This window comes from Notamacropus eugenii, chromosome 6 (genome assembly GCF_028372415.1).
Source record: "Notamacropus eugenii isolate mMacEug1 chromosome 6, mMacEug1.pri_v2, whole genome shotgun sequence".
In the NCBI taxonomy this organism is placed as follows: Eukaryota; Metazoa; Chordata; class Mammalia; order Diprotodontia; family Macropodidae; genus Notamacropus; species Notamacropus eugenii.
Genome location: NC_092877.1, coordinates 70167273 through 70237090, shown reverse-complemented (window position 1 = coordinate 70237090; position 69818 = coordinate 70167273). Strand labels below are relative to the sequence as shown.

Below are 69818 nucleotides of genomic sequence, written 5' to 3'. Positions count from 1 at the left end.
ACAACTAATAACACGAGGAAATGACCTTCCTTTCTCCAAGATATTCAACTGAAGTGTATAAACAGTGCTTTATGAGACCTGGATTTATCACTGGGTGAATCTTCTGAGTGTAAAATTGCAACATAAATCACTTTATGTATTCATGGCTTTGAGCAGACAGAGAAGTACGTGTATTAGAAAGAGCACTAGCCTTGGAGGAAAACAATTCTAGCTTTGGCACAAAATAGCTTAGTTAAATGACAAGTCACTTAACCTCTCTGACCATCAGTTTCCTCATCTGTAAACTGGGGCTGATGATACCTACAATAGCTGCCTCATGGGGCTGTCAGGAGGACAGCAACTTGTAAAAGTTAGATATACATGGGCATTATCCCATTGTCCGTCTCTATAAAGGTAGAGGAAATAGATTGCCCTGTGACAGTTAGAGGGGTGTCTCTCTCAGTTATTGCTGGCAAGAATTTTGCCAGAGTCCTCCTTAATAGGCAGATCCTGGAAGATGGTCATCTACCTGAGAACCAGTGTGGCTTCAGAAAGGGTCGAGGAATAGTTGAGATGGTGTTTGTTGCCTGACAACTCCAGGAGAAATGCCAGGAGCAGAGGAGAGGTCTGTGCACAAAGTTTGTAGATATGACCAAGGCCTTTGATACTGTTAGTCGTGAAGGTTTATGGAAAATTATGTCAAAATTTGGTTGCCCAGAGAAGTTCATCAGTATTGTATGTCAGTTTCATGATGGCATGCTGGCCCTTGCTCAAGGACAATGTTCTTGTGCCTTCCCAGTCACCAATGGAATGAAACAAGGCTGTGTGCTTGCTCCCATGCTTTTTAGCATGTGTTTTCAGTCACGTTGTTAAATGTTTTCAGTAAGGATGAACATGTGTGAAGGCAAGCAAAGTAGGATCTTTTGCTCTTTTTGTTTTAGTATAAAGTGCCTCTGATTGAATAATGTGATTAAAGATCATCTTCCCCACACATTAACAGACCTGGGAATATTTGTAGGAATGCCCCCACTTTTTGTTAATAAGGCACTAGTTCTCAAGGGTTGTGAGGCCTTCTGGCTCTAAAAAGTATAGGTTTTAATTTGGGTCTTAATAAGGCACTAGTTCTCAAGGGTTGTGAGGCCTTCTGGCTCTAAAAAGTATAGGTTTTAATTTGGGTCTTACTGATTGGAAGTGTTTGTTTGGCCAGAGGAGACTCTAGGCAGTGGCTAAGGAGCCCCTGGCTTTGAAACCCAGATGCTGGTGCTTCCCTCTTTGGTAACTATTGGATCTGTCTGTTTGTCTGTCAGACATTTGGAAGCATGTCTGTTGACTTTTGATTTCTCTGTATTTTCTCTGAAGTTCAGGGTGCTGACTTTTCCCCCTGAACTAAGTGAATGATACATGTGCTTGGTTAAAGTGATTGTTGACCCCTCAAAAGTTGTTTTCCTTTTATAAATGCAGATCTAAGAATCTGTGATAGCAGGCCCCCTGTGTATGTTGGGGTGCTTAACTGATACAACATGGCATCAAGGTCACCTACTACACTGATGGTAAATTCTTCAACTTGAAAAGGCTACAAGCCAAGACCAAAGTGTTGGTGCATGATTTTCTGTTTGCTGATGATTGTGCACTCAGTGCAGCCTCTGAAGCTGAGATGCAACAAAGTATGGATCAATTCTCTGCTGCTTTTGTTAATTTTGGCCTAACAATCAACACCAAGAAAACACACGTGCTCCATCAGTCACCACTACACCATTCATATGAGGAACCATTGATTATAGCAAATGGAGAAGTTTTGAATGCTGTGGGTAAGTTTACTTACCTAGGCAGTATACTTTCTAGGGATGTACACATTGATAATGAGGTTGACACATGCATTGCCAGAGCTAGCTTACTGGGAGGCTCCAAAGGAACATAGACTGACTACCAAACTGAAGGTCCACAGAGCCGCTGTGCTGACCTCATTGTTGTATGCCTGTGAAACTTGGACCGTATACCAGTAATATGCCAGGAAACTGAATTGTTTCCATTAGAATTGTCTTAGGAAGAGTCTGAAGATCTCTTGGCAGGATGAGGTACCAGACGCTCGATTTAAACTGCCAAAAGTCCGGAAGCAAATGATTTGATATAGATAAGAAAGCAAGGCATGGACACAGGTTATGCTGGGATCTGAACCCAGATCCCCCCAAGTCCATTGCTTTGTTATTCCACATAATACTCACACTGCATAATAATGTCAGATTCATACAGTGTTTTATGGCTACAACATATCTTCCATATATGATCTCACGTGATGTTTACTAAACCTGGAATAATTTTGGTATCATTTTTCCTAGTTTTCAGATGAGATAATTGAAGCTCAGATTGGGTAAGCAACTTGAACTAGGCAAAATAGCCAGTAACTGAGGATTGTGGGCTTGAACCTGGCCTATGTCTTTTAACTCCAAGCACAGCATTTATTCTACTGCATGCCAGAAGAACACCTGGCAAAAGTGCACCTTGGCTGTGGCTGATATTAGGAGAAACAAAACACATAAAACTAGGGACATTCTGAAATTATGGTATGTCTAGGGTAAATGACTATGTTTTGACAATCTTCTACAGAAGACATGTAAATGAAATAGTAATTATGATTACATGCATATAATGTTCAATTCATATAATTAGATGAAGGAAGAAATATTTCTTATTGGGGGAGGGGGTTCTTAATCTGGGGGCCATGAACTGGTTTTAAACATTTTGATAACTTTTTCAATATAATTGGTTTCCTTTGTAATCCTACATACATTTATTTTATGCATTTAAAAACATTCTGAAAAAGGATCCAGAGGCTCCATGAGAATGCCACAGTTCCACGACACACACACAAAAAGATTAAGTAGCCCTGGATGGGGGGAATCTAGGAAGGTTTTATGGAGGAGGTGATATTTAACTTGGATGTGAAGGATGTTAATAAGTGAAGATAGGGGAGCAGAATATTTCAGCTATAGGGAATCCACATTTAAATTGCTTTCTCTGGACAAAGGAGAGCTCTGTGGACCATTCCTTTCATTTTTCTCGTGGATAAGACAGACAATAGCCTTTTAAATATTATGTCTACTTCTTATTTATCATATACGTACTTAAGGGGCAGTTAGGAGGCACGGTGGATAGAGTGCTTGGCCTGGAGTCAGAAAGACTCTTCTTTCTGAATTCAAACATGGCATCAGACACTAGCTGTGTGATCCCGGGTTTAATCTTGTTTGCCTCAGTTTCCTCATCAGTAAAATGAACTGGAGATGGAAATAGCAAACCATTCCAGTATCTCTGCCAAGAAAATCCCAATAAGGGGTCATGAAGACTGAGACATGACCAAAAAACCGACTGAATAACAATGTTACCTACTTAAATTTTTATGTGCTTGGATAACATCTTTAATGTGTCTATGATTGGAAGCCACCAAACACTTATTTTTAGGGCTTACCCTACCTGCATTATTTTCATTTATTTTTCCCACTTCACTTAGAGCTCATAGATCTAGAGTTGGAAGGAAACTTAGAGTCCAGTTACATCAGAAGTTCTTAACCTGAGACCGATGAACTACTCTTTTTAGAACAAAGAATTTTTTATAAATAGTATCTCAATATTGTTTCCTTTGCAATCCTATATATTATACTTACATATTTAAAAACATTATTCTAAGAAAGGGTTCTACAGGCTCTCGTCGCACTTCCATGATACAAAAAACATTAAGAACTCCTGATCTAGACCAACCTTTTCACTTTACCGAAGAGGAAACTGAGACCTAAGGAAGCTAAGTGATTTGTCCTTCATGGAAGCACTTTTAAAAGTGGAATTTTAAATTCAAGTCTTTTGACTCCAGAGTCATTGTTCCTTCCATTGTATCCCAAAGGTGGAGATGGGAAGGGTTATAATCATCTATTTCATGGTGTTGTAGGATTCAAATGAGATAATGTATTTAAAGCTCTTCATAAGCAATGAAAGGTTGGAAAAATGTAACCATTAGGTGGCACTGGAAACAACTAATTTGATCCTATTCACTAAAAGAAGCAGGATGGGGGAAGCCAGTCTTTTCCTTGGGCTATGTGTCCCTCTAACTGGGGAGGGAGCCAATTCCAGTCTATCCATGTTTCTTAGATAGCGAACCATCTTCTCCACTTCATCTCTGTCTCTCTCTGAGTTGCCCCATTGGTCTTGTTACTTTACAGGGTACAGTTAGTATGGCTTTACCCAAACAAAATAGCTCTGAGCCCCTATCCCATCAGCAAATCCCCACCTCTTTCCTGAATCAACTATAATTTGCAGAGTCTTTAGTGGTCATGTTATAATGATATATTCTACTTGATAACAAATATAATATCTAAGCTTAAATAAAATACCTATATTTTACACATAGGTACATATTTTTATATTTAGGTACAGAATCAATAAAAGGAATAAAATAACACATAACAGAATACCTACCAAAGCTTGCAGCTTTTTTCACACTCAGGAAATCTTTAACCAGTTTATAGACACACTCCCAAACCAGGAGCTCTGAGAAAAACAGAGTTCCTGTCCCTATTGTCTGCTTGAGATGTATCATGTAGCCCTATCTGTCTCCTCAGCTCTCCTTGTCAATTCAATTTTGTTATGTGAGCAATCATTATATGGGCCTCAAACAGACATGTCAACTCTTCTGTCTGTGATAAAAGGGCATGAGGGGCAGGACTAGGTTTTGGTTATTTCTGTTTCATGTTTATAAATATTCTGTCCTGCAGCATTCTGCAAATACTCTACAATCATGCAGGTTGCCAATACTCTATGAAAGGAGACTTATGCAGGATAAGTGATATGACCAGAAAAAAGGATGGATCAATCTGAGAGTGAGAATTTGGAGAGATTGTGTGATTAGGAAGTCAGCAGTGGCCCTTGTGACTAATTTCAGTAGAACTGTAGGAAGAGAAGCCAGATTTGAAGGAGTTAAGGAGTTTGTGGATGATGAAGAGACAGTGTAGACTCAAGGTTATCCATTGGGAATTTTATTATGTAGCCATATTTTTTGGCTCTGAATCTGTGATTTCCTTAGTATAGGCAACTCCCAGGGAGGGAGTTCACTCTGTCAACGTAGATTAGTCTTGTTCTATAACTTGCAGTCTTAGAGAGTCACTTCGGTCCTGAGAGCTTAACTAGCTTCCCCTGGAGTCATATAATATGTGAATATGTTATGTTACATACGTGGGGATGCTCTTAGGTGTTGTTTACTCCTAATATGAGATGAGTAGCTCTTCCTGATAACTCCAGCTACAAGTGATCCCTCTGTCATCTGATCTCAAAGCAATGATTTCTCTTCTTATGTATATATATTCCAGGCAGGTTTCTCTGGGATCTTTTTCTCTGCTTCTTCTTGTTTTGAGAAGGAGAATTTATGATGTTTTTGTTTGACCTGGAGAGGAAGTAGAAGGGTACTGGAACATACTCTCATTCAGTTGCAGGTGAAAACAGAGTTTAATATTGGAGTTTTTCTTTCTCTTTCCTCCTGAAGGTCCTGAGGGTTAGAGACTTTCTCATTTTATTTGTGCCTAACTACATGCTTCAATGCAACCTAGCAAAGATGGTCTAACAGGATACTGGGAAAGGGTTTACTACTGTGTCTTATCTTTCCCAAAGTACTTTACCCTGCAAACTGCAGCTTCAACTTTTGTCCACAGACATCCATGTACATGGATGTCTTCTTCCGTTCATGAGCCTTACCCTAGTCACCTCCCTTCTTTTTATGTATTTTTTCTGCATTACTGGTATTTAAGTTATCGTTAGATTCTGTTAAAGCTCTGATTGAACTTATTTCTGCTGAGTAATGATCTGTATATTTGTATTTGAATAAAAAAATTCCCCAATATGATCAGTGTATGTTTTCCTTCTGTTTGCTTAATAAATACAGTGTATTAATGTTTTCAAAGATTTATAAGAGTGTTGGTGGGTACAATCTGCCAAGTCACAGTATTTCTAAAGCTGAAAGATTCAAGTTCATATTCTTAGAACAAATATAAAAAGCACTTGACTGTGGGAAGATGGCCTGAAATAGGTTGGTTTTGGACCTCACCAACCAAAACTGTTCTCTCCAAGGATGGTTTTCATGAGATATCATAATGAATAAATTATGACTTTTCAGTCCTCACTCTTCTTGACCTTTTGACAACCTTTGACACTCACTACTGACCAACCCCTCCTCTTAAATATACTCTTTAGGTAAATCTCTCTGGGTTTTTGGGACATTGGTTTATCTTGGTTCTCCTTCGGCCTGATTATTTCTTCTCAGGCTCTGCTGTAAGATTATCATTCTAGTCCTAACAGTGGATATCCCCTAAGGATTTATCCTGGGCCTTCTTTTTTGTCACTATACTTGCTTTCTTGTCGATATCAACATGGGGTTAAGTCTCTTTGCAGACTACTCCTAGATCTATGTGTCTACCTCTAGCCCTGCACTAGCAAATATCTGTTAAGATACCTGTACCAGGATACCTATGGACATGTCACACCCAACAGATCTAAAATAGAACTCATTATTTTCCCCTCATAAACCCAGGTTTCCAATCTCAGAGGTATCTTCAGCTCCACATTCTCCTTTACCTCCCACCATATCCACAGCCAACAGATTCCAAAACTTGTTGATTCTACCTTGACCACATTCCTTATGGGGTAGCTAGGTAGCACAGTGGATAGAGTGCCAATCCTAGAGTCAGGAAGACCTGAGTTCAAACCCTATCTCAGATACTTATTAAATGTGTGACCCTGGGCAAGCCAGTTAACCTTGTTTGCCTCGGTTTCCTCATCTGTAAAATCTGCTGGAGAAGGAAATGGCAAACCAGTCCACTATCTTTGCCAAGAAAACCCAAATGGGGTTATGAAGAGTCAGACGTGACTGAACAGCATCTCATATCCATTGCCATTCAAATGGCTACCATGCTGCCTCAGACACTTGTGACCTCTTACCTGCATCAACATAATTCTCTCTTAACTACTTTCCCTCCTTCCAATGTCTCTTAGCTCTAATCCATACTCCACATATGGGCCAAATTAATCTGACTAAATCATAGGTCTAACCACATCACTCCCTTCATCAAGAAGTTTCAGGCCTCCCTATTAGCTCTAGTCTAGGTTAAAATACAAACTCCTCCGTGGAGGAACAAATTACCTTTCCAAGCTTAGTCAGAACTAATTCATTCCCTCTATATTCTAGCTAAAGCCTCCTTGTTCTCCAAACTCAGAATTCCATTTCCTACCTCCATGACTTTGCATAGGCTGTTCTTTGTGCCTAGGAGGATACACTCTGTCATAACTTCTATATTTTGAAACTCAAGTCTTAACCTGTATGCTTCCTATAGGAAGCCTTTCCCCTTTTCTGATTCCATTAGATGTTAAGGCTTTTTCCTCAACTGATCAAATACATAATTATATATATTCATCCCCCCTCTTGAAGACAAGAAATACAATTTTCATTTTGTCCCAGTGTGTGGCACACAGAAGGCACTTAATGGGTTGGGTTGGCCTATTCTGGATTAGTTGTTTTTCTGGAGTCCAGAAGAACAAGTCGCATTCTTTCCCCACATGAGAGCCATTCAAATATTTAATGCCCTCTCACTTCTCCATTTCCTTCAACCAGTCCTCCCAGGGCTTGATCTCAGGGTTCTTCACTGCCCCGTTCCTCTGCGGATGCCCTCCAGTGCATCAGCGCCTCCCTAAGAGGGCACCCATAGCTGAACTCACTGAGATGACAGGGACATCCCCTCTGACACCGCCCGTCTGCCGTCACCGGCTCTCCCTGTGTCCGGCTCTCCCTGTGTCCGGCTCTCCGTGTCCGGCTCTCCCTGTGTCCGGCTCTCCCTGTGTCCGGCTCTCCTTGTGTCCGGCTCTCCGTGTCCGGCTCTCCCTGTGTCCGGCTCTCCCTGTGTGTGTCCGGCTCTCCCTGTGTGTGTCCGGCTCTCCCGGTGTCCGGCTCTCCCTGTGTCCGGCTCTCCGTGTCCGGCTCTCCCTGTGTGTGTCCGGCTCTCCCTGTGTCCGGCTCTCCCTGTGTCCGGCTCTCCGTGTCCGGCTCTCCCTGCGTGTGTCCGGCTCTCCCTGTGTCGGGTCTCCGTGTCCGGCTCTCCCTGTGTCCGGCTCTCCCTGTGTGTGTCCGGCTCTCCCTGTGTGTGTCCGGCTCTCCCTGTGTCCGGCTCTCCCTGTGTCCGGCTCTCCCTGTGTCCGGCTCTCCGTGTCCGGCTCTCCCTGTGTGTGTCCGGCTCTCCCTGTGTCCGGCTCTCCCTGTGTGTGTCCGGCTCTCCCCGTGTCCGGCTCTCCCCGTGTCCGGCTCTCCCTGTGTGTGTCCGGCTCTCCCTGTGTCCGGCTCTCCCTGTGTGTGTCCGGCTCTCCCTGTGTGTGTCCGGCTCTCCCTGTGTGTGTCCGGCTCTCCCCGTGTCCGGCTCTCCCTGTGTCCGGCTCTCCCTGTGTCCGGCTCTCCCCGTGTCCGGCTCTCCGTGTCCTGCTCTCTGTGTCCGGCTCTCCCTGTGTCCGGCTCAGAAGGCTTCCACACGGGGCAGGTTCACTAAAGAGGAGAAGCCGGGGGCTCAGCGCCTGCCAGGGCCCCACGTAACCTCAGCCCCTCCCGGCGCCTGCTCGCGGCGCCCCGCGGCTCCGACGTGGGGGCTTCTGCCTGAGCCCCCGAGGCTTCCTCTGAACCTCCAGCTCGGCCTGCCCCCATCCCAGGACACGAGGCCTGGCCTCAGCGCACCTCAGCCTCTGCCCAGCACAAACCCTGAGGCGGGATTCCTCCCCGGACAAAGCCCACGGACCCTCCCTCGCCTGCAAGTCGGGGTCACCCCCTGAGAGCGACGGGCGCGTAGCCTCCGAGGCCAGCCAGGAAGGGCTCTGTCTTGTGATTGGGGGGCGCTTGCGACGTAACGTTACATTTTATTTATATGCATTTATATTCATATATGTTTTAATGTTATATGTAATATATAAACACGTAGAGTATAAATTATACGTAATACATACACTATACATATTAGTATCTTATTGCCCCAGACCCTCCCGGGCAGTCAGTTCCTCGAGCTAGCTACCTTTCCCGTCTCCTCCCGCAATCTCACGCGGACCTCCGTAAACAGCTGGTGCCCATTTTACGAGAATTACGGTAGGCCTTCCTCCGCTGCCTCAGGGACGTCTCCCTGTCCCTCTCCACCTCCTCCGTGGTGTCCTGACTGACAGGTAGACGCGCCCCTTCCCTCTAAGTGACGGTCCAGGGCCGGTCCTGATTGGCTCCCGGGAAACCCTGCAGCTTCCTCAGAGGCTGGGACGGGGCAGGCATTCAGCAGGCGCATAATAAAAGCGGGGCTGTATGGCTTTTGAATGAACGGTTGGCAGAACTGAGTTCGGTATACAGTTCTCTGGGCCGCTAAGTGGGAAAGAGAAACACCTAAAGAGAATGGTCCTTAATAATAAATAATAATAATTAATAAAAATAAGCAACATCTTGGCGTTCGCGGAGGATCTCCCGGCCCTTGACTCCCGGCCCCTTCGGTCACGTGACCTGGGCTCCGCCCTCCTCTCCGGACTCTGCGCTCTCATTGGCTGTCCCTCAGACCCGCTCTTCTCCCCCTCCCACCTCCCACCTTGGCCTTTATCCCCTGCGCTCCAGCTCGCTCCGAGGCGCCTCCCTCCCCCCTCCGGACCGTGAACTCCCGGGGCGCCAGGCTCCCTGAGGAGGGCTTCCTCCGCGGAGGCGGAGCCCCTTGCCGCACCGCCCCCCGCGGTCAGCCCGCCTAGGGGGCAGCAGCGCCCCTCGCCTGCAGGGCCCAGCAGGCCTCCGCTCTCGCGCCCTCTCTCGGCACGTGCCGTGCGGTGTGGGGGCGGGGCCGGATCTCGGGGCGGGGCCGGATCTCGGGGCGGGGCCGGAGCAGCGGGGCGGGCGGACGGGCACGATGGCGGCGGCTGCGGGCGACGCGCGCATGGTCCTGGTGTACGGAGGCAGAGGCGCGCTGGGCACCAAGTGTGTGCAGGCTTTCCGGGCCAAGAACTGGGTAAGCGGGGGGTTTCTGTGCGCGTGGCGCTGAGAAGGGCATGGACGGGGCCGTCGGGCTCCGCGGCGGGCACGGCTGGGGTCCTCGCCTGAGGGCACGGCTCCCCTGTTGCGTACTTCCGTGCCCACTCGTGCTTGTGCAGGGCTCTGTTCGTGCGCATGCTCCCGCTTCTAGGGCACCCCAAAACACACGTGGGTCCCCTGCCTTGCGCTCGCGTGTCTGCTTCTAGGATACCCCGAAACGCACGCACCCCTCCTCTCCGGCGCACGTTCGGACGCGCCCGCGCACCCCCTCCCCTCTTGTAAGGGTGGGCTTCAGACGTGCCCCCGGGCCCATATTTTGCCCCCGAAGCTTAAAGAGAGTCACTACTTGTGAGCGGTGGAATGAGCGAGGCTGCCCCTCCCCGGGGCTGGCCGGGTAGGAGGGAGGGAGGGCTAGCCGGGCCACGGGGGAGACCCCTGGGAGACGGGGCCACGGGTGTGCCGCCCACCGACCTCCTTCCCTGGGGGAAGAGGAACGGACGGGAGGGTGGGGAAGCCGGCGTGCAGCCCCGCAGGAGGAGGTGGTTGGCAGGGCTTGTAGATTAAGGGTGGGGCCGAAGACGGTGAATGTGGGGAGTCGGGGTTCCCACTAGGGCTTTGCTGCAGATGGGGAAGGCGCTAAACCCCTCTTGTCCCAGAAAAGGGAGTCGGCACGATCCTTAACCTCCCCTTTAGCCCAGGACTTGGTGATTTTTGGGGCTCCCCCCTTTTCCCTTTTTGCTCGTTTAGTCTAGGGACGCTCCTCGTTAGCGCCTGTTCCCTAGTCCTGGGACCTGGTTATCACTAAATGTATGTCCAGATCTGACTGTCTGATCCCTCCCTCCCTCCTTCCCTCTTTCCTTCTTTCCTTCTTTCCCTCCTTCCTTCCTTCCTTCCTTCCTTCCTTCCTTCCTTCCTTCCTTCCTTCCTTCCTTCCCTCCTTCCTCTCTCCTTCCTTCCTCTCTCCTTCCTTCCTTCCTTCCTTCCTTCCTTCCTTCCTTCCTTCCTTCCTTCCTCTCTCCTTCCTTCCTCTCTCCTTCCTCTCTCCTTCCTTCCTTCCTTCCTTCCTTCCTTCCTTCCTTCCTTCCTTCCTTCCTTCCTTCCTCCTCTCTCCTTCCTTCCTCTCTCCTTCCTTCCTCTCTCCTTCCTTCCTTCCTTCCTTCCTTCCTTCCTTCCTTCCTTCCTTCCTCTCTCCTTCCTTCCTCTCTCCTTCCTTCCTCTCTCCTTCCTTCCTCTCTCCTTCCTTCCTTCCTTCCTTCCTTCCTTCCTTCCTTCCTTCCTTCCTTCCTGACAGGCTGGCAAGGATAGTGCTGGCTTCCTGGGAGGGAAGGGAGAAGGTAGATGGGTCAGGCTGGGGCCAGGGTCCTTGTGTGACTGCCTGTACTTGTCCATATGGGGCCTCCAGTGGCCTAATTTTTTTCTGAGGATTTTGACAGTAAGCGAACACATTAAGGAAAAATTGCCAGAAGAACCGGTGTTTACACGTTGAAAGAGGGATCTTTGTTCCCATTGAGAGCATTCGTAGCTTGTCTATTTTTCATCTGTAGCATCAAACAGGATAGTCAGGCATGTGAGGAATTCCCATTTGAGTGAGATGCAAGATCTGTTTAAGAACTGAGCGTCTCAGGCATGCTTAAAGGCAACTTAGCTTGGACAACAAGGGATCGGTGAATATGGGGTAGATGAAGAATGAATGGAGGGAAAGTCAGGCTTTTACTCCATGTGCCTGTTACTGTGCTAAGGGCTTGAGGAGACCGGCACTCTAATTGGGGGAAATAATGCCAGGTGCATGTAAAGGTCTTGAATGTAAAGGGGCAGGACAGGGATCCAGAAGAAGAGCAGGCCTGAGAGTCAGAGAAGAAGAGGGAGTTTGAGGTCCCTATGGCAGGAGTGCAGATGAAGGGGAAAGGGGTCTGTTGACCTGTCAAGAGGGGAGAATGTAAAGGAGCAGGAAGCTTTCAGGTGGGTTCTGGGGTTGGGGAAAGGGCAAACAGCCCTGACTCCAGGCCTGGGCATTGTCTGGAAAATGGTAATGCTAACCACATATTTTTGTAGAGCTTTAAGATTGGTAAAGCATTTCCACAGAATATCCCTACGAGGTTGGAAGTGTAAGTATCATTTCCCCCCATTTTACAGCTGAGGAAACTGGAGCTCAGAGCCCCTTCTTGTGCATGGTTCCACAGCTAATAAGTGTTGGGACTAGGATTTGAGCCCAGGTCTCCTGACACCAGGTCCAGCACCGTTTGTATTAGGAGTCACGCTAGTCCTTAGATATAGGTGAATGACCTTGATTCTAGAGGCCTAATCAGGTACAAGGTTATAGGGAGAATCCCTTCCTTGGAAGGGATTTTTACATTAGCATGTGGGGGGGCTTCCTCTTTCCCACACCTAGATTCTGGCTCCAGCATGTCACCTTAAATAAATGTCTCCATTTTTCTGGGTCTCAGTTTTTCATCTCTGAAATGAGGGAGTTCGATGGGAGACCCTTTAGATTCATTTCTAGCTCAAATTTTCTGATTTGTTGTCCCTCTGTCCTAGGTTCTATCTTTTTAAGATTTAACTCACCATTTGATTGTAGCTCCTTAAAATTTTTTAAAATAGATCTATAGAATTTAAAATCTGAAATAGATTTTAGAGGTGATCCAGTATTACCTTTTTTTCTTTCCTCTCCTTCTCTTTACATTTGAGGAAATTGAGGTTCAGAAATATTAAGTGATTTGCCTGATATGAAAAAGTTAGTGGCAAAATAGGGTCTGGAACCAGGGTCTCTGATTCTCAGCCAGATGTCCTTTCCACTGTCTTGAAAGGCCTCTATTTTGGGGCAACTGTGTTAGGTTATAGGGAGCAGGTTTGATGATAAAAGAGAAACTTAAGTCTTTTGAAGTTGTTTGTCTGTACGATGTTATATAAATTATCAGAAGAGATTTTGTTAAATGCCTTTCTAAAATTGAGGTAAATTATTCACTTACCCCTGTTTGCCTCAGTTTCCTCAGTTGTAAAATGGGGATAATAATAGCACCTATCTCCCAGAATTGTGGTAAAAATCAAAGGAGATGATAATTGTAAAAATGCTTAGCACAGTGCCTGGCACATAGTTGCTATGTGAATGCTAGCTTTATTATTCTTCTTATAACCAGTCTCTTTATTTTGTTAGAAAAAGTAAACGAGGTTAGCATGACCTGTCCTTGATGAAACTTTGCTGACTCTTTGTGATCTCTGCTTGCTTTTCTAGATGCTCAATCCTTATCCTTTAATAACTTGTACTAGAATTTTAAGAGAAATTAAAGTCTTTTTTTTTTTTTTTTTTGTAAATCAGGACCACATTTACTCTTCTCCAGCCCATGAACTCTCAAAGATCACTGACTCAGTAGTCACAATCCAACAGGTCATTCAACTCTTTCAGTTCATCTGGGCCTGGTGACTTGTACCTTATCATCACAGCCTGTGTGTCCTTATCATGTCCTGATTTCTCTTGGGTTTCAACTCCCTGTTAACCATTTTTATTCTGTTTACAGTCCAAAGATCATTTTATTTAACAGAGAAAACAGAAGCAAAATAAAATTAGTAGATACGCTTCAATACAGTTAATCAATCAGTAAACATTTATTAAGTGTCTTTTATGTTCCAGGCACTGTGTGTAAGTGCTGGGGATACAAAAAGAGGCACAAGACAGTTCCTGCCCTCCGTGAGCTTACACATCTATTCCTTCTTTGATTCCTTTTATTTACCTAGTGTGTAGCATAGTCCATGTTTTTGTTGACCTGAGCTTTCCCAGGTGAACCTTTAACATTCCTGGAGTGTTCTGATAGGACCCTGCTAATTTGTCCAACTTGAGGATTTGCTCAGTAATCTTAGAGTTGCCTTGGACTGGGAAGTCAGCACTTGCCCGTGGTCACACTGTTGAGGTTGAGAGGTGCTTGGAACCCCAAACGCCCCAAAATATCGACACTCTGGGGCCTGCCCAAATGAATTTGACTCAGGCCTTTCAGCCAAAGAAAAACAAAGTTTATTTAAGATCCGCCATTTTGGGCAGACTCTTAAGGAATCTGAGCATTTGTGACTCTTGTATTGACAAGAGGGCCAAATTGAATCTGAGCTAGAATCTGAACATTTTCACGGAGGCAAGATGGATTTTATATACAGAAAGTTTGTGGGAGGAATCTAGGGTTGGCCAAGTAGTCTGGAGTGACTGGAGGAGAGGTCCAGGAAGGGTCTTGATGGAAGTGGTCTGTAGATTGGGGTAACTAGAGCGTGGACTCCAGGAACCAAGAGAATGGGATTTAGGATGGGAAGTAGCTGAAGACTACCTGGAGGTAATGGACTATGGAGGGCTAGGCTAGGTTAAGGGTAACAGAGATTCTGGCATATGGATAATGGAAGGTTTATGACCTCAGGAGAATGCCAGATCTAATGGGAAAAGTCTAGAAGAGTTCATGGGGGCTCCCAGAGCTTGTACCCCGTTAACACAGCCAGAATGTGTCTGATGTAGGACTTCAGTCCAGATGTTCCTGAATCTGAGACTGATTCCCTAGCCTGCTGTGCCATGCTGGCTCTCATAGTGGAGTTAGAGGAGGTTGTGTGACCTTGGAAGAGCCAGTTGACTTCCATGGGCTTTGGTTTAGATCTTGATCTAGATGACCTTGAGGGTCCTTTCTATCTTCTAACCAACGATCATTGCTTTTGCTCTGTCTGTAGTTTTGAGACACTGCTCTTTCCTTTTTTAAAAATCAGGACGTTTGCTCTTTTCCAGTCTGTGAGCTTCTCTTTTCCCCCCTCCAGTAGTCAGGAAGACCTGAGTGCAGATCTGGCCTCAAACTCACTAACTACTAGCTGTGTGACCCTGGAAAATAGATCAGAGGGAGGTAATTTAAGAATTATTTGGTTACTTGAAAGTCATGATCAAAACTAGAACCTCGACATCATATTTTAAGAAATCACATAAGAAACTGGCATCTACCTCATTAAAGTTTTTATAGATATCAAAATGAAATCATAGGTCGAGTCTCTTTTACGTTACTACAGAAACCTTTACATGAGTGTCTTAGTTGAGCAAAGAGCTTCTCTTTTTCTTTAGCTTGTCCCTCTGGAAAAACAAACAAATGAATCTCTACCAGCATTGTGAATAAAACGAACAAACCAAACTACCAGCTGTCTAACTCAGGGGTGGGGAACCCGCAGCCTCCGGGCCACATGTGGTCCTCAAGTGCCGTCCTTTGACTGAATCCAAACTTCACAGAACAAATCTCCTTAATAAAAGGATTTGTTGGGTAAAATGCTGCACCCAAGGACCTAGAAAGCCACATGTGACCTGGAGGCTGCAGGCTCCCCACCCTAGCAAATCAACTTAAAAACTCCTCACACTCCCCGCCCACCTTCTTTCACCTGGATGGAGTGTGAGAAACCCTGAAAGTGGGGATGTGGAAAAACTGAAATAAACAGTAGTGAAAATGCACATTTTAAAATCTCCTATTCACTTATTTCTCTGAAATACTTGCCTCTACTCAAAGTGGTCCCACGGGGGCCTGCTCTTTACAAAGAGTATCTCATTTGATCTCTCCACAGCCCTGTGAAGTAGGAGCTATTGTTATCCCCATTTTATAGTTGAGGCAAACAAAGGTTTAAGTGTCTTGCCCAATTGTCTGGTTCTGGATCCAGTGCAGTAATATTTCACTATCCCAAACTGTGCCTTTACTAATTCACTCTGTGACTCTTGGCAAGTCTCTACCTTCCGAATCTCCATTTCTTCATCTTTGAAATCAGGATACCAAGGAGGTTAGGTTTCCTTGGAGAAGAGAGGTCTAATCACAGGGTATTGAAAAAGCCTGGGATTGTCCATAAATCACCCTGACCTGCCACATTGTCTTATAAAGAATAACAAAGTTGTGTGTCTTTACTAAATCTCTTGTCTTGTTCACACTAGTGGGTTGCCAGTATTGATGTGGTAGAAAATGAAGAAGCCAGCGCCAGTGTGGTGGTTAAAATGACTGACTCCTTCACCGAACAAGCTGACCAGGTGATCGTAAAAATGTTCCAGAAAACGATGGAATGTTATGAATTCAGAATTCAAATTTATTCCACTTTTATTAGGCACCATAGTATGTGAAACTTATTAGATACCATAAGCCCTGTGCTTATGACTAACTTAACTAGTAATGACCATAGTAATAATCGCTGCTATTTGTAGAATAATTCTCAGAACAGTGCTTTTAAATGTACTGTCTAATTTGATCCTCAAAATAACACTGTGGCTATAGGTGGGTAAGTATTATCAGTCTCATTTTACAGAGGAGAACACTGATGTATAACTCTTCCAGGGAGGTCTCCTCCCTCCGAACTGAGTGCTACCAAAATAAAACAGGATCAGTAGATAATAGAAGTGGTACAGAGTTTCTTGAGGGTTCACAAGAGGGAGCAGTTACTGGGATAGGGTGGGGAGAGAGTAGGTATGAGGAAAAGTTTATGAAATAGGTGGTATTTGATCTGATTATTGAAGGATGGTTAGTTAGGATTTAGCAGATAGAGATGAGGGTGGGGTGTAGGAAATGAGTGAGGAATCCTCCCTGAAATACAACTTTAAATGTTATAAGGAAAACCACTACCATTCCTCATTAGAGAAATGTATGAATAGAAAGGGAGATGAGGAAAGGAGTAAGATTTCCTCTCTTCCCCTCCCCATCCCCCACCTCTTCCAGCATTAAAGATAGTCAGGTAAACAGAAATTTGGATTTTATTTTGTTTTTCTCTGTGCCTCACAGTCTGAGTAGGTATAAAATCATACATCTGAGGAGAGAAATATGCCTAATAGATAGCAATTAGCAGACAATGAAGCAGCTTCCGATCTCAGAAAAACTACAGGCGACAGAAAATAACAGTCCTTCAAGGATTTGAGTGGAACGCCGCTAGTCTATGTGCATTTTCTGAAATGTACAAGACCCGGTGGTTAACAGCTGGTTCTGTGCCATTGTAAGCATAATGTGCACAAATGCCTAGGGAGAGGAGAACGGTTCTCCACATCAGGGGTAGAGATACTCAGCGGGGGGAATGTGGTGCTTAAGGATGAATATGGGGGAGATGGGAGCCATGTCCTAAGTAGGTGGTGATAAAATGAGAAAGTGGCAGCCAAGGGAAATGGATCTCTCTTCAAAGGCATGAAATGGGTTAAAAAAAAAAGAGAAGGAGGAAATGAGCCTTTAAATCCTTATCTGCAGAGGAGTGATTTAGGCCAAGAGGAATATCATCTTGATTTAAGAAGAGGTTCACGGTAGCAATCAGAGACGTTGCTGGCATTCTGAGACATCCTGAACAACATGGGCATTTTGTTCTGGGATTGTGATGACAAAGTGGAATGCTTCAAATACATTTTCAAAGCCAAGAGTGGGGTGGATAGAGCGCTAGGTTTGGATTCAGACAACCTGGATTCCAATCCCAGTCTTACCACTCACTACCAGCATTATGTCCTTGCATCCATCTTTCACTCTCTTTAGGGTTAGGTTTCTCATTTGTAAAATGAAAAGGGTGCACTAGTTGACTTCTAAGGTCTTCTTTCTACTGTAATGTGATAATTATAGCAGCCAGCATTTATATGGTGTTTTACAAATTTAAAAATTTTACAGATTTGCAAAGAACTTTACAAATTGCATGCCATTTTATCTTCATCACAACCCTGAGAGGTGAATACTGTTGTTATCCCCATTTTATAGATGAGGAAACGGAGGCAGACTGAGTAAATCATGCTTGTTGACTGTTTGATTCTCTGACTTTCTGAAAAGCACCTAGTTTGTGGCTGCCATTAATAAAGTGGTTCTCTGAGATCCACAAAGTTTCATCATAAGGTTATTCAGTTTACAGGCATAAGGCATCTCAGTTTATAGTCTGATCATTAGAAATTGATTAAAATAAGTTAAAAGGAGCCCAAGAACTTGGGCCAATAGAAGCCTATTCAGGTTTGGTCCTTTTGGTGGTTGTCCTGGGTGGGGCGGAGAGAAAAAAAAAGTTTACATGTTAATTTTTGTTGTATATTTGAAAGGCAGTAGCCAGTTGTGCACAGTAGATTTTGCAGTTTCATGTACGATCATTTTTTTTATTGTACTATGGTATGGAAATTGTTTTATTCTATAAATCAAAAATAAAAGAAAATCTTAGAAAACAAAACAAATTAAAAAATCCACAAAACTTTGTTTCCCTCTGTTGAAGGTGACTGCTGATGTGGGGAAGCTTTTGGGCGATAAGAAGGTGGATGCAATTCTTTGTGTGGCTGGAGGATGGGCAGGAGGCAGTGCCAAAGCTAAATGTAAGCCTTTTTCTTTCTGCATGATTCATTCCTCCATTTGTTCAACACATCGTGCTTCCGTGTGCTAGGCACTGGGAGAGAGACAAAGATAACTGAGGTGTCTCCTCCCACCCCCCACCAGGGAGCCAATATTTGGGTAGGAGGTGCACAAGGATTCCTGAGCCTGTGGGATCACTACCGTAACTACAGGTGCAGCCCAGAGGATGATAGGAAAATAACAAAGTACTGAGTTCAGAAGGAAAAAAAGCTCATTTTTAAATGCTGCTGATGCTGACTGTGAGGCCAGTGCTTCCTTTCATTGGCAAGCAGATGGTCTTTGAGTAATTCTGTTCCATTCAACAAACACGTATTATGTGCCTGCTCTGTGTAACCCAATGATGTCTGAACCAGATAAAAATGAGGGCCGCTAGATGGTACATTACATGCCCTATGGGCCACGTAATAACTTAGAAAACCACCAATTGACATTATCTGTGCCCTGTTGTGTCTTCATTTTGTTAAATATCTCCCAGTTACATTTTAATCTGATTAAGGTTGCACTCTGGAGGCGGGTGGGGCACATGTTTGACATCTCTGGTATAGACCACTTCTTCAACTGTGTCATGACCTGAAAAGTTTAGCAACAGTAAAAGGTTTCTGAATTCACAGTGATCAAAAATTAATAACAATTCAATATGTAATGACTCAGAGGTGTTTCTGGCAGCACTTGCCTGTATGGAACAACTTCATTGCATCCTAGTTTCTGAATACAAGCATGTGCGCTTTGTATTGATCACCCCCTCAGGCCGTGGTAGACCCACTAACTGCCTAAATGTGAAAAGGGGTCTCCAGTGCATAAAGTTTAAGAAGCCCAGAGCTCACCAGCTATGAGGAGGTATTCTCTAGGTCAGGAGTCATGCATTTCCCTATGACTGTAAATGGGTTCATTTCTTTTCACAAAGACTTGCTGATTTGGTCACACATACTTCTGCATGATAGGACATGAAGAGATGCAAGCAAGGTTTGACATCCATCTTCCTGTCCCATCAGTTAGCATGCGCATCCAGCATACATTGGGGATGATCTCAGAAGGAAGGCAGTGCTCAGAGTGACTACAGGGAAAGGCTTCTCTTCTCGTCCCCTGCTCCCCACAACATGTCTGTGTGTGTTTTGAAAACCACTATCATTCTATTGTGCCCAGGATAGTAATTCCTCCTGGGCCTGGGTCTGGGTCTGTTGTTCCCTGAACATCAGTGTGTAATTCAGGTAATTATCAAGAAACAGACTCCCATCCGGGGGTGGGTGGATCGTACTAATGATTTAGGAAAATGGGCTCCATGCTCAGCGGCTCTGTTTTGCAGACACCTTTCATCATAATTACAACCTCTCTTTGTCTGTTTTTTTATGTTCTTTTAAAACATCATTATCGCTGTCAGACCAAAATACCTCTCTCTGGCCTCTTCTCATCTGTGTGGGTTGTCTTCTCCATTAGAAAGTAATAAGGCAGACTGTGGTGTTTGTTGTGTTTTATCCCCAGTGCTCAGTACATCTTGGCACATAGTATGCCTTCAGTAAGTCTTCCTTCCTGCATCTTTCCCTCCCTGCCTTCTTTTTTTCTTCCCTCCCTTTCTTCTTCCCTTTCTTCCTCTCTCCCTTCCTCACTTTTTCCATCCTTTTCTTTTCCCCTTCCTATCTCCCAAGTAGATTGTTTCTTTATATTAAACAGAAAAAATCAACACATCAATAATAGGTCATAATATGTACCCTTTTCTTCAATGAAAAGTTCACCACTGTTGCTGAGAGGCAGGAGCTGCTTCCCCATCAGTCCTGTGAGGTTACCACGGGTCATTGCCATACTCAGGAGTTCTTAGCTTATACATTTGCAGTAATAATAACTCATTTACAAAGCATTTTATGGTTTAAAAAGGAGTGTCTTTCCACTGTGTGGATAACTGAAGGTCAGTGCTTTGAAGGAGTTAAACCTGTTGTCCATGGGCACACAGTAAGTGGTGGAGCTGGTGCTGCAGCCTAGGCCAGGTCTTCTGACACAGAGTCTTGGTCTTTTTCCTTCCTCTGCTCCATGCCCCTGTTGGTAGCCCAGGCTTAGGATGTTGGGGGGCTCAAATGAGAATATGAATGTTTGCAAACTTAAAGTGATATATAAAATATACCATTGTCATCATCATTATCATAGTACAGTCACCAACCCTCCCATCTGGAGTGAATTCATTCCCTGATGGTTGTTTGTAGATCAGTACAGAAGTCTGCTGGTAAATGCTCAACAACTCAGCTGGGGAGGTAACTTAGCCACAGGCACTTTTAAATTCAGTCTTCTCTTTTACCATTTTCTTAAATTTGGACAGCCTGCCAAACAATGAAGCCTGGATTTGTAGCAGATTGCAGATTTCTAAGGTGAAAATGCTCACTCTGAAAATTAAAAAAATCAGTCTGAGTAGAGCCCTGACTGGGTCCCTTTAGAAGGTGCTTCAGAAAAGATGTCCCATGCCTTGCCAGTGTAAACTTGTTCTTTGCTCTTTGCTACCTCTGCTAGCCATAGATTATGCCGCCTACCTCCTTGGATTCCATGGTTGGGTGATCAGGCTAGATTAATTCTTAAACCACCAGTTTAGTGAGTGGTGATTGGTGTAATTGTGGTCACTCAGGTCTGGGAGTTAGCTACTTTCTCCCTATCTGTTTGTGGTTCAGTTGTGTCTGACTCTTTGTGACCCCATTTGGGGCTTTTTTGGCAGAGATACAGTGGTTTACCATTTCCTTCTGATGGACACTGAGGCAAACAGGATTAAGTGACTTGTCCAGACTCACACAACTAGTAAGTGTATGAGGCTGGATTTGAACTCAGGAAGATGAGTCTTCCTGACTCCAGGCTGGGCATCCTATCCACTGTGCCACCTAGCTTCCCATTCCTAATCTGTCAAGTGGAGTTAATAAAATCATAGGATTTTAGAACTAAAAGGGGCTTTAGAGGTCATATAAGTCATTTCCCTTAGTTATAGCCTGAAAAAGGATAACTTCCCTAAGGTTATATTATTAGTTGATGGTCAAGTTGGGATTTGAACCTTCTATTCCTTTATTGTTTTGCGCTCTGCATTGTACTCCCCACTTTCTCCTAATACAGACTGTTACCTTACAGGAATTGTCTGAGGCTTAAGATGATTAAATTTATCATTAATGTGGTTATCTATTTGTGTTTCTCTTCCCTCCTTAGAGAGCAGGAACTCTTCATTATCTGTTACAGCAGAATCCTGCAGGTGCTTAATAAATGCTTATTAAATTGAATTAAATGAGAACATATACAGGAAACTTTTAACTTTTCATTGCTGGGAAGATGAAAGAAGTTAAGGGAGTGTATGGAGGCAGAGACAGACTAGTTCTTCCTTCAGTTCCAGTTCTGGCCAGATTCTTATCTTTGGTTTCTGTGGAGGGGATGGAAGCCCTGAGGCTCTTGGTGATTACTTGCTCCTGATGATGGGGCATCTGGAGCTGAGGTAGTTTTTGGTGGAACACAGGGCTCCTGGTCACATCCCACTTCACGTTGCTGAACAGGACAGGGCATCACCCCACACTGGTTACCAGTGCCGGTGGCAACATCAGCACCACTGCAGGCTGCAGAGGGTGAGGAGACCACAAAAGGAATTCATTTATATGGCAGTGGTATATATTAAAAATAAGTCATAGTGTACTATCTGACCTTTGTATAGACAGCATTCTTCTGAGCTTCCTTATATGTGGAGCAGAACTGGTCCCTTCAGGGTAGAAGGTATCCCTCATGCCACATCCATAGTCCCCTTTCCACTGCTCAGGGGAGGAAGGTGTGTTTCCTTCCCAGCTCTCTAGGACTAAGACTGTTGATTCCTGTTCAGTGGTTCCATGTCTCCTTCCATGTCCTTTACCTTGTGATCTTGCTGGAACTGCTTCTCCTTCATTCTGTTTTCTTTACTCTGTGTCACTGAAAGTCATAGATCATGAACTTAGAACTGAAGACGACTTCAGAGGCTTCCTAGACCAAACACCTTGCTTTACAGATGGGTAAACTGAGGCCCAGGGAAGTTCTTGTGGGCCTTGCCCAAGGTCATACAGATACTAAGCGTCAGAAGTGATCCTTGAACCCAGGTTCCCCCAGTCTAGAACCTGTGCTTTTCCTATGGTGCATTGTGTTGCATACAAACCTTACTGAATTCCTTTTATTTACCATTTCTTTATAGTTTAGTAGTAGCTCTTTGTATTAAAACCACACAGTAGGTTTGACTATTCTGCTTTTGGTTTTTTGTTTCTTCAGAAGAGGCCGTATCTGGGACCTCTCTGTTACTTAGCTGAAAGGGTATGAACAGCTTAGTTACTTCTCATTTATAATTTCGAATTGTTTGCCAGAAGCGGGTGTACGAATTCTCAGTTCATCTAGTAGTGTATTAGTTTGACCAATCAAATTTTACATTTTTTTGATCCATTTAATAACAAATGCCTTGATGTTTGAAATGACTCTTTCAAGGCCCAAGTATTAGAATTAAGTGTGGAATTACAATCTTGACTTCCCTTTTATAGAAGAATTTAAAGCTGGCATTAAAAGCTTAGCCATAAAAAGTTATGACTGTGTAAAAGTCCAATTTAATGACTATTTGGGGATATTCTTACAGATTCTTATAATAGGTTTAAGCTTTATTAGATACATTGGGTCTTATAAATACAATATTCTTCCGTAAAGTATAACCATCTTTGTATTTAAGCCCATTCAGCAAAGTATAATAATCTAATGGCTAAAAATTTCGCATTTAATTTTGAAAAATAACATTTCTCATAAGAAGCTCTATTATTACAAGAAGAATAAAGGACTGAAGCTTTTCATTTGGTGGGGGAGAAAAAGCAATTTGTTATAAATTCGTAGATAGTCTCTTGATTCCTGTTTTGGCTGGAGTTCAAATGTAAAGGTAATAGTGTTGCTACCTGAGTAAGGAGAGCATAGGGACAGAGGCCATCAAATGGTGTTAGAGGAATGTTGGATTCCATTGGTCAGTGGCAGAATCGTTTGCCTTTCTGTCCAAGTAAGACCAGGTGGGCACTCGCTTTGCACCACTTAGATGCAGAATCACTTGCAAACAACTTGCAAACAATTTCTCTATGAAGAACAGGTTGCATGAAGCATTGGCCTTCTTCACTATTCCACAAAGCCCAGAGAGACAGGAGGAAATGCGTTTGCTAAACGAGGAGGCAATGATGGGAATAGAGCAGAAGCATTAGATTATAGGAATCTGACCCCAAACAGGAATTCTCCTCACAGCATTCCTGAAAAGTGGTCGTCTAGTTTCTACTTGGAAGACCTGCAGTGATGGAAAACTCCCTACCTAATGAGGCAAATCTTGCTGTTTTTGGACAGCTGTGATTATTGGGATTTTTATTTATCAGGGGTGGGGGTATGTTCTTTAGGGAGCAGGGAGAATAAGCATTTATATAGGAACTACTCTGACAGGCACTGTGCTAAGCCCTTTTACAAATGTTATTTAATCTTCATGATGCCCTTTTGAGGTAAATGCTGTGATTAGCCCCATTTTATAGTTGAGGAAACTGTAGGCAATCAGAGGTTAAGTAACTTGCTACTTACTTAAGTAACAGCTAATAAGTGTCTGAGGCCAGATTCGAACTCATCGACGGCACTTCATCCAATGTGCCACCTGGCTGCCTCATTACTGTAGGCAACTCCTGGTATGGAAATTCCCTTTACCTATGCAGATTGGTGATTCATCTGTAGCTTAGAGGCTTTAGCGAGTTAACCTGGGGCACCAAGAGATAGAATGACTTGTCCAAGGTCACATGAGAATCTATGATTCAGACTAGAATACAAGTAGATAAGAGGCATAAAGTAGGAGGTAGGGGTTCAGCAGTGTGTGTGTGAGTATATATATCTATTCTATTTGTTTACGTTGCCCTTTGCAGGCAGCTAGGTAGCACAATGAGTAGAGTGCTGGGCCTGGAGTCAGGAAGACTCATCTTCCTCAGTTCAGATCCAGACTCAGACAGTTACTAGCTATATGTGACCTTGGGCAAGTGCCTTCACCCTGTTTGCCTCAGTTTCCTCATCTATGAAGTGAGCTGGGGAAGAAAATAACAAACCATTCCAGTGTCTTTGCCAAGAAAACCCTATAGACATTATGGTACACGGAGCCATGAGGAGTTAGACACAACTCAACAACAACAGTATGTAGGGAAATTTTACAGCAGGAAATGAAATACATTTTCATATAAAAATTACTGCATATTTTAAATAGGTTTGCTTACGTGATTTAATATTTAATAATTTAGAGGGACAGATGTTGCTAACAATTTTCTCATGGAGTGTCTATTCACATAATAACACCAGAGCTCTGAGGGATGCTGTTTTATACTGTCATAGAAGCTCAGAGTTGGAAGGGACCTCAGAACCATTTAGACCAACCTGTGCCAGAACAAGAATCCCCTTCTTCAACTCACCTAAGAATTGGTTGCCTGCCTTGAAGACCTCTAATGATGGGGAGCTCAGTCCCTCCCAAGGCAATCCATTACACTTTGGGATAGCTCGGATGATTACATGAAGTCTAAATGTCTTCCTTAGCCAAGTACTTTGTGACCCTGGGCAGTTTGTAAGGTTACTTTCTCAGCCTCAGTGTTCTCATCTGTGAAATAGGGATATCAGTAGTCCCTACCTTACTGAGGTGTGACGGGTATCCAGTGAGATTACATGTGCATAGCCTTGAAAACATCAAGACCCTACATAGGTGATAGCTCTTGTTCCTTTCTCCTTCTCCTCTTTTTCCTTCTGTTTTCTTCCTTTTCCCTTTTTCTCTTCCTCCTCCTTGTTCTTTTAATTCTGCCTTTTGGAACAAACAGGACATGTTTCATTTCTTTTACAGTGGACAGCTCTTCAGCTGAAGACAGTCAGCATGTGCCTTTAAGCCTTCTTTTCTTCAGGATAAATATTCACAATTTCTCCAACTAATAATCCTCAAGGGCCATGAACTAGAGACTTTTTACCGTCCTGGTAGCCCCCTTCCTGTCATTCGGTTCCAAGATGGGACACGGATAATCAGAACATTGGTATTGGTAAATTATTTAGGAAATCATGACATAAGGTAAAAAGTGAATTTCTCTGCCATTGGTGATTAACTGGATGTTTTTTTTTTAACCCTCCCCGCCCCCACCTGCAGCTCTCTATAAAAACTGTGACTTGATGTGGAAACAGAGCATGTGGACCTCAACCATCTCTAGTCACCTTGCAACCAAACACCTCAAGGATGGAGGCCTTCTGACCTTGGCCGGGGCTAAGGCTGCTTTAGATGGAACACCAGGTGAGTTGACCAGACAGCTAAGTAATAATAGTGACTAGGGGAGAACGTTGGTAAAATTGGATGTGGATAGGATTTTGGGTATCGGGGGGTTGTTTTATCCTTCCTGGTCTTGACCTTAAGATTGTGTTAGGCTTTGATCACTCCTTGTTTACCTTGAAAGATCTTTATGGATCTCTCCATAAATTTTTCCAAGCTCTTTTTGAATTTTCTTTTCTTCCTTAAGTTTCTTCCACATAGGAATGGGAATGGTGGCATAATGAGATGCTTCTATTAATCCTCCTCGAATAGAGGAAAAAATTTCCTTTCATTTTATAATGACTTCTTTCCAGTTTCAAGAACATATCTCCTAATTTTCATTTTCTGGAATTTGGTGCACAAATCACCTTCCTCTGGAGGTATCTTTATGCAGCTGCTTTTCAGTTTTTGATGGGGTTTATTCCCTGTCCCTCTGGCAATCCAGAATCTCAGTGCTTCACCACGCCTGTGCTAACCTGAGATGACCCATAACCCCAAATTATCTCTATCTTTGCTCCCCCCTCCTCACCTTCTCCCATGGCCATGCCATAAATTCTGATTAAACCACTCCAGACTCTTCCTACAGGGAAGGACGTTGGTGTGCTTCTGACTGATCATATCCCTTCTTGGTTTCACAGACTTGAGAAATCCTAATCTTTATTAGCCTGCCTTTTTGTTTCTGGGGCTTAACATACATCATATAGTAATTCAGGGATCACAGATAAAGAACCAGAAGTCACCTCACACATCATCTGGTTCAACTCTGTATTTTACAGAAGAGGAGAATGAGACCAAGGGAGTTGGAGTGACTTGCCAGACTTACCTAGGCAGTATCAGGTGGGATTGAGCCCAATCCCACAGACTTGTCAGTGAGAGCATTAAACCTGCCCTCTTAGATCTTGGCCGATTTCCTAGTGAACTATAGTTCACAGGAGAGATTTGGATCAGTTACCAGTTAGTGAAGTATTTTCTTCTAAAATTATTTTTTGTAATTAACAATAATCAACAAAATGAACTTTTTATTACACAAAGAACAGGAGGGGATTGTTTGTGGAATGGAACTTCTGTTAACAGTTTTTTAAAGTGTATAATGGTTTACACAGAAGTAATTGTATTGCCCTGCTGGACCTTGTCCAAGCTCTTTTTTTTTTTTTTTAGTGTATTTAAAAAATGTTTTGTTAATTTCCATTCCCTTCTTTTACTTTCTCCTTTCCTTCTCCCTTTCTCCTTTTTTCCTCTGTTCTCCCTCTTTCCCTCTCCCCCTTTCTCTCTTTCTCTTGCTCTTTCCTTCCTCTGTGCATTTACCTTCTCTTTCCTTCCTACCTCCCTCTTGTCCTTTCCCTCTCCCCTCTTAGAAGCCCTACCTTGAAAGAAATAATAAGCATAGTCATGCAAAATAAATAAAGTTTGTTAATTCCTTTTTTAATTTATGAAATGCCTCCTGCGTGCTTCCCTCATGGTTAGGAGGGGAATGCTCTCACTGGGGCACAGTTATATGGAATCCTCTTTCTTCCTCCCTTTGCTTATTATATTTCTTCCAGAAAATTGTTCACTAGGCTTTTATTTCCTTTATTCTTATAGGCATACTCAGGAAGAGGAAGAGATTTTTTAGTGTCATTTTAGGAGTTTAATTTAGCTCTCTGAACTGTAAAACTTTTACTACATCGTCATTCTTACCCATCTGCCTGTGTAAAAAATTGCCGATTAAATATTGCAGAATAACTTAGAATCTCTCAAGTACTGGGGCCCAGTCTTTAGCCAGTATAGTAATCAGTTGTATGTTAGGGATTGAGAGATAAGGGACTGGATCGGTGATGACATTGGCATAGAAATTCTCAGATGAGATAGACCCCTCCATACTACTGCCCCGCCCCAGGTTGGTACCTGTGTAACATTTAGTCTTAGAAAGTTAAAGTTGCCTGTTTGCATTCTCAATGAGGGGGGAAGGGACGGAGGGAGGGAATTTGGAACTCAGAAATTAAAAAAAAATGTTAAAAAATTGTTTTTACACATAATTGGGGAAAATTAAACAAATTAAGTTAGCAAGTTGCCCAGGACATTGGGGTTAAGTGAGTTGTCCAGGATCACAAGCTGGTGCCTTGAGCCCAGGTATTCTGACTATGATGCCCTTCTAACCACTGGTCTATGCCATCTCTCATTTAGATGTTAAACAATTAAAGTAAGTGAAATCTGCTTTTTTATTTAGCATGTAGTAGAGGCAATTAGAAAACAAGTATGGGGATGAATAAGAAGGGAACCTTTGTAGGAATTGAGATTTTGTTTTCTACCCTGACCCCCTCTGAAATGGTTTTATTAACATTGACACATCAACATTCTCTTGAGTTAAAACTTTTGAAGAGGAGGCAAAAATTGTATTGCTCATTATTACGACTTCTGCACTTGACCTGCTCTTGTCTGATGACCTTCAGTCTGCCCTCAGTATTGAGAACAGGGCTGTGCCAGTTCATGTTTCATTCCCGCTTAGATCTCATATCCCCTGTGCACCTTAGGCAGGTCCAGGCTAGGGAAACCTGCAGGCAATTTAAATCTAGAGGAGTCAGGATTAACCATCCCCCTTCAGGCCAGCAGGATTTAGTCAACCATTTAGAGAAACAGTAATGTTACTTAAGAAAAAAGAGAGGAAAAAAAATCTCCAAACTACTTCTCTGTTTCTTGCAAAGATTCTTTTACTAGATGGTGTGTAGTGAAGAGGGGACCCCTGGTTCTCAAGGGCTCCTTTGGTGGGGGATAACTTGGGGGAAGTCCTTCCAAGCTGGAGGCGATTTTCGTACAGGCTCAGTCACAGGCAGTGTGTCTGAGATCAGCGTGACTGAACTGAGAGATCTAGGTGATGCATTTCTCCAACACAAGATAAAATTTTTCTTTCAACTGTACTAAGTATTTTGCTTTCCATTCTACTACTAGTGTTAAAATTATTAATGGTAATGATGACCTATGAATATTTAAAGATGCAATGACTGAAAATTAGAAAGAAAAATCTGTAGCTCATTTGTCAGGGAGGAAATATTCCACCTCCCCCTACTCCCACCCCAGCCTTCCCACCATACTGCTTAGATAAATTGGATCCCTCATTTGCATGTTGTCCACAGGATGAAACTATTACCTATTATGTACAAGTTACTTGGTTATTTGTTTCCTCCCTGCACAAAGTACTCGGATCACTTCTTGTTTAAAATGAAAATAAAAAGTGAACTTTTGGGGAGAATTCCCTTGATGCTCTTTGGGGACGTTCAGGGCCTTGAATTTAATTCTCTTTCATGTTGTGAGCTGGAAGGTTTCAATCACTCTGAAGATTCTAAGTCATCAAGGATTACCTCTGGCCTCTTGGAAACACGTGCAACTGATTAAGCAGAGATGCCAGTGGAATTGTGAAACATGGTGGTTGTTTGTCTAGAACAAATAAATACCTTGCTGAGGACTTGGCCCCATCTTGCAATTATGCCTCTTTGTTGGAGCAGTCATAGGTTTTCCTCTCTGGGCTGTCGTTTTTCTTGAACTTTTGTTACTCCAAAAGTGAGTTGTAGTCTAAACAGGCCTTAACTGGCCTTACTCTGTGTTAAGACTGTTTAAGTACAGTCTTATGGTTTTCTATGCATTCAGATTTTAGGAACAGGAGCCATGTATACCTCACTCTTGAATTCACCTGATAAGAGTAAGATGTGCCAACCAGTAACAGTCTTGATACTAGACCAGCCCACTTTCTTCTCCTTTTATAAAATTTAAATTTGATTTTAAAAAAATTTAACAAAAATGTATGTTTTTTCTTTCTGCCTCTTTCTTCCCATTGTAAACCCCCCCCCCCCCCAGGCCACTTCTTTTTACAGTACTGCTTATCTTTCACATCATATCTGGGATTATTAGGAATAGTCTGTACCTTATTTGCACTCACTGTCTTTCTGTTTTGCTCTTTGGGACCCTGGCAGTTATGATTCCTCTGAGACCGTGGTGTTTATTATCCAGAAACATGTAATATCACTGGGAGACTGTGGGTGTTAAAAAGATAGGCCTGATAAGGATTGATGATAAAGCATACTGTCTGCCTCCAGAGAAAGCACTGGTATTGATTGAATACAGACTAAAGCATGTCATTTTTCACTTTCATTTTTTTCCTTGTAGTCGAGTCTTCTGGTACACCATGACTAATATGGAAATGTTTTACCTTATTGCATGGGTATAACCTATATCTGATTGGCTACCGTCTCAGGAGAGGGAGGGGCGGAGGGAGGGATAGAACTTGAAAGTCAGAATCTTAAAAATATTAAAAAAGGGGGTAAAAAGTAAAATAAGAAGATAGGTCTTATTGCCGATACCTGCCTGGGCTTCTAGAAGGGGCGTCATAGTGTCTCCCCAAATCATTAAACCTCTTGTCCCACTGTCCATCCAAACCTAAACGTGCTCCTTTCCAGGGCAGAAGTACTGATGAGCTAATTCAGTGAGCTGTCACACCCAGCTCTGGTGAAATTCTGGCCATTTGAGAAAGTGTCCCTGAGGTTCTGCTCTATGGCGCCCTAGTAGATGTGGATAGATTTTTTTTTTTTCTTTTTCTCCACTCATGAGTATTATTTCTACAGGTACTAAATTTGAGTTATCCTTGCAGACAACAGTTATGTTTGTAGGCAACTATACTTATTTCCTCTAGATTCTCATTTCTGTTTTCTTACTGCCCACTTATTTCTCAATCTCTTGCAGTTCACTTTTGACCCCATTGCTCAACTGGATGGTTGAGTTGAAACAAGGTTACTGGTGATCTTTGGACTTCTCTCAGTTCTCATTCTTGTGGAACTCTGAAGCTCATGACATTGGTGACCACTCCCTCCTCCTAGTTTTCTCTCCTCTGTGGGCTTTCATGATTCTGATGATCTCCTGGTTCTCTTCCGTGCTTGACTGTTTCTCAGAATCCTTTGCTGGATCTATTTTCTTTTCACTCCTTAACTGAGTGACCCCCAGGGCTCTGTCCTGGACAACCTTCTCTTTCTCTGTCTTCTCTCTTGGTGACTTCTTCAACTCCTACAGGCTTGGGTATCATTTCTGTTCAGATGAACGCAGATCTGTGTGACTGGCCCTGCTTTCTCTCTTACGTTCCAGGTCCACATTACTAGCTATCTGTTGGACAGCTCCATCTGGTTGTCCTGTCAGAAGATCATCACACTCACCAGATCTCGTTCCGTCTTCTTTTTCCTGGTCCCCCAGAGACCATTCTTTCAGTTACCTAGATCCACAACCTAAGCATCAGCCTCAACACTTGTCTCTCTTTTATTTCCCCACATCCTCTCTTTCTTCTACATAATATTATCAAAATGCTCAGCATATAGTAGTAAGTGCTATAAATGTTAGCTGCTGTTGTTATTTTTATTGTAGTGCACAAGTCTCAAAGTTTTATGGATGAAGAATTTGAGCTCAGAGTAGTTGGGTGTCCTGCCCAAGATCACTTGGCTACCCGGATGGTAGAACTGGGATATTGTCTTTATCCCCTTCTGTCCATTCACATTGTCACCAAAATGAGTTCAAGTCTTCATCACTTCTTGGCTGTGTTTTTGTAATAGGGACTGTTACAAAAAAGGGGAAAGAATTCCCTTTCCTCCCCTCTCCTATCTTTCACACTGCCATCAAGCAGGTATCATCAAAGCACAAATCTGATTATGGCATACCCTTTATCAGGAACCTTCAAGGCTTCCTATTTCTTCAAGAGTAAAATGCAGAGTCCTGATCTTGACCTTTAAGGCCCTCTGCAATCTAGAACCAGTACCATTCTAGATTTAGTTCACATTACTTCCCTTTGTACATGCAAAAGGAGTCTATGTGTGGTTCCATCTCCCACCTCCATGCCTTTGTACTGTCTGTCCTCCAGGTATGGATTATGTTCTAACCTTTCCTCCACTTCTCAGAATCCTTTGCTTTCCTCAAGGTTAGGTGGTACTTTGTGTTGAAAGCTTTTTCTATTTTCTCTGGTTGTTAGGACCTTGTGTCCCTTCTCAAGTTATCTTTTATTATGTATTTATATGTTGTGTTTCCTATTAGATTGTAAGAATGTAGGCTAACTGGGGGCAGTTTTTATTTTTCTCAACTGAGAAAACTGATGCATGTTTGTTGAATTATTTAGGATTATATATGAATTGTTTAGAAATACATATACCAGTGCAGAAAATGGATGATCTGAATTTATATACTGGGAGTCTCACAACTGTATTCTTAAGAAGGCTAAGAGCAAGTGCTCATCTTTGCCTCATAGTTATTGATAACAATAATAAGAACAACATTAAAAATAATCGTAGTAGTAGTAGCTGTGCCTTTTAGAGATATCATCACATGTCATCCCTCACAACTATCCTGTGGTTGTAGGTAGTCATTATTATTCCTAGTTTTTTAGATCAATTAAAGTAAAATCAGAGAGGTGGAGCTGGGCCTAGAACGCAGGTCCCCTGACTCCAAGTCTGCTTCTGTCCTTATTTGACCTCACTGGTTCCCACCAGCCTGAGGTGAGGCTGCACTGCCCACACCTTCCCCATCACAACCACTCTGTCTTGATTTCAAACCTTTTCCTTTGATCTTTAGACAGTCTTGGAAAGGGTGAGCTGATTCAACACAAGAATCATCATCTGAAACATCTCTGACTCTAAGGCATTCATTTGAGATTTGTGTTTTCCAAGAGTAAGGAGGGCAGGAGACTGTTGTCTTTGGGGCTTTTTTTTTTTTTTTTGAAGTATAAAACCTTGGATGGGAGCAGCATCTGAACTGGTTTCCAAATGAGCATCTTTCCTCAAAGATAAGGATGCTTCAAGATACACAAGAATCTTCATCTTGCTGGAGTTCTATGTTGCTGATCTCTTAAAAGCAGGCTAAGTTTCTAGCCCTGATGTGGTCCCTCCCTCCCCTTTAAAGCACTGCTTTCACACCGTCTCATCCATGGAGCCTTCCCTCTTTCCCCCCAGCTAGAAGTGGTCTTTGACATTTTTGAATTGTTTTTCTTTTATGTCTTCAGAATTTCATTCTTGAGATCATCTCATTCCTCCTGGATTTCATTCCCCTGTAGAATTTTAGGCTATGGGGTCCTTCAAAAACCTTCACAAATGTGGTTTTAGTATTCTTTTTGGAATTTGTAAGCATTTTATGCTTTCTTTCTCCCCTTTCCCCATCTGGCCTGAGATAGAGGATACACTGGCCTAGCTTTCCCTATCACAGCAGCTCCATTAGCTTGATTTCAAACCTTGTTTTTGGCTCTTTAAGGCAGTCTTGGGATGTGTGAATGATTCAATAGATGAGGCACCATCACAAATGAACAGCAGCAAAGTAAAACTTTGCAAATACGCAAAGTCAGAGGCCGCGGTCTCCTACCTAGCTTTTCTCTAAACTCTGAAACCTGATCTCCAAAGTGTCGGCTGCTTTCTAGACTCCACTTGGCTTTCTTCTTCATCTCAGATTCTAAGAGGGAGTGATCACTTCTCCCCAAGGTTCCTGTCCTTTTCTCCTTCAGCAATCATTTCCTCCTTGGTCAGTCAGAATTAGGCACCGCCCTGTGCAACTACTCTTACCCTGTTCTCTCTGGGCTCCTGTCTTCTTTCCCCTGTTGACTGTAAACTCTATGAAGGCAATCCTCAGTGCTCACAAATTTTCATATCACCTACAGTGCCTACCACATGCCTCACACAAAAAGATAGTCAGTGTTGACCACCTGAGAATGTCCTACCTTAGGACTAATACTGTTGCTTTGGTCAGAGGCTTTCTGTATGTTGTAACCCAAGAGGGGAGCATAATAGTGTTCTAAGAAAAAAAACATACAACCCATAGTCATTATTTTTGAAAGACTTCTTGGCCAGGATTCTTCATCTCTGAAATGGAGAGATGATACATCTTGAGAATATTAAGACAAAGAAACCAATGTTTCCCTTCATGTCTAGTAGAGTTTTAGTTATACATGATGACAAAAGATATATCTGCTTCTTTCTCCTCCCTTTAAGGCTGAGGACTTAGGATTTCAGTTCCTGAATAGTTAATGACTTTCAGAAGCCCCTCTTGCACAAAGCTCTCTTTCTTCCTGGCATTTGTTACAATTTTGAGAATGTTTCATCGACTTGTCGAGTACTTTATGGTTTTCCTAGTACTTTCTCATATACTTGTTCATTTCTTTACAACTACTTAGGATCTTAGACCTAGAGATACAGGAAACTTCAGAGACCCTCTTGTCCAACCCCATTATTTTACAGAAGAGGAAACTGAGGCCTAGGGAGGTTAAATGACTTGACTAAGGTCCCACAGGGTGTAAGTGTCACAGGTAAGATTTGAGTCTATATCTTGTGACTTCAGAGCTAATACTCTAGCTGGTGCAGTGAATAGAGCACTGGGCTTGGAGTCAGGGAGACTTGAGTTCAAATCTGGCCTCGGACACTTACCTGGGACAAGACTTCTTTTTGCCTCAGTTTCCTCATCTGTAAAATAGGGATGATGATAGCATCCACCTCATAGGGTTGTTGTGAGTCTCAAATATGATAATATTTTCAAAGTGCTAAGCATGTAGTGAATGCTATATAAATGTTAGGTATTACCAATTTTTTCACTGTTCCATATAAGACTCTCAGAATATTATGGATGAAGAAATTGAGCTCAGCTCAATTGTGTGTCCTGGCCAAGGTCACTTGACTGTAAGTGGCAGTACTAGGATATGAACCTAGTTCTTCTGATTTGTCCCCTTGTACTTGGTATTGTAAAGGGCTGATGCTGGTGAGAACCTGGGAATGCATGGGCCAAACAGTTGTGTACATGACTGGTCAGTGATTCCTCTTCCTTCTCTACCTCATGCCAACTTTTCTGCATGGAGCTCAGGTTTAGACAAGGAGAAGAGTAGACATTGTTCTGTTCCAGGCTCCTGAGATGAGGTGTGTGTTTTAAAAAGGAACCTCATATCTGTACTGGCTCACCATTTCTTCAGCAGCCAGTCATAAGCTAAGCTGTCTCTTTTCCTTCTCCCCAGGAATGATTGGCTATGGCATGGCCAAGGGAGCAGTCCATCAGCTATGTCAGAGCCTGGCTGGGGAAAACAGCGGCATGCCACCGGGTTCCGCCGCCATTGCTGTGCTTCCGTAAGTGACTCCATCATCACCTTTGTCATTATCTTGATGAACGTTCAAACATAGCTGGGATTCACTCTCTACCAGGGACCAGTGTATAGGAGCCATTCCAAGGACTTCAGTGGAATCTGAGTATATTTTAAAATGTTTTCATTACTCTGTGTGTAGATTTTTTTTTTAAATATAGAAACTATTGATCTTTTATTTGGTTATAAAAATGCCCTCGGTTATTTTATTTGGACAAGTTTTCCATCGTTAGCAATGAACTGTTTCTGAATACCAAGTGGCTTTGGGAAGTTCCCTCTCTAGTGTTGTGAATCAATCAATAAACATTTACTAAATGTTTATTATGTGCTGAGTGCTAGGGATACAAAGAGATAAAAGACAGGAATGTACAGTCTAACGGGGGAGACATATAGACAAATATAGATAAAGCTAGTTATATAAAGAATCACTAGGAAATAATTAACAAAAGTGAAGGCACTAGGATTAAGAAGGGTTGGGGAAGGTTTCTGGTAGAAGATGGGGTTTTAGTTGGGGCTTGAACGAAGCCAGGGAGGTCACTAGACAGTTAAAAGAGGGAGAGCATTCTCCAGGCATAGAGCACAATCAGAGAAAATGCCTGGACTCCGGAGATAAATTAGCTTGTTTGTGGAATAGCCAGAAGGCTTGTGTCACTGGGCTGAAGAATCTCTGACTGCTAAGTAGGCTTAAGAATTCAGAACATTATATATAATGCCCAGTTCTGGTCATATCACTCCACTGCCCCCAAACCCTTAGTAGCTACCAAGTGAAGTCTGATTCTTTATCCTTGCTTCTAGAGCCCTTTACAGTCTGGCTCCAAACTCTCTCACTAGCCTCATCTCATGTTTGATCTCATCACACACTTTTGGTGCTACCCAGATTGTCCTCCTGAAAATATGTCCTGGGCTTTCCAACCACCATTCTTTTCCTTATGTTATCCCCTGTGTCTGGAATTCCTTCCCCTGCATTTCATCTCTGACCTATCTACTATGGAGGCAGAATAATGTTGTGGATAGAGGGTTTGTCTTGGAGTCAGGAAGCCCTAGGTTAGAATCTTACCTCAAACGCTTACAGATGTTTAGTTTGGGCAAGTCAAACCCTCTCTGGGCCTCAGTTTCCTTCACTTTAAAATGGGGGAATTGATTTGGGCGGTCGGTGATCCTATGACATCCTTCAGTAGACCACTCAAATGGTTTGTCTTGTGAAATAAGGGAAATTCTCTCTCATTCACTGTCTCATAGTACTCTGTCACTAATACATGTTCTTATATTATGCTTACACATATTCATGTAATACATATGATACATATAACATATTATATATATGATACATTACACGTATTTATATAATACATTATATTCAATTTGTACTTGTGTTTGCCACCCCAATTAATTTTGGGGCTCCTTGAGGGCTGGCCTGTGTCTTATTTTATTTAGTATTTTTTTGCTCTCTTGTAACAACGAGCATATGCATTTCATAGACTGGATACTAACAAATGTTCACTGAGTTAATGAAGGAATTACACAAAACATAGATTACCATTTCCTCTTTTTTTGGGGAGCAAGAGATGATTAAAACAAAACAAAACTCCCCCAACACCAACTCATTTGAAATAATGCTGTTATATTTGGGGAGGGGGTGTTAAGTTTCAAAACACCTTCAGGTGTTTTACTCAACTTGGCCACTTCACGTCCTTTTTGTTTTGTACCCAGTGCTAGAGAAATTGATAGAATTGTGCAGAAATCCTAGGCCTACCAAGTGAAAAACAGTTTCCTTTCCTTTCTGATTATCAGGCATACTGGAGAAGATGGTTTGGATTCAAGTTTGACCATTCCTCCCATTTGATATTGTGAGGATCTTTTGCATTTGATTGATAGATCTTATTGGTTGATTGAATTTCATTAAAACATACATGTGACTTTTTTTTTTTTTGAAAGATGAGGGTATTTAATGAGTCATGGGACAAGCGAACTGGTGGACTTTTGGAGTAAATGTCTAGCTCAGTACAAACATATAAGTGTTGAAAATAACTTCTGTAGATTGAACATGTAATATTTGACATTAACCTTCGAGACTGATGTACTGGAATGACCCTCCCTTGAATCCAGATGCCATGTTTAGAAAATACTGTGTCATGAGGGTAGTGGAGTGAATGAGAGAGAAATACATGCCATTGGAGCTTCTGTTGAGTAGAAGGTGGAATCTGGATGTGTCTTAGGCTCTCAGGTGCTGCTGTGTCTCCTTGTCCACACCAAATTAAAAGGATCTCTTGAGCTCTGTGAGCCTCACTTTTGTCATCTGTAAAATGGCAGGGCTAGATGATCTTGACTTTCTACCTCTAACCCTAGACACACAGCCTGAAGCGGAAGAGAGGTACTGTTATGTTTGCCCAACAGAAATAGTCTCTCCCCTTCAACTTCTTTATTCAGTCATCACTCTCTTTAACCTTTTCTGAGGGTTGGAGAGAAAATTTTACCTTCTGCGTTCTAAGCTCTGAGCTGGCCATCATTGGTCATCAGTTTCACTGTGGATATGTAGGTGTGAGACTGCTGTTCATTTTTTAAAAGTTTAGGCCAGTTTTTAGATGGGCAGGGTCTTGCTCTATCACAGCCACTTTAGTCCAGTTATGGGAACTATCCTTTGGGCAAGGCCTGCTGTCCTGGCCACAGTTGACATTCAGTAATATGGAGGTGGGATGGGGAAGGTGTAGAGTGGTATGGCATAGTTCTGTGTTGCTTTGTGTAAAAATGAATAAGAATGAACACCACTCCCTTTTTTTTTCTTTTTGGTCTGGTACATAGCAGGCACTTAATAAATGCCTTATGACTTGACATATTTAACCAGCATTTGTTAAGCAAACTTACTGTTTGAAAGGCCCTGTGCTAAGCTCTGGGGACAAAAAAAGAAGAGTTCTTGCCCTCATGAACTTGACATTCTTTTGGGAGAAATTAGCATGTCCATAGACAAACAAGGTAATTTCTAGGGTGAGGGATGCTCCCTAAAAGGAGAAGCGTAGAATCAGGAAAGGCCTCCTGTGGCTAGATGGGGACATTTGAGCTGTGCTTTGAAGGAAGCTGAGGATTCTAAGGTTCTAGCATTCCTGGATGGTTTCTTGTTTCCAACTACTCCAGTTTGCTGGGTAGAGCATGCAGTGTGGAATTGCTTGGTATTTGGATTTTATCAAGATTCAGTGTTGCAGCCCTGGAAGGAGTGACATTTATCAGAAACACAGTATACGAATGAAAGCCTTATTTTTCTTCTCCACAGGGTTACCCTGGATACGCCAATGAACAGGAAATCAATGCCTGATGCAGACTTTGGTGCCTGGACTCCATTAGAATTCCTTGTTGAGTAAGTATACCCATGATCCAGACTCCTTGACTTATATTCATAAGACTGAGGGTTTACTGGAAAGCAGGAAGAGATCTTAGAACATAGGATCCTGGAACAAAGAATGTGGAAGGTTAGTGTGGAGGGCATGGAGTCAGAACAGGAAGGAAGGGTCCGGAGAGATCATCTCATCTCCCCAAGAGGCAGGGCTCGTGTTCCATGGCCTTTAACAAGGTCCCATCTCTAAGATGCTATGATTCGGGGATGCTTTTTAAAAGAAGGCTTTATTGTTACCTTTTTTTTTTATATTGAACTTATTTCTCTTCTCTTGAACCTTTCCGTAACAAAGAAAATAATTTGAGCTACCCTACCTGTCAGTGACCATGCCTTTTCTTAACATTTGGGAAGCATACCTTGGTGGTATAGTTTAATTTATAGTCCAAAGTGAAATTGAGTGTGACAGTTTAATAGGAGTATACATTCAGTGCTGGAAGGGACTTCAGAGACAATCCAGCCCAGCCCCCCTCATTTCAGAGATAAGAACACTGAGACCTAAGGCAACAAGCATTACTTAAGTGCCTACTGTGTGCCAGGCAATTTACAGATTTCTTTTCTGATATTTACAATAACCCTAGGAAGTAGGTGCTATTATCATACCTGTTTTATAGTTGAGAAACCTGAAGCAAGTAGAGATTAAGGGACTTGCCCAAGGCAGTACAGCTAGTTAAGTCTGAAGCCAGATTTGAACTTGGGTCATCCTGACTTTAGGCTTGGTCTTCTTTCCACTGTACCACCTGCTACCCTAGAGATAATAAAGGAAGGAGTAAAAGAGGCAGAATTTTCACTCAGGCCCCCTGATTGAAAAGTTTATGCTTCTACTGTTTCACACCTCCTTTCAGTAGAACAGTGCAAGTAAGGACTTACTTCATGCCCCTGGCCTTCCTCCATCTTGCGCTCTTCGTTGCATGGAAGCAATGATGAGAGAAGGCTCCTGGGTAGAATGCCTGCTTTACAATATTGTTTTCTGAATTCTGGGGCTGCCTTCATGCTCTGGAGGTGGGCTGCTGGGGTCAAGTTCTTTGGTTTAGCAGTGACCCACCATTAACCCTCCTTGTAGAATGTCATCCCTGGCGATCCCTCTAATTGCTGTCTTCTCCCAATTTTTTGCCTCTTCTTGCCTCTTGTGAAGGGACCAGAGCTAGGGAGGGAGGTTTTACTCTAGGCAGCAACTCTTCAGTCTGAGGCACTGAATTGGTGCCATGTCCCAAGAAACACTAAAGAAGGGTCATATGGTTCCTTCCCAGAGTTCAGTGTCCTATGTAGGGAGTCATCTCTGCTTAGTGTGTACATATGTTTATATGCCATGGAAACTAGCCTGGAGTTTTATTAATTACCTGGAAGAACCTTATTTTCTTTGAAACTACATGTAGTAAATTTAGGGCGTTCAGGCTTAACCTGATCTCAGTTGGCAAAGGGTTTAGTTTGCCCTGGGAGTGTTCAAAATGGTTTGTTTTTATAATATTGATGTTATAATATATCACTTATGATGTCACAATTAAATCTTTATGATATAATAGAAAATATTCTGATTTTGTTTCTTTTCTGTGAAATATGTTTCTTTCACATTGTTCTGACAGCATAATAATATTCCATAACATAAACCACATTCTTCAATTGACAGCCATCCCTTTTGTTTCCAGTTTTTGCCACCACAAAAGGAGCTGTTATAAATATTTTTGTGACTACTTCTTATTTCTTTGATCTCCTTGGGTACAGAGTTAGTAATGGTATAGCTCAGTCAAGAACATGAACTATCTAGGTAACTTTTTGCACGTAATTCCACCTTAGAAGATTTCTATGAACTGATGAAGAATGAAATGAGCAGAAGCAGGAGAACAGTGTATATAAAGATCACCAGTTCTGAAAATGGTAAGAACTGTGATCAGCATAAGCCAGGACCATTCATGACTGCGAGGAATTATGACAAAGTTTGCCTCTTGCCTCCTGACAGAGGCGATTGATGTAGGGTACAGCATGAGATGTGTAGATTTTCGAACACAGACCCTGAAGAAATTTAGTTGTGCTTAACAATGCATATTTATGAGAAGGAGTAAAGTTTTTTTTTCTCTGAAATAGCTAAAAGAATATGCCCCTAGTTGTGGGTGCTCTTCCCAGAGGGGGATTCTTAAAATGTTCTGGAGATATAGTAATATCATGGGAATAAAGTACATTGCTTCCTGAGATGACAGGGAAAGGGGAGGAAGGATGGAGGGAACATTTGGAATTATAAGTTCTAATTTTACATTTTTTTCCTATTACTATGTAGGATGGGACCTTGTTAGGTCATCTAATCCAACTCCTTCTTTTTGCAGTAAGGCCTAGAGAAGTCACACAGGTAGAAAGTGTCAGAACCAAGATTCAGTCTTAGGCTTTCTGCCCCTGCTGCTCTTGTGATTTATTTAAGTGATTTTTATTGTTTGTGTCTTGTTCTGCAGATTTCTGAAGCAGTAGGTGGTACTTAGTGTATTGCCTCATATCTGATGTATTAGGTCTTGAGAGATAGAGTTGTGACTAGAGATATGGCCCTGGAATTCGGAACACCTTAGTTCAAATCCTGGATCTTTACATACTGTATGGACCAATCACTTAACCCCTCTGTGCCCCCAAGAGACCCTCTGAAACCGCAGGTTACAGATGAGTTCACTGATCTGTCCTGATGGGGAAAGTCCACATCACAGCCTCCCTATCAGCCTCACAATTGCTCCACGCCATCATTTATGTGTAAACAGATGTATTTTGTAATTTATAAAAATTCCTTTTCTTTGTGACAGAACCTTTCACAACTGGATCACAGGAAAAAACAGGCCAAACTCCGGAAGCCTAATCCAGGTGGTAACCACAGGAGGGAAGACAGAGCTGACACCGGCTTACTTTTAATAAGTCTTCTAAGATCGCAGTACCCGAAGAACTAACACAGAATCCTAATGCTCAGTGTAGTTTTCCTACAGCCCTATGTTTTCCAGCAAACCTATAATGCCCTTTAACAGTGCCAGGTAGAGACCAGTATTTCTCATTCATTTAATGGGTTTCTGTCTCCTTTTCAAAAGTATCAAATGTTCATTTGAAAGAAATAAAGGAGGATTACAAGGTGAAGACCCCCAAGGCAGGGGGTTGCTCAGCAGTGTCATCCAGGGGTATTGTTTGGTGTTCTCTGGTGCCCAGGTCACAGTGTGTACTTTGTGTCTCCTCTGTCCAGTTCGACTACCTGAGTGATGCGTGCATTGGTGTTTCTGGTCATTTTTTTTATCGTCATGATACTGTTTGATTCAGTATTTGTGTAGTGGGATTAATTGTTGCAGTTCTGACTTCAATTGCCTTAAATGTCCATTAGCAGTGAAGGTGAGGGATGGCTCTTGGCCGGTTGTTATTACAGATATTTCATATGACTACCCGGATGTCCTCTGGACGAGGGAGGGAGGGCTGGTGTCTTAGTTACCAGGGAAGCAGTGGTGTTTTATCATCACATGGCATGTTTGAGCCTTAATTAATGCTGCTTAGTTTGCAGTTTTGAATACTTTCATCAAAATGGAACATACGACTTACTGTCCAAACAACACTCACTGTCTGTAAAATGTCAGTAGGATTTTAGGTATTTTATTCACACTGTGAACTCTTTCTGTGATAGCTTTGTACAGAGCTAGATTTTTTTTTTTTAATTGAATAATCATTTGTTCCTGTTTTTCCTTTCCTTTTTGATGTTATATAATTAATTTAAAATAAATAGACTATTCCCACCATATGGATGACTTTGTAATTAAACGGCTTTATTATTCTGTTGACTCTTACAGAACCATAGTTTTTTTATTTGTTTATTTTTAATAACTTTTATTGATTTTTTTCATCATGCTCATTTTTGGATCTATTGGTCTCTCCCTTCTCTCCTTTCTCTTCTAATAATAACTCTTATGTGCCAGGCACTTTACAATTATTATCTCATTTGATCCTCACAGTAATCCTGGGAGGTTAAATGTTATTTTCCTCATTTTACAGATGAGGAAACTGAAGCAACCAGCTGTTAAGTGACTTGCACACCTAGTCAGTATTTGAGGAAAAATTCAAACTCAGATCTTTCTGACTGCAGAGCCAGTGTTTTATCCACTGCATCACCAAGCTGCCTTCTCTGTAGATTAAGGAGGGATGTTTCATTATCTTTTTTTTCTGGGACCATTATGGTTTGGTTTCCTTTTAGTATTTAGATCTCAAGAAGATTTTTAACTCAGGCAACAGAAGCCCCTCATTTTAGAGCCTCCTGGTTGCACCATTGCTACTTGGTTGACCTGGAAAACTTCATTTTCTTGATTTCATGTTTCAGGGGCCATCTGAGTAAAATTCTTACCCAAGCAAGAGTCCCCTTCACAGTACTCATAAGAAAGGGGTCATCTGGACTGGCTTGAAGACATCCTAGTGAAAGGAAAAACCACTCCTGATTGAGAGAGTTTTGCAGACTTATTGAATCGTCTTAGATCTGCGAGGGGCTTGAGGCATAGGGATTTGCTAAGCAGTGATTTGCTAAGATTAGACAGCTGTTTAGGACTCTAGCCACACCTTTGCTTTTAATTCCCAACCCAGGGCTCTTACACAGCCCCTTGGTTCTTCCCTTGAAGTCTGCTCTTTCTAACCCAAACCTCTCCCTTGTTTCTAAGATTTTCCATAACCTGGCCCCACCCAGTCTCTCTAAACAGATGCCCTCTATTAATTTCCTGTTTTGAAAAAAAAATGATTGCCTCTTCTGCCTTTGTCCATCTGTTCCTTTCATCAGCCCAGGTCACTCTCCGCATATCCAAAAGCTGGTAACATCTCCAAAGAGCTTGGAGACATACATAGCATGATGTAGGGTATTTGAAATCAGGGAACTGGGATTCAAATTCTGTTACAGCTGTTTGGACGGTCATTTTGACTTTCTAAGACCCACTTTTCTTAATTGTAGAAAAAGACGAGGTTGGGGTAAATGATCTCAGAAAGCCATGATCCTATAAGCCAAGGAAAACCATATGTGACCTTGCTGTGGAACAATTTTCATCTGTTGCTGTTCTAGCAACAAGATGCCCTTCCAGGTTAAATTTAATCACCTGTAATCTCACTGTCATGTTGGTGTTACTCAAGCCTTGACTGACCTCACCTGCCTCAGCCTCCTCTCCCGTATGATTGGATGACTGGTAGGTAGCATACCACACGCCTTCAGTCCCTTTTTTCATAGAGGGCAGAAGCTGGACTTTGAGCTCACTTTGCTCTGCATCTGCTGGTTTTAACTCAAAGGATCCCTGCACTAGCTACTGCCAGCTTCCTCTCCCCACCCCATCTTCGAAGTCACTCTTTGAGGGCAGGGGCTCTCTTCCTTATTAATTGTATCCTTAGTGCTTAGCACATGTCTGGTGTACAGTGGGCACTTAAAAAATATTTATTGGATTGGATTAGAAACAGGTTAAGCAAAGCTTGCCTGTCCCATACCACCCTAGTGTGTTTTCTGTGTTGAGAACAGGAGTTCCATTAGAAAATACCAGTTAGTCTTGTTCCCTCTAAAAAGCACGAAATGTGAAAGGTAAAAACCATGTCCATCTTAAAAAATTATACAGCAATTTCCCAGTATGAAAATAGGCTTAATTTTGTCTTTTTTGCTCCAGAATTTCCATACCTTCCTTTCATTTGAAGTATAATCGATAATCACAGACTACCCCACCTTCCTTGAATATGCAGATAAATTTTAAGCCCAGAAGCGTTCTGTGATCAAATTAGTTTGAGAAATTCCTGGTTAAAATGGTTACTGTTTTTCTGTTGTAGCTTAAACTGTGAAGTCACACATACTCAGAGGAATGTATTTCTAGTTTAATGACTTATCTCCAGATTAATGAAATTCAGAGGGGAAATATAATTAAATATGCAGAGATTCATACTACAGGTGATTTTCTAGGAATAACAACCATCATTTAGGTGTGCATAGTGCCATAGGATATGTGAAGTGTTCTCCCAGCAGCCTTATGAGACATAGATGGCTAGTATCTCCCCCATTTTTTAGATGAGGAAATAGACCCAGAGATGTGAATTACCCAGGGTCACATGGCCACCAGGACTTCAAAACCAGGTCTTTTTAAAAAATTTTTTTTAGTTTATTTATTTTTGGTTTACAATATTCAGTTCCACAAGCTTTTGAGTTCCAAATGTTCTCCTCCTCCCTCCTTCCTCCATTCTTCCCTCCCCAAGGTGGCATGCAATCTGATACAGGCTTTACATATACAGTCACATTAAACATTTTGCAAAGAAGAATTATAAGCAGTGGAATGAACCATGGGAAAGAAGAAATGACAAAACAAAAAGAGCAAATAGTGTGTTTTGATCTGCGTTCAGACCCCATAGTTCTTTCTCTGGATGTGGGTGGCATGTTCCATCGTGAGTCTTTTGGAGTTGTCTTAGAACCTTGCATTGCTGAGAAGAGCCAAGTCTGTCAGAGTTGGTCATCGCACAACGTGGCTGTAACTGCACAATATTCTGGTTCTGTTCATTTCACTCATCATCAATTCATATAAGTCTTTCTAGGTTTTTCTGAAGTGCGCCTGCTCATCATTTTTTTTCAGGCATTAAATATTTATTTTTTTTCTTTCCCCAAATTTATTAATATATTTGTTTTCAGTTTTCAACAATCACTTCCATAAGTTCTAAATTTTCTCCCCAATTCCTATTAAGCACATTTTCACATTAGTCATGTTGCATAGAAGAATTAAAACAAGTGGGAGAAACCATGAGAAAAACAAAACAAAACGTAACAAAAGAGAAAATAGTCTGGACTTCATTCTGTGTTCTGACTCCATAGTTCTTTCTCTGGATGTGGATAGCATTTAGCATCATGAGTCCTTTGGAAATGTTTTAAGTCCTTGCATTGCTGTGTGAAGCCGTAAGTCTATCACAAACAGCCCTCACACATACTCTGTATAATGTTCTCCTGGGTCTGTTCACTTCACTCAGCCTCTGTTCTTATAAGTCTTTCCAGGTTTTTCTGAAGTCCTGTTCATCATTCTTATAGCACAAAAGTATTTCATTAAATTCATATGCCACAGCTTGTTATTCCCCATTTGATGGGCATCCTCTCAATTTCCAGTTCTTTGCCACCACAAAAAGAGCTCCTAAAAATATTTTTGTACATGTGGGTTCTTTTCCTATTTGTATGATCTCTTTGAAACTGAGGTTTTCTGACCCCAAGTCCGAAGCTCTTCCCTTGCACAGTGATGCCTCAGGACTATCACCTCTCCTCTAAATGCGTTTCCCCTAGAACTGAAGTGTCATGTTTTATGGAAAAAAGGAGAAACAGTAGGTATAAGATCATGGAAATCCCAGGATTTGGAGCTGAATGGGGGTCCGCTCATCTCGACCTACCCTCTCATTGCCCAGATCACAGAACTAAAGCTTATAAAGATGAAGAAACTTGGCCAACATCATACAAGTAGTATGTAGCAAAGCTGGGATTCTAATTCAGATCTTCTGGCTCCAAAGCCAGTGCCCTTCCTATGTTACTGCCTTAAGCCAGGAAGGGTATGAAACTAAAAATACATACAGCGGTTCATACCAATATTAAATGGGTCCATAATTCTCTGGAGAGGCACATTACAAAGGGCAGTGGTGATTAGTGTCAACTGGGAACATACTAAGTCCTAGAGGGGACTAGGGGACATGCTTTTTAGATAAAGCATGAGTAATTGATACACCTATGTACACATGTATATGTATGTATGTACATATATTTATATGTATATAAGAAACAATTCTCAAGTTTACAAAGTGCTTTGTATGCATTACCTTATTTGAGTATCCTGACAATCCTGTAAGGTAGGTACTATATATTTTACTGATGAGTAACCTTAGGCTCAGAGGGTTAAATAACTTACCAGGGGTTGTACAAGTAGGTAAATGTCAGAAGGATTTGAATCTAGGTATTTCCTGAATCTTAAAGTCTGGCACAGTCTGGCATTGTGTCAGACTAGCTGTCAATAGTATGCAAATAATGTACTTTCTAGACGTTGCAGTGGTTTTGACCATTACCAAATCCAAAACTTAAAAAAAAAATATTTTAAGTAGTTGCTCAGAAATTATATTTGTGTAGCCTGTGGGGCTGTGTCCTGGCTTCTGGTTATCTACTCCTAGTTTTAGGGATGGGTCAGATAGCTTTTAAACCATATAATGAGCCCCCATTCGTGTTTTACTTTTAATGTCAGCTATAGAACTTCCTTAGTTCATAACAAAGCCATTTTAATTAAATTGTCATCTAAATAAAGTAATAACCTATGCTTTTTTTTCAGTAAACTTAAAAGCTATTTCCCTCAAAATACAATTAGTGGGAGGGATGGACATATGTTAAGAATTATGTGTGGGATATTGACACAGAGAGCACCAGTGTAAAGGGATCACATGTAGGGAGTGTGGGTGACTACATAGAAGAACAGCTCACGGTACTGATACAGCAAAGCTATTGATATTTTCTGTTGAGGCCCCCATGCTGCTCTGCTGAATTTGCTCCTTCCAGGCTTGGTTATAACAACAACAAGCATTTATATAGCGCTTATGTACCAGGACTCTGCCAAGTGCTTCACAATTATTTCATTTGATCCTCACAACAACCGTGGAAAGATAAATGCTATTAATATCACCATTTTTACAGAGGAGAAAACTGAGGCAAACAGGTTAAGTGACTTGCCCAGGGTCACATAGTTGTATGTGTCTGAGGCTGGATTTGAACGTGAGTCTTGACTTGAGGTCTGGCACTCTTTCAGAATCCCTTAATATGGTGTACAATACCACCAGGGAGGTGATGGTTATAACAGCTCTGTCTCTTAGGGTTAATAGTCCTCTCCCTTGCAGAGTAGGAGCTACAGCTCTTTCAGCTTCTTAGCTTGTTTCTAAGGGTGGTGGCAGGGTCCAGTAGAAAGACTTTGGGGTCAGAGGAACTGTTCAAAGCCTGGTTCTTCTACTTATCGCCTCTGTCACCTTGGGCTAGTCACAATCTCTCTGGGCTTCAGTTTCCTCAACTGCCAAGTGAGGGAGCTGGATTAGACAACCTTGTGGTCCCTTCTATCTCTGGCTCTATGATTCTTCAGCCTTCTGTGCCTTAGCTACAGTTCTCACCTACACTCCTCAGTTGAGGCATCGCCTGTGGAACCACCAGAAGCTCTTGTCTTCCTTCTGCTAGAGGCACTGTGATTAGTAATCCCCTCCCTGGCAAGAGATGCTGTTCTCAATAAACAATCTGTCCTAACTATAAACCTTTCATTCTTGCCAGCTTCCCAGTACATAGGTAAGATCTGTACTGCCCTTTGATCTTTCTTTGGCATTCCTTTCATTGCTGAACTCCTAACCTCTTCTTAGCTCTTAACCTAGTGGAATTGCCCTCCTCTTCCTTGGATCCTTCCAGTTATCACCAAACTTATGGTCAGAAGTCCATTTAAAGATTTATCCTACATCCTCAGCTCAGGCTCTACTTCCTGAAATGGAAAAGGGATTGAGAGACACTGGAAAAGAAAATCTTCAACCCCATTCCAGCATCCCTTTGGTTCTATAGTAAATGCTCTATAATGGTAATAATTCATTTATATAGCACTTACTATGTGCTGGGCACTGAGCTAAGCACTTCATTATGCCATTTGATCCTTACAGCAAACCTGGGAGGTAGTTGCTGTCATTATCCTTATTTTGCAGTTGAGGAAACTGAAGTTAAGTGACTTGCCCAGGGTCATACAGCTAGTAAGTGTTTGAAGCCAGATTTATATTCGGGACTTCCTGATTCTGGACTTAGCACTGTGTTCCTCATATAAGAATGCTCCAGAGCCATTCTGTACATATAGTAACTTTGGTAGTGGCAATGGAATCCTGAGAAACTGTAACATTTCTCTCACTCTCCTCCCTTCTCCAGATCATTGCAAACTGGTCTCTTTCTCTGACTCCTTTGCATAAATTTGAATGGTTTGGGTCTTATCTTTTCCTTGGTGGGATAAATAGGGCTACTCAAAAAAGGAATGGGCCTCCTTGGGAGGTAGTAGGTTTTCTCTCTTACTAGAGGTCTTCAAGTCAAAACTGGACAGTCACACTTCCCAAATGTGTTGTAGAAGGGACTCCTTATGCTCTTATCGTTAGACTAAATGGTTCCTAAGGGCCCTTTAAGCTCTGGAGTTCTGGGTAATGCAAAGCGTGTCAACTGCTGGATGCAGACTATTGGATGGTTTAAGTAAGGTGATACCTATAGGTGTGGGACTTCATGTAGTCTCTTATGGTTATAACCTAGAGCACTGTATATAGGAGATGTTCAATAAATACTTGTTGAATGAAGTAATGACACAATGAGCAGTATTTTATAATTCTCTGGAAGATTTCCCCATCAGTTTAGTGTTTCTCTGACCTGGAGGAATGGGAAAATAAAACTTTATTATAAAAGCATAGACTCTTACAGTTGGAAGGGACTATTAGAGCTCATCTTGACCTCTTGTAATGGGAGACAGTAAGGGTCTCCAATTTGGCATCCTTGACTAATGCACCTCCAGAGTGATTTGACTCTGGCCACACAGCCAATAGACATCAGAGGCAAGATTTAAATTCAGATCTTTTGTGTCCAAGTTCGGTATTCTCTGCATTGTGTAGTTCTATAGCTTTTTTCCCCTGCTTGACCATCAACTACTATGTCACTAGTTTTGTGGATGTCAGATCTTTTGTAGATCATTGACCAGCTGAAGTCTTGGGAATGACGATACTTGAGGGTGGATAGTTGGATGAGGTTTGAAGAATGGCCTTTTTGGATTGGCCAGATACAGTGGTCTGGGCAAGTTTGCACTCACTCACCATCCCTGTGACTCCCCAAACCATAATTTTTTTCTTGGTCGCCACTCTCCCACATGAGTTGTCTCTGCCTGTTAGAGTATAGGCAGAGACTTATGGATAGTGACTGTCTCACTTCTGTCTTTGTGTTCCCAGCATTTAGTTCAATGTTTGGCACAGAGTAAATGCTTAATAAATGCCTTTTCATTCATTCATTAGCAGTTTCTCAGTATAATGGCTAATGTACACATAAAACCAACTTATTGTTATGTGTGTTCATTAGGGCTGATGGGCACTAATAAGACTTAACATTCATCAGGGCATGCAATCAAACTTTATTGACTCTTCAGAAACACCAACAAGCCCTCCAGGAATAAACCACCAACTTGATTCCTAAAGGTCCAACTCTCATACAGTAAGTTTCTTTCTCTGCTAGGTCAGAGGTTATATTCATCTCCTTCCAAGGTAGTATTCTAGAAACTCTGCCAATGAACACTGCTTTTAAATGAACATGGAGTTGCTCAATTCTGAGAGTAGGGAATGTAGAAATCTGTCCTACTTGTGGCCCAGAAATAGGCTGATAGCTTGGGCCTCCAGTGTGTTTTCATGGTTCTGGCTAATTGTGTTTACAAGTTACATCTGAGTTCTGATTGGCTATTGATTTCCTAATCTTATGATGAAAAGAAAGAAACAAAGCTTTAGTTTCATAACATCGTTAGCAAGTATTTATTGTTTATTTACCAGATTTTGGACACATGCATATCATTAGCAGGTATTTGTCAGTTTGTGTGTGGAGGGGACTCACGTCAACAACATAGCTTTAGTGATTGTTGACCAGATTTGGGGGCACACATGGCAACACGTATCATTAGTGGCTGTTTACCAGATTTGGGGACACACATGACAACATGTATCATTAGTGATTGTTTACCAGATTTGGGGACACACATGTCAACATGTATCATTAGTGGTTGTTTACCAGATTTGGGGACACACAGACACATACACACACATGCACATACCCACATGCGTCATTACGAAACTATACACAAGTGTTGTTAATCTTGTAAAAAAAATCCTCATAAAACAACTACTTAGTTACAGTATGGAGGCTTTAAGCAAAATGGATTTGCTCATTCTAAATTAACCTAATTACTCCCATCATATTGTGCAGTTTTAACAATATGCATTTTAACTCATATGTTTGTAAAAGCCTGGTCTAACCTCCTAGTGTTATGGAAGAAATAAAACTAGAGAGGGAAAGTGATTCTTTCAGTCATGGCCTTAGGCACCGAGGTCTTCTCACTCTAAAGCCAAGGTCCTTTCCACAGTACCATGTACTTTGGTATCAATGTGCAATTTCATCCCTCAGAGGCTCAATTTCTTCATCTGTAAAGTGAGGCAAATCCTGCTTATATCACCTAAGTCTCAGTTGTAGTGAGATAAGCACTTGGTAAACTATGAAGTGCTATGTAAATGTGAACTGAATTATTATTTGGCAGAAAAAACTCAGGCCAAAAAAAAAGACTTGCTCAAGAACAGTTTTCCAAGGCCCAAGATGACTCCATTTTTCTGAGAGGCTGCAGCAGGGCTCTGGAACTGCTTCCTTAGCACAAGGCTGCAGGATCTGAGCTGCGGTCTGACCCTCTGTGTTCCTCTCTCCCTCTCACGCCTCCAGCCTCCAAGCAAAATTTCTGAATTGATGACATCAGTATCTACATCTGTCTCACTCCCTTAATAACCAGAACTGTAAACACCTTTGATTTGGCCTCACTTTTCTTTCCTGCTCTCTGTTGGTCTTTTCCCTGGTCTCTGATCTCTACTGACTTTCTGCCTACCAGGCATTGCCTTTTATGCAGTATCACCTTCCTTAAAACAAAGCAAGAACAAAAACAGATCATAAATCCTTAGGAAAGCAGTAAAAGAGTACCCTGGAAGTGGAAAGGAATCACAACTCCTCACAATTGATGGTCCACCATGAACCAAGGCGCCATTGGCTATCTGCTTTACCTTGAACTTGGTCCTGGTCTCCAATAGCTTTTGGGTGAATGGATTTCCCTTGTTCTTTCTCTTCCCAGGTGCCTTATGGGATTGACCAAGAGGGCCTGGTCACAGCTTAGAGGGATTAAAGGGAAAGGCAGGTTTAAAAGAAAGCTTGTTGCTTTTAAAAGCAGACCATAGATATATACTGAGTCTTTGTTTGACTGAAGGAGAGAGTAGTTTTGCAGCTGTTCTTTGGAGATTAAAGTTCATTCATTAAATAATTAACAGATTAATACTGGCTATTGATACCAAGGTCACAGAATCTCAGAATCGATGACCACATCTAGTCTAACCCATACCTGAACAGTAATCACTCTGTAAGACGTTAACACAGCACACAGGTTGCTAGCACAGGTTCACTCTTGATTTGGTCAGACAGGAAAGACACAAAGAAGGGGTTAATACTTACTTTATCCTAGTCTAGTTTTCTCAGAAGAGGTTGCTAATAATGAGAGCACAAACTCTTACAGCATTCCCTAATCACCCTTCTCACAGGGGCTGGTGAGAAGGGGGCAGTGCAACTATCCCTATGTATCATTGGGGTCAGTGGAGACAGGCACAGCTTATGCTTTCCCTAAATCCCCTCAAGTCTCAATGGGGGCCAGTTGAGGTAAACACAGATTCCCCCCAAGCTTTGATGGGGGCTGATCAAGGCACACACAGCATTCCAGCTTGTGCACTCAACCCTAAGGTTCCCCCCAGGCCTCCATGGGGGCCAGTTGAGGCACACACACATTTGTGCAGTCAACCCAAAGGTCCCTCATCCGTTTACCAGTAACCATCTGCTTTATAGTCCAACAGACAAAGAAGGCACATTGCCAGCAGCAGCCTCACAAGTCTGCATCACCTCATCTTTGTATCTCACTGTGTAACCGTAGTGGATATATCCTTATATATAATGCTGTGCAAGTGTGGTGGAGATGTTTCGAACCATAACTGTGGGAACTCATATCTAGTACCTGGGAACAGGAGATTGTCATGATTATGGATACTGGGAAACCGAACTCTAAGAAATAATAACAAAAATTCACTTTACATACACTAAAATCCACCTTGCTTACACTAAAATCTACCTGACATACATACTACTATATACACATATAGGAGTGATGGAAAAATCTACTGCCCCATAGCAAACCCATTCCATTTTTGGACAGAGCAGTGATAAGGTTTACAACTTGTTATACGATACTTTGTAAATTACATACAGTGCTTTGTAAACCTTCCAGTCCTATAGATCTGTTAGTATACATTTATATACATGCATACCCACAGAGATAAGGGAGAAAGGTTTTTTGCTTACTTGAGGTGGTCTAGAGACTGAAAAGTTTCATTACTGCCAAATCAGACCAAGGACCACCAACAAATTGCTTATTTACTTTGGCCTTTGGAGGTACTTTATCAGTATTTTATCAGACACAAGAATAGTGCTTTATCAGACTGGTTTATGTTGATTAGTGAGACTTTTGAGGCAGGTCCTAAAATCAATAGAAAACCAAATAGATCCAATTTGGTGCTGGTGATAGAAAACAAGTCTGAAACCATTTCTTTCTTTGATTTATCATCAGTGTCAGGGAGTAGCTACATTCTAGCCAACATTATTTGGCCTAGAAGCCAGGGAAAAGCTGGATTCAAGGTCTATCTTGAATACCTACTGACTGTATGACCTTGGGTAAGTCACTTTTTTCTTAGTGCTTTTTAGGTTAAAGGTGTCAAAAATGAGGCAGAGGGCTGCATATAGTCAACAACATTCCCAAGTACTGCCCAAACCACATTCAAATGTAATTGGGAACTATTTAATAAAATAAGTAAAAATACTATAAAACATAGATAATGTTACATTTTAAAATTAATTTGCTGCCCACAGGGATCCTCATGTGTGGAATGGTGCCTGCAACCTCTTTTCTATTTCAGTTTGACATTACTGCTTTAGACAACTCTAAGATTCTTGTAAGTTGCAGAGGAAGTGCTGATCTACATTGGTGGAGGGAGTTCCCACACCTCTCTATGGTGAAATCACAGGTCCAGTCCCATTTTAATTGAGGATTTATTGATACCAACTACAAAAACAAAGAATATGAGAGAAAGGCATAACAATTAAATATCATGAGTGCTACCAAAGTGTCATGTTAAATAAACTTCTGTCTGTTTACAGACAGACGTAGACAGGAAATTTCATTTTGTCATTGTATTGCCAGGTGCCTGATAGACGCTTATCCTTATTTCATAGAATGAGAAGCAGTGGCTAATGGGGCTAGAGGTCCTTGTAGAAGGTGTGCTCATATTGATGTGATAGAGAAAGGTGAAGTAGAGGATGTCATACGAAACCAAGTGGATTTGCCTATGGCAAACTGGACCCACTGGTTCTGTTAGAGAATTCTAGAATTTTATAGCTGGAAGGGGTATTAGGGATCACTGAGTCTGGCTGTTCATTTTAAAAGGTAGGAATTTGAGGTCCAGGGGAGTTTAAGTGACACGTTTCAAGGTCATACATCAATTTCAATCCAGCTTATTAAAATTTGCAGAAGAATGTTACATAGACAGAGTGTCTCAAAAGTCTCAGGGCAGTTTAAAGCTTTACCAACTTAAAGTTGCCCTGAGACTTGGGACACCTGTATTATCTCATCTGAACCTCAAATCAGTGGTGTGAGGTGCATAGTACAAGAATTATTGTTCTGTCTTGCAATAAGGAGACCAAAGCTCAGAGGGGTTATTTGCCCATGGTCAACACTATGTGACTATTAAGTGTTAAAGGCAGAATTCAGTAACACACCTTCTACTCGGGCTGCTCACTGTCCATTCAAGGCTTCTTGAATCCCAGGCTAAAACTCTTCCTACTGCACCATCATCATTACTGTGTGGTTATTTTTGTGATACAAATAAGTTTTTTTAAAAAAATTAAAATCTTAAAAGCATTTGTGTATTAGAAATGTTTCATTGCAAAAGCAGAAAGTGTGAAAAGTTTAGTTTCAAACATGTCATCTTAGAGTCTGTTTGCCTTTCAGTGCTACAATTAATCAGTCAACTGATCAATCAAAAACCATTTATTAAGAGCTCTTTTAATGGCGGATACTGTGCTAAGCACTTGGATTCCAAAGGTAAGAACAGTCCCTGCCCTTGAGGAACTAACATTCCAATGGGAGAGATAACCTTGAAGATAGATATTGTGTAAATGGGAGATGAGTTCAGAGATGACTGCATCAAATAGATATACCTTAAGGAGCGGAGAACATATGAAGCATCTGAGATTTTTATATTGTGAATCCTTTCTCCATCTACCAAAGCAGATGGTTAGCCTCCTGTGACTTAGTAAATGAGTCTTAGGGAATTTCTGGACACACATGGAGGTTCAAAGTCTTGCTTAGGGTCATACAGTTACTATAAGTGTCAGAGACTGAGTTTGAATGCAGGTCTTCCCGCCTTCAAGGCCAGTACATGATGATCCATTACCATATATACCCCCATACTCCTAGAAGTTCATAGGATCTTCAATTTAGACCTAGAGGGGGCCTTAGAAGTCATCTAGCCCAATGTCTTCATCTTACAAAGAAACTGGGCTTAGAAGTTATGCCACTTGCCTAAAGTCACACAGACTCAGGATTTGAATGCGGTCTCATGGATCTAAATCTAGTCTTCAAGCTGCTGTGGCCAAAACTTAAATGGAAGTTGCTTCAGGGAAGGCATCTGGGCCAATGGGTGGATTTCTCATTTTATAGGGGAGTATTGATCCCCCAATTTGGGGCAGGGTCCATAATGGAAAATCTAGGAAAACACAGAGTCCAAGGAAGAAAATAGGTAGGGGTACCTTTCAGAACTTCAGCCTAGATTTTGCTTCCCCCTTTCACCTTTATCTGCTTCTGAAAGAAACCGTGATCCTCAAATCTAAAGCTTTTCTTTAAAATGTCTAAGTGATGTAGAGAGATTTCCACTAGAGGGCAGGAAGGGGCAACATATCAGGAAGCCAGGGCTGGAAACCAGGCTGAATTTACTCCTTTTTAATGCCTTTCTGGTGAGGACTTTTCTCCATTTACCCAGGGAGGATCAATACCTCACCCTCAGCATGGGCTTTGGTTGTTGCTTAGTCTATCACTCACCTCTCCCTTTTCCCTCCCTCCTCAGTCCGCGACCCCCAATTTTTCCTTCACTATGTGACATCAGTCCTATCCCTAAACTTTAGTAGATTAGTGCACTGATAGGATTGGGAATAGGGATTGGCCCTGTGATTTCGTTGATATGAAATCCTGGAGAGGAAATTCTTGCTTCTAGTGCACACCAGAACCTTTTTCTTTACGCCTTGTTGCATCTGATGTGTAATCACACACACACACACACACACACACATTTCTGGTTTGTGTGCTTGAGTCACCTAGCTCATACCACACAGTGATAACAGTCCCTACATGTAGGTATCTCTTAGTTGATAGATCACTTTCACATACATTATCTCATTTGAACTTTAGAAATTGAATTCTTCCATCTGATCATGGAATCATAAAGTTCCAGAGTTGGAAAGGATATCAGAGTTTTTCATACAGTCCTACACTGAAGCATGAATTCTTTCTACATCTCCACAATCTCTGACTGTGTACATGCAGGGATGAGAAACTCACTACTACATAAAGCAGTCCATTTCATTTTCAGTCAGCTCTGTTAGAATTTTCCACCTTAGCTTGAGGCTAAATCTTCTTTTCTGTTGCTTCTATCCATGAATCTAAATTTTCCTTTCTGGAACTATACAGAAAAAAATCTAGCCCTTTTTATGCAGAACAACCTGGTGTTATCCTTTGCACAGAGAAGCTTTGATTGCTGGATTTGGAATAAGAGAATCTGGATTCAAATTCTGACTTTGTCCCTTTTGTGACCTTGGAAAAAATTCCTTAACCTCTCTGACTTTCTTTTTGCTCTTCTATTAAATGGAGTGTTTGGACTAGGTGACATGTAAAGTCCCTCTCAGTCTATGGACCCTTCAGAAAGGCCTTAAGTCTTCTGTTCAAAACAACCACCACCAGTTCCATTAATAGTTCTTCATGTTTACATAGTCTTAAGTAAGCTCTCCATCTTGTTTACCTTTTTAAAATATGCAATGGTTAGAATTCATATAGTGCTTCAAGATTTATAAAGTACTTTGCAAATATTACCTTATTTTATTTTTCATAATAACCCATAGTATTTTACAAATGAAGAAACTGAGTCAAACAGAGGATAACGTGATTTTCCCAGGGCCACGCAGCTGGTAAATGTGTCTGAATGCAGATCTGTTGTCACGTCTTTCCCCCTTCAAGTCCTACACTGTATCTGCTGCACCATCTTACACCTTCAAATATATTCTAGTTTTTCAATATTCCTCTTAAAAGATGGTACCTAGAAAAGGGAAGCATAATAGTTAGCAGATATATATCTGTATCATGCTTTAAAAATATTATCTCATTTTAGCTTCACAACACCCTATCCACTGTACCATCTAGCACTCTCTAATACATTCTAGTTTTTCATGCTCCTCTTCAAATGTGGCATTCTGAAGTGAACACAGTATTTTGGATGTGGTTTTACCAGGACAGCAAGACTAAGTCATCCTTTGATTCCCTCATATGACTTAGGAAGGATAAATATTATCTTTCTTCCTTCCTTCCTTCCTTCCTTCCTTCCTTCCTTCCTTCCTTCCTTCCTTCCTTCCTTCCTTCCTTCCTTCCTTCCTTCCTTCCTTCCTTCCTTCTCTCTCTTCCTCTCTTCTTTCCTTTCTCCCTCCCCTCCTAAAGGGACGAATAGGATAGGAAGGATAGGAAAAAGGAAGGAGGGGAAGAAGGAAGGAAGTTTCCTATCCTTCCTTCTTCCCCCTCTCCAATCTTCCCTTCCTACCCTAAATTTCAAAGATGATAAATGACTTCCCCAAAGTCAGTGGAACTGAAACTAGACCCCAGGTCTTCAGCCTCCTCCTTCTGGTTCTTTGATAACACTTCTGTTACTGTTTTACATGTGAGAGAGAGAATAAGCAGTCCTCATCATCTTGACAGGAATTACTCTCTACCTTTGCATATTTCTTCCCAGAATCTTAAGAGACTTTGCAGGAGCCTGTAGAATTGTTCATTAAATACTTGTTGAGGGATTGGCAGGTTTATCCTCCTCTGATGTCGGTCAGTATGGTCACAGTTTGATTCTGCCCTGTAGGTGGAGAAAGTGAGACCACCACTCAGAGACAGAGACATAAGATAATAATTGTAAAGTGCTTAGCCTAGTACCTGGCACACGGTAAGTGCTATATAAATGCTAGCTATCATCATTATGATGATGATTCCAAGCACCCAGCACAGGGCTATGTACATAAAAGCCCATCAGTTAATAGCTGTTGAATGAAATAAGATAATGTACATAGAGGATTTTACAAACAAAACTAATAGGTGACACAGAGATGTTTTCTGCTTCCCTCCTTTCACGTATAGATGGGCCAGTGAAGATATGGTTTCGTGGAATGAGAGCTAGGACTCGGCATGCATACCAGGCAGCCCTCAACTGAGTTGACCCCAGACACCAGTGACTATGGCATGCTAGCTCAGTTCCTAATTACAGGATTTTTGAGCAGGAAGTGGTCATTTGGTGCGACCCCTTCATATCGCAGATGGGAAAATGGAGGCTCAGAGAATGACTTGCTTAAGGTCACCCTGCAGGTCAGTGGCAGATCTGGGACAAGAGCCTGGCTCTCCTGAATCTCAGATGCTTTCTGCTTTGCTCCACTCTTTCCTCATTGGCTAGAGCTTGATACAGTATGGCCAGTGTGGGCAGTGACTGGATATTGCTTCCTGGCCCCAGGGAGCCCATTTAAAATTTTTATAGAATCCTTTTTTTCCTCTTATCCAATCAATTTTCAAGTCTTGTCTGTTCTACTTTTGCTACATGTCTCTCATGTTTTCCATAGTCTCATTTCCCCCTGCTACAGTCCGATAGAGGACCTCATGATTATCTGCCTGGATTATTACAGTAGCTTCCTCATGAGTCTTTCTGCCTTCATTTCCCCCCTTCTCTCTTCCAACTCTCAAATCCATCCTTTGTGGCTCTTTCTTAAGCATAGATCTGATTGTGTCACACCTCCTCTCAAAAAACCTCCAGTGGCTCTCTATTGTCTAGTGAATAGAAAGTTTAAGCTGCTTTACTGATATGGTGTACAGTCTGGTTCCCCCTGACTTTTCCTTTTCAACTTCACCTATTACCTTTCACACATTCTACACTACTCAAAACGGAGAGCTCTCCTAATGGACACCTCTAGACCTTTGCTCATGCTGTTGCCTATACCAAGAATGATCTTTCCCTTCTGCACCTGTGGAACTCATCCTTTAAAGCTCAACTTGGATGGCTTTTTCATAAACTCTTCCCTGTCTTGATTGGCTAGCAATGGCTTTTGCTTAGGGTACTGTATTTATGTTGCATAGAACTGATACATTTATCAGTGAATATTGTATATTACTTATCTATATTTATACCTTATCCTCTGAACACATCGTAAACTCCATAAGGGCTGTAGGTACGTTTCCATATATGTCCCAGACCTCACAAGGTGCTCTATGTTCATTAAGTACATAATAAATTTAGATTTGGGCATATAAGACAAAACCAAATAGTCTTCATCTTCAAGAAGCTGGTAGAATACAATACGTACACAAATAAGTAAACTAAAAATAATTGGAGGAGGGAGGAAACATAAATGACTGGAGTTGTTGGAAATCAGAAAAGGATTCATGGAGAAGCTAGCACCTGAATTAGCCTTGGAAAAAGATGAGGAATCTGAGAGGTGGAGCTCAATGAATCAAGAAGCATTTATTACATGCCTACTATGTGCCAAACACTATGCAAGGCAATAGGGGCACAAATACAAAAATTAGATGGTCTGTGCTCATAAGGAGTTAGACCATACCTGTTCTCCACTGGGGTAAATGAAACAAGAAAAGGAATGAATCCTCGGTATGACAATTTTGGGCAAATGCATGTTGATGGGAAAAGAAATGAATTCAGGGAATAGTTAATAGTTCGAATTGTAGATTACATAAAAGGAAGTAGTATGAGGCTGCAAATATAGGTTGGAGCCAGATTGTGGTGCCCTTAAATGCCCTACAACATGTGTGTATTTTATTCTAGAATCAACAGGGAATCCATATGGATTTTTGAACATGAGAGTAAAAAATGTTTGTAGAGTTCAGCTGAATATTATTTTATCCTCATGACAAGTTGAAGAAACTGAGGCACAGGTAGATTAAGTAATTTCCTTTAGTGTAATTTTTAGAATTCTAATTCTAGTATTTCAACAAATACAAGCTGATCTGTGACTTTAATTTGGAGATTAAACCCAGATGACCTTAATACTGAAATTAACCATGCCTTGAATATTTAATATATTACTACTACTAGTTTGTAATCCCCCAACCCCACCATGATAGACCATCACTCCAAGGCCACACTTGACTCCATTAAGAGATTCTACCATCTGCTGAGCTGCTGTCAAGGGAAAGTAACTGAGTTAGGTGGAATTCTAATTCAGTGTTGCTTTTGTTATTTGAAAAATACAACTCGGTGTTACTGTCAAATTAACTTTTATCAGAAGAGAGAATCAGAGCACATTGTTCCTTTAGGCTGGCTATTATTTGTGAATCAGTGTTTCTGTTCATTTTCTCTAGCTAAGGTAGAAAGGAAACGAATTAACGTGCTGAAGATGTGAATGAACGAGCCATTTTAGCTCCAGAAAAATATTATGTTACATCCATTTTTCCTTGACTCTTCACCATGTTTGTAACTCGTACAACATTTTTCTGCATTCGGATTTTCAAATTATGAATTTAGGTGAGAGTCCCCAGAAAAAGCTGCACCTTTTTCTCTGTTTACAAGCTCCCTAAGCTTGGTTGTCTAAAGCGGTAATGGATTGATGACCATTCAAATGGGGGAGCAGGACAAAGTAGTAGTACAAGGCTTTGGATATGTCTTTTCAAAGTGGTATTGCTACAAAATTTATAGAATATGAAAAGAAAACAGTGTTTTTTAAAAAGATAAAACTGTTACAGTGAATAAAGGATCAGATTGCAAAGGCCTCAATAAGCAGGGTGAGATATACATCGGAGGGTATGGGTCACAACCTTTTCTGACAAAGAAAGATAAAAATACTGGAAGATAGGCATGAAGCTGCTGCTAAGCAATTTTATCCATTCCCACTGGTGATTTTTTTAGAGAATCGATAACAGCCAGTGGCATCACCAACAATGCCTGATTACTCTAAGGGAACTAGCATAGCTACCATGCCTTGCTTGGAAGAGGCCTTTTGATGACCTTGGATTTGTTGGTTCTAAAAGAATATTTATCTTTCTCCTTCACTTTGAGTCTTGAGTGGATTTTGAAATGAGGATCAAATATATGAAAGGGACTAATGACCTTAATGGCTTCGAAATGCTCATAAGTGAGGGTGTTGTCACTAACAGATGTATTTTTATCTTCTTGCCCCATAGACCGCATATTATTGATGTATGTATATATTGATGATGTATTGATGTATGATTATACTTGAATTGGACTCTCCTTCCAGTGATGCAGATTTCAACCCATACTTGCTAGCCCATCTTGTGTGTAATGCTTGTTTGTGTTCCCTTATAAAAGCTCCAAGGAAGTGGGAGGAGCAGGTGGAGGATGGGGTGTGTCCCTCTAACATCCTTCCCCTAAATCCCTTGACATTACATAGATACCAATGGCCGTTCAGTTACATCAACAGCTCATCTCTTTTTTGTGGTCAAATATCTCTCTGATGACATCCTTTATGTTACTTCTCCTACGCTATAATTGGCTGGTAATTGGTTTCTTATTACCAGTAATACCACCAACAAATTAATAATTATAATTATAAAACTTCTGCTAAAGTCCACATTGTGAAGTGGAGATGACCCTAGGTCCTCAAAGGCTGTTGCTGCAGAGCCCAACTTCTAGTCAAATTGTACCAAGAAGAAAAAGCTTCACCTATGGGCCTGGGGATGGCCTTTGTGTCTGTTGTCCAAGGATTAGCCTGGCTACTTTCAGAGTGGCCTGTCACCCAAAAATTGCCTGTTGGGATAATTTTTTTTTTGCATGGTGACTCATGATTAAGAGTAATATTCACAGCTCTGATTTACAGTGTGCTTTCAGCCAGTCACTCAATAATCATTTCCTAAGCTTCAGGCACTGTGCTAAGCATTGGGGATACAAAAAAAAGTCAACTGACAGTCCCTACCTTTAAGGAGGGGCAGTTAGATGGAACAGTAGGTGGAGTGCCGGAACTACAGTCAGGGAGACTCATCTCCTTGACTCAAATCTGGCCTCAGACCCTTACTAGCTGTGTGATTCTGGGCAAGATATTTAATCCTGTTTGCCTCAGTTTCCTCATCTGTAAAATAATCTGGAGAAGGAACTGGCAAAGCGCTCTAGTATCTTTGCCAAGCAAACCCCAAATAGGGAATGTGCAGAGTCAGACAAGACTGAAAATAATGAAACAACCAAACAAATCCTCATACTTTGCCTGGGGAGACAATAAGCAAACAAATATGTGAAAACAGGCTATATACGGGATAAATGGGGAATGATAAAGAGAGACAAGGTGCTGGAATTAAGAGGGGTTGGGAAGAGCTTCCTGTAGGAGATGGGATTTTAGTTGGGATTTGAAGGGTTTGCTTTAATGTTTGCCAAGTGCTTCAGGTATTATCTCATCTGATCCTCACAATAATCCAGAGAAATAGGTTCTGTTTGGATTCCCGTTTCACAGATGGAGCAGCTGAGCCCAGGAGAGGTTAAGGGAAGGGCCAGGAGGGTACACAAGCTAGAGCGTATCTGAGACAGAATTGACTCTAGATCTTTCCTGATGGCAGAAGTCACATGCCATCCTCTGTGTGACTTAGCTGCCCCAGAGGACATCCATCAAGAGGAGGCAGGTTAATGTTAGCATAAGGACGAATGACCCTCTACTATGAAATCATGGATCATTTGACATGTAAGTATTATGATCTTTGTAAAACCCTTAATATCCATGAACTTGTTTCATTCAACATCTGTTATTTGAGGGCTTTTTTAATGTATGTAGCCCTGTACTAGGGGCTTGGAGTAATAATAACAGCTAACATTTGCTTATATAGTGCTTATTATGTGCCAGGGATTCTGCTAAGCATTTTACAATCATTATCTCATTTGATCCTCACAACAACCCTGGGAGTTTATTTTTATTATTATCCATGTTTTACAAATGGGTAAAATGAGGCAAACAGTGATTTTTCTTTGAAGTGATTTACCCAGGGTCACACAGGTAGGAAGTGTCCCTGTCCTTAAGGAGTCTTAAGGAGAAAACATGCACCCAAAACATTTACAGAACAAAATAAGTCAGAGAGGCAGCATGGGGGTGCAGGCTTTGAACACTAGCATTAAAAATGTCTCCCCTGTGATAAGTATGCTGTGTGAGGTTATTTTGCTCTCAGACTCCTCCCCTTGCCTCCCCCGAGGCTACAGGGTGCAGAGCAGGTGTTGACCAGCATTGGTAGAGAGAGATTCCTCCTTGTGAATTCCTTATATTAATGAAACCACAGTACTGAGCGAAGAAAAAAGATGGTATATGATAAGGTGCTCAAGTAAACCATAGACCGTGAAGTACGGGGGGAGCTCAGAAGAAAGATCAGAATAAGGTGGAAAAGCTAGCGGAGGCTTGTTGGGGGAGGGGAAATTTGAGCTGAGTCTTGAAACACGGGTAAGTTTTAGATCTTTGGAGAGAAGCTGGATGAGCACTGACAGCAGCAAGTTAGTGGAACTGGGGGGATTATAATAGGGAAATATTATGAGTAATGGCCAAAAAGAGGGAGTGAGCAGAGCCTGCCTGGGGAATAGTGAGTAGTTGGAAACAAGGTTGCACAGGTGCTGTGGTCACTTAAGGTATCTCCACGCACCATGGAAGATCAGTGAACTGAGGAAAGCCACTGACAAAGTTCTCTAGTGCTCCTGTTTATAGATGTTCTAAATATACTGACCCTGAGAAGGATACAAAGCTGCCTCAATGAAATCCACGGCCATGCAGAAGTGATAAGTAGGATCAGGTTCCCCACCCCTGTTACAGCCATTCACAATAGAAAAGAAAAGGTGTCTAGGCTGTAACTTGTAGTTGGATGGGTCATTCATTTAATTAGTCCATCAAATTATACATACTGAACAGGTGTGGCAGAAGGCCTAGAACTGAAGAGTGAGAGATGTTCCAAGCTAACTGCAGACACAAAAATCTATCTCTTTAATGCAAATGATGTTCTTCTGTGGCTACAAGTCATGGAATACCACATTTCAGAAGGATTAGAATGAGAAATAACCTTATGGTGACAGAGCCCCTGTACAACGGAAGTAGGCAGGATGTAGGATGTGGCTGATCCTGACTTGCTCTTGAGGTGTGGTCAAAACAATTTTATTGAGGATGTTACGGAATGTTAGAGCTTGGAAAGAACTTGGAGATCATCTACTTCATCTCCTCATTTTATCTATGTCTAGAAAATGGGATTGCTAATATAGGGAGGTGATTTTGAACCATTTATTTCACCTCTCTTTCTTCATTTATGAAATGAAGGGTTTGACACAATGATTTCTATGGACCCTACCAGCATTCTTTGAGCCTACATGTTGTATGGCTCTTTGTGTGATGCTAAATTTCAGTTCTTAAAACCTGAGTTGTATTCAGTTGTAAGACCGATAACACAAGCACGCAGGGGGCTGCTAGCACAAGTTCACTCTTGATTTGGTCAGACAGGAAAGACACTAAGAAGGGATTACTAATTTTACTTTATTCTAGTCTAGTCTTGTCACAAGGGTTGCTAATAATGGGAGCACCAACTCCTAAAGCATTCCCTAATCACCTTTCTGCAGGGGCTAGCAAAAAGGGGGGGATCTACCCCTACATCTCAGTGGGGTCAACTGAGACAGGCACAGCTTGTGCACTCCCCTAAATCTCCTCAAGCCTCAGTAGGACCAGTTGGGGCACACACAGCATTCCAGCTTGTGCATTCAACCCTAAGGATTTCCCATTCACTGACCAGTGCCCACTTGCTTTATAGGGCAACAGACGAAGAAGGCACATTGCCGGCAATAGCCTCATAAGTTTACATCACTTCAGTCCTAAATTTCACTGAACAGTTGCAGTAGATATTTATAATTTAAGCAGAAATATGTATATTATTTTTTATTATATAATGCTGCATAAGCATGGTAGAGATATTTTGAACCATGATCATAAGAACTCATATCTTATACCTGGGAACAAGGGGTTGTTATGGCTGTGGATCCTGGGACACTGAAGAATAATAAAAATCTGCTTTACACATACTAAAATCCACCTTACTTACATCAGTGTTGCCAGCATTCCAGACTATAGTATGCCATGCCTCCGGATGTAGCATCCCATGTATTCCATGATTATAGCATGTGTATTCAATGTCTCTAGGTCATAGTACTACAAGTCTCTAGACATATAATGTATTCCAAGTATTCTGTGACTCTAGGTGATAGCATTAAATGTCTCCGCACTACGACATTCCATGACTCTACCTACCTCTCAGGTTGTTGTGAGGATCAAATGAGATGATGTTTGTAAAGGGTTGAGTGTGATGCCTGGCACAGAGCTGGCATTTAATAATTTTTTCCCCTTCCTTCCTTCTCAAGATTGAAGCATTCACTGTTTCCAGACCATTGTATTCCATGATGCTTAACCAGTGGTTCTTACCCTATTTTTGTGGGTCACGAACCTCTTCAGCAATCTGGTGAAATCTGTGGACTCCTCAGAATAATTTTTTCAAATGCATAAGACAAAATAGGATTAAAAAAGAAATCAATTATATTTAAATGAGGGTTTTAATGGTTTTATTTAAAGTAGTTTTCTACACACACACACACACACACACACACACACACACACACAAATAAACAAGTTCATGGACCTTAGGTTAAGAAACCCATCATATTTTTTGTCTCCAGACCGTAGTATTCTGTGACTAGGTTGTAGTATTACATCTCTCCATACTATAACATTCCATAATTCAGATGCATACAATTATATAGGAATAGCGTTAGTATGAAAAGACGGGTCTTTGTTTCAGCGAGAAGCTTGAGACTAAGAGAACTTTGTAATTCCCCAAAGGCGATGCAGTCTGCTTTTCTTTCTCCTTGATCTCCCTGAGGTGCCCAATAGGCACCAGTAAGCTGCAACATTACAGATAAAGAAATAGGAAGGATGTAGTGTGTAAAAGAGGCATCAAATCAATGTGTGAACAAAGGAGAAGGCTGGTCATGTGCCAGTAGTGATGCAGTCCATTGGTGTCCCGGAAGACAAAGAAAAAGTGAGGAAGGCCCTTAGCACGTTGGGCTGACCTAGGGGGAGACATGGGCATGTATATAATACACGAGTATACACATAGGGGTGTATATGTATATATACATACAATATATAAATACATAAGCATATACACACATATATAAACACAATATATTTATAACATGTTTATATATAGCTATATAAATACACATATATTTATATAAAGAGATACATAAACATACACAGAGTTTGGGCCAAGCCAACCATTTCCTTCACTTTCGCTTGAAAATGTTTTCCCCTTTCTCTGGGAAACACATTAGTATCAATTTCGTTCTTTATTGTTTATGTTAAGTTGATTATTTTGAAAGAAACTTTAATTGTACTCCTTATACTTGGGGGGCCATGATAGAATAATATGTTTGATTGGAAAGAGATGTAATTTCTCAAACATTATGATTAAGCTGTCTAAGTGAGACTTTGGAGCTGAGTTTTCAAATACACCTTGATTGATGACAATGGCAAAGAGGTGTGATGTAATAATGCTCACTCACTAGTCATCAGGCAGCTTTCTCAATGTGGGTAGAAGCTTCATCCTCCTCCTTCCTCCCTCCCACTCCTCCAACAAAAATTGGGGCCAGCTGCTTCACTAAAAGGCACAGGAAAGGCTGAGCAAGCAGCAATTTCCCTGATTTATGATTGATTAAGTAAAGCAGGAATTTCTTCTCATTAAAGAAAGCTCAGCTGTTCCCTTGAAATCTGGCACAGTTGTACTATTCAAGTCCTTGAACCTAATAGAGTTCTTGAACTCATAAAGGTCAATGCTTAACTGAAGAGGAGGGGATAGAACCCTCAAGACTGGGTAAAGCTTTAGGGAGAAGTGGAAGGTGAGATGGGATAAGATAATGAACCTGAAAACATCAGGCAAAGGGCTTGCTGGAGGAGGCTGAAAGTACTTTGTGTTACCCAGGAGATAACATTTATAAAATATGAGAATAAATCAGTTGATCAATAAACATTTACTGAGTATCTATTATGGTCCAGGCACTGTGCCAAGGGTGGGAGATACAATTATGGAAAAGAAAGACAGCCCTTGCCCTCAAAGTGTTTACAACCTAATGGGGAAGTGATACCCAAGAAGAAAGCTGAAATTAGGGAGGGAGGGGAAGGGAAACAATTCCATTAGTGAGATTTCTAACCCTAACCCTAACCCAGATTTCTGGAGGCAGGGTGGGGAATTCAAAGATTAAAAGCAGTGCCACTGTATGGGAAATGTGGAGATGTCTGTCCTGAGCCCCCTTCTTCAATGGACGATTTGGAGGTATGGCTGCGCCCTTCAATTTGGGGCAGAGGGTACTGATGAAGAGTGAGTACCAAGGGTAATTTGATCTTGCAACACAAATAACTATTTATGGTTGGGAGATCAGGAGCATAAATCATGTAACTTGGACCTAAAAGGGACATAAGAGGTCACCTAGTGTAACCCCCTTATTTTACAGATGAGGAAACTAAGACCCAGAGCCTGTCCCACAGCTAAAAAAGTTGCCAACCTGAGATTCAAACTTAGATCCAACCCTCTTTCTTTCCCCTATGGCTTGTTTTACTATTGCCTTAGAATAAAACAAAGTCAGAAAATTTGCATAGATTTCAATATTGATATTTCGTATTCAAATCTGTCTATACTTCTAATGATGAGAGTGTAGATTAGAATATAAGCTTTGATCATTTCATACTGGCAGTTTCTATTGTTGTGGATGTGCATGGACCCCTTACTTGTTCCAATGAGATTTTGGCCTTCTGATTGGACAACCTGTGTGGTCCCTCATTATCTTCTTGATATCAGCAGAACATGAGGAGGTTGGGTTAACCTCTTGCACTGAATTTGATGTGGATGTGAGTGACACATATGAAGGCATAGATGGGCAGTGATCTACCCCTTTGTAAGGGATATACCCCTCATCAATCAGATCCCTAATCCATTGCAATCCTAGAGTGCTGGAAAATGGCTGCTTCTGGGATACAGTTTGTTCATTGGGCCATCCATCTAGGATCTGTCATGCTTTCCTACTGGACCCTCCCAGGATCTCTGAGTAGGATCATCTGCCTTTAATTCATTTACCGCCCCAGATTCAATAATTTCCTTTGTCATATAGCTTGGTAGGCTGGGTAATCACTCATTGGTTCTGGATAAGCAACTGAACTCAACAAAGATTTCTAAGAAACAAAGATTATTTTAGTTTTTTTCAACAGGAGCAAGTAACAAGACCTTTTTTATTGTGAGAGAAAAAAATATCCACAATCCATTTAGAGTCTCTCAGTCTTTTCTGTCTCTCTCAAACAATTTAGCATTGCTCACACTGTCTAATGGCTTCCATTTGGCTATTTACTTCACTTATATGATAAAAAAGCTTTCATCATTAGTGCACTATTAATGATGATGATTATTTTTGTACTGTCTGCTTCATTATGACGTCTGGGTATTTTGGTCTGGTTTTAGATGAAATAAAAAAAAAGTTAAATAGCTTGGTGGAGGCAAAAAAAAAAGAAATTATAATTTACTAGTGTATTTGCCATCAGGTACCAGCCTGGGAGGGAAGGTTAGGGAGATTGTCTTGTCAGCAAGAATTTGACAAGTACTTATTGGATTTATGGGAAATGATAGGAATGAAGATTCACATCTGCTGATGTCTAGGTGACCAGACTTTGCTTTGTGTTACCTGAAGGGTTGTGGCAGTGTCTTGCCATGGGTATCCATGATTCTTTCATTATTTGGCAAGCATCTTTTTAGGTACCTACTATGTGCAAGACCCTGTTTCTTTGTAATAGCTAATATTCATATTGTGCTTTAAGCTTGGCAAAATGCTTTGCATATGTTCTCTTGTTTAATCTCCACAAAAATCCTATGATCCAGATATTATTATCCTAATTTTAGAGATGAGATTGATAGAAGTTAAAAGACTTGTCTATGGTCTTATTGAAACCTCATTCTGCCAAAGAACAAAATGAAACAAATCAGATTATCTTATCCACTCTGGACTTTCTTTGGATTCTGGGTCCTATTCTGACCAACAAGGTAGACATTCTTGGTGATGTGAAAATCATTGGAAGTCTGGGAGGAAACAATCATGCCACCTTAGAGTTTCTTACAGTCAAGGAAGAAAACACTGGACATGATCAGACACATGTCCTAGACTTTAGATAAACTGATCTCAAACTTAGATAAACGATGAATATAATCTTATAGCTAGTCAATTTAAAAGGGAAAGTGGTTTAAAGTCTCCAGAAGGAGAAAGAGCCCAAAAAATAAAATTCTGACATAATAAAAAAAGATTCTATTGAGGGGGAAAAGGAGGGAACATCTAAAGAGACCAAAGTGTCTGCACAGAGAGCTCTCTAGTGACTTCAGATTCTAAAAATTAATTTATTTTTTGTTTACAACATTCAGTTCCACAAGCTTTTGAGTTCCAAATTTTCTCCCCTTCGCCTCCCTCCCCAAAATGGCATGCAATCTGATATAGACTCTCTCTATATAATTCACATTAAACATATTTTCACATTAGTCATGTTGCAAAGAAGAATTAGAGTCAATGGAATGGACTACGAGAAAGAAGAAACAAAACTAAAAAGAGAGACAACAAATAGTATGCTTCAATCTTCATTCAGACTCTGTAACTCTTTCTCTGGACGTAGACAGCATTTTCCACCATGAGTCTTTTGGAGTTGTCTTAGATTCTCACATTGCTGAGAAGTTTATCAAAGTCTTCACACAATGTGGCTGTAACTGTATAATGTTCACCTGGTTCTGCTCCTTTCACTCAGCATCAGTTCATATAAGTCTTTCCATGTTTTTCTAGTCTTCCTGTTCATCATTTCTTATAGCACAATAGTATTCCATTACATTCATATACCATAACTTATTCAGCCATTCCCCAATTGATGGGCATCCCCTCAATTTCGAGTTCTTTGACACCACTAAAAGAGCTGCTATAAATATTTTTGTACATGTGGGTTGACCTCAGATTTTTAAAAATATTATATACAAAGGATGGAAACAGGAGCATATGATCAAGGTCAAATACAAAAGGGTTGCATGTACCTATAGGAAGATTGTCCTTAAAGTTAAAATGCAGACTTGTCCATGTTCCATTGGATTGTGAGTTCCTTGAGGGTAAGGGACTGGTTTTTTTGGCCTCTTTTTGTATCCTCAGCTCTTAATATAGTACTTGGCACACAGTAGGTGCTTAAATAATGATTACTGATTAATTGAGAATGACCTTAGACTTGTGAAAAATGCTAATGACAGTAAAAACATCTTTTCAAAAGTTATATTTGAAACAAGAACAAAGAATGGATAAATGTACTCCTTGGAGTAAGTGGCACATTAACAGATTATAGGAAGAAAGAACTACTTAACACCTACTGCATTTCTATCATCTCTATCAAGGTGCATGCTCTTTAAACTGCAATGGGTAGACCAAACATGGTTAAGAAGAAACTGAAGCTCTGGGTAGATGAGGTA

The 69818-nt window shown here is 41.5% G+C and overlaps 1 protein-coding gene across 2 annotated transcripts; it reads left to right on the top strand.

Annotated features, from left to right (window-relative positions):
• Positions 1 to 9706: 9706 nt before the first annotated feature.
• QDPR (quinoid dihydropteridine reductase) lies at positions 9707 to 41887 on the top strand. Of its 2 annotated transcripts, XM_072620337.1 has the most exons (7): positions 9707 to 10013; positions 15954 to 16046; positions 18227 to 18323; positions 25496 to 25636; positions 34638 to 34746; positions 38026 to 38109; positions 40920 to 41887. In XM_072620337.1, exons 1-7 carry the CDS (start codon positions 9915 to 9917, stop codon positions 41023 to 41025), a joined length of 729 nt encoding a protein of 242 aa, XP_072476438.1. In that variant the 5' UTR covers positions 9707 to 9914; the 3' UTR covers positions 41026 to 41887. The 2 variants fall into 2 exon arrangements, with proteins under 2 accessions (XP_072476438.1, XP_072476437.1); XM_072620336.1 differs by lacking the exon at positions 15954 to 16046 and having other exon boundaries at positions 9875 to 10013.
• Positions 41888 to 69818: the final 27931 nt, after the last annotated feature.

Excerpts from the sequence above, each read along its gene's own strand:
- QDPR (XM_072620337.1), top strand. The coding sequence starts at position 9,915 with ATGGCGGCGGCTGCGGGCGACGCGCGCATGGTCCTGGTGTACGGAGGC. Across the intron at positions 10,014-15,953 it reads CTTTCCGGGCCAAGAACTGG|TGGGTTGCCAGTATTGATGT; the intron begins GTAAGCGGGGGG and ends TGTTCACACTAG. Across the intron at positions 34,747-38,025 it reads GCCGCCATTGCTGTGCTTCC|GGTTACCCTGGATACGCCAA; the intron begins GTAAGTGACTCC and ends TCTTCTCCACAG.